This window comes from Aplidium turbinatum, chromosome 16 (assembly GCF_918807975.1).
Source record: "Aplidium turbinatum chromosome 16, kaAplTurb1.1, whole genome shotgun sequence".
In the NCBI taxonomy this organism is placed as follows: Eukaryota; Metazoa; Chordata; class Ascidiacea; order Aplousobranchia; family Polyclinidae; genus Aplidium; species Aplidium turbinatum.
The window spans coordinates 21,793,111-21,847,984 of record NC_137487.1 but is presented as its reverse complement, the minus strand read 5'-3'; the positions used below and the strand labels follow the sequence as shown (position 1 = coordinate 21,847,984).

Genomic DNA, 54,874 nt, shown 5'->3' with positions numbered 1-54,874 from the left:
TCTCAAAAGATGGATGATCCACCGATTCTAGAAAGTGAAATACGCAATGCTATAATTGCTATAAAGAAAGTCAAATTGAAAAAAAGCTCCAGGACCTGACGCTGTGCATACAGAAACCCTTAAGGCTTCAGACAATTTTGGAATAAAAAATTTGACTGAAATCGCAAACGAGATTTATGACAGCGGAAAAATTCCGGAGGACCTCTAATCGATCGTCATCACAATACCAAAGAAGCCCGGGGCGATTGTGCCGCTGAATGGAAAGCAGTCCTGAAATGCGTTGCTCAAGCGCACACCCTGAGAGTCGAATCAGCGCAGCATGATCTTGAACCGGGCGCGCATCCAGTGAGCTGACGGGGCGATCAATTCCACAAGCTGGGATAAAGCTGCAGTGGACAAAAGAAGTCGTATAAAGACTCACTGAAGAGAAATCTTAAAATGTGTAACATCAATTACACAAACCGGGAGGAAACCGCAGAGGATAGGCTGCTTTGGAGATCTGCCAGATTGCCAGTTATGAAAGTGTTGCCACGTTTGAGAAGAGCAGATCTCAAAGATTAAAGGAAAAAAGAATGCAAAGAAAAAAACGACAATTACACCCACAACCAATTCTCCCAAAGGATCTTCAATGTACCAAATGTAACCGAAGTTTTAATGCCAGGATTGGACTCGTTAGCCATTCAAAAACTCATCGTTTATTTTTGTTGCAAAGACCATCTTCCTCGAAGACGAGGGATAGCCACCATTGCAAGTTGAAAGCTGTGCCTGGTTTTGTGTATAAATGACCTTGATTTTGCTCAGTGTCAGTGCAGAAAAAGGTGATTTGCAATTGCAGTGTGTGTTGATACTGATAGCCATAGGCGCCTAACTATTTTTTTGAGCGTGGGAGCGAAAGCGTGTTTCATCAGCAGCAACGTAAATTCAGCAAAATGTCACGCAGATCGATGACGTAATTATGCCGTCACACTAGCATTGCTTTTATTGCCACACTCGAAGTTATCGCTACGTTCGACCTATCGTTAATTATTATAAACAAAACTCGATCATTTCGGTTAAGCAAACACATGCCATGCGTCTGCTAGCGGTTGATGGACTGCGACTCTTTAAGCTAAGCACAACATAAAGTTCAGCAACGAACTAGATTTATTAGCATGAAACACGAGACGAAAAGGTTTACTAAAAGGTATACTATAGAATGACAATGTTTTGAAAATGGAATGCAAATACTAACTTGATCATACGCTTGAAAATATACCTGTTGAAAGTAAAATCATTCATGTTTACATCAATTCAACAGCACGTCACCTTGAATAAATTTAGACGTTGCTGACATCCGTAAACAGCCCTTGAAAATAGTTACGGAGAGACGTTTGATTAAGTTTTCCACTTGACATTTCTCCCTTTTCACTACAATGTCGCAACTTATGACTGACCTGCTTTCAATTTGCTGTAAAAACGCCGGTTTTCGTGTTGTAGATGAAACAAAACATGCACATATTCCCGCCTTTGATCGGGTTTCTATGGCAACGGCCGTGTGTGCGCAATGCGGTTTGTACTAGCCCTTGTTGCGTTGGTTAATGTTAGTGGTTACCTCGGGCCGAGACTTCAAGTTCATTTTCACAGCGAGCGATTCACTGCAGAGGTTTCGACTTTCGAAAGCGACATCGAGTCTGTTTGCAAGTGCATAAAGCTAAACGCACGCACCGTGTCTACGTAGCAAATTGTGTTGTTTTTGGGTGCGTCTGCAGACGTTAAATCAATGTAAAATGACAGATTTTGTAGTCTGGTGTGGGATTGTAGCATCGCTGCTCGTTCTGGTGATTATTTATCGCGAAGCTGTTGCGGTTTGCATTTAAAAAATGTTTTCCTGCTGCCGATCGCTTGTTTATCTGTTGTTTTATGTATCAATACAGCATAAAAGTTGCCCCCACGGAGAAATATGCGTGGGGGCCGGGCCCCCACGGGTTAGGCGCCTATGCTGATAGCCTATATACGTTGCCCAACTGTAATGTACAACTCAAAAATTAAAATCGGAAAAAGGTTATCCTACTTTCGACCTAACATTAGAACAACATCAAAATCATTTGAACAACTGCAGCTGTACTCAGGGACATAACCCAACACAAACGAAATCATGTTGAGCCTAAAAACCTGAGGCAACACTGCAAAATGTGCCTCTTTATTTAAGACTTTCATCAGTGCATTGCAACATTTGAATACAGTGCATTGTGGTGTACCACACATAAAAGTCTATGAGCTGAACAGCAACAACACTCCAAGTTATCAAGTTGTAATACCATTCAAAGTTAGTTTCATAACTTTGAATATATAAAAAATTCAGACCTAAATACAGTTCACTAAACTAAAGAAAAATTCTGTTGCAAATTTGTGTGTTGGTTATGCAAGTATTCATTGTCAGTGCTGTCGTGTATAGGTGAAAACATGACTGCAAATCTTTCATGTTTGTTTCACACGCCAGACGCAACGCTACTTAGTTTTATTATTCTGAATCTACTAGAAACGAAACTCACTTCTTTTTCAATGCTTTGAGTGTGATTTGTTTTAAGGGACATGAATTTGCTGCGCCAGGAATGGTGTGCTGGGTTCTGAAAAAAAAAGTCTTTGTATAAGAAACAGTTATATATGTTTACTGATAAAAACTTAAATTGGTCTTTTACAAGCTAGCTTACTTAGGGAAGTCATTGACTCCATGGCGTGGACACACTTTCTTGGCTTGTTTGATAATGTCAAACACCACCTTGTCTTCATTTTCCAGTATTCAAAAATATTCCATGAATTTTTTTTTCTATTTCCTTGCAATAAGATGAAGCTGACATCAACTCGGTTGTCAAGCTCCTTGAGGTGAGTCCCAAAAAGAATCCTCTTTAAGGCTGACCGCTCTTCCCAACATCAGAATGGATGACTCGAATAGATCTTTGACTTGGAGTTGTAGTCTTCTAGAGTAGAATAAGCTTCTCGTATGAGCCATTTCTGAAATTGAGGTTACCACACAAGTTGACAATTGCATGAGTAAATATAAAGCTACTGTAATTTATTACTTTACAGATCTACTAGTGGTCAACAGTAGCAGTCATCCCCTCAGTGGTTGAGTGCTCGATCACGTGGCGCTGGTTCAACTCTCGGGGTGTGCGCTTGGCGTGTGCGCAACGCATTTCAGGACTGCTCTCCCTTCAGCAGCACCTAATGGATTGAATAATTTCCAGACAACAGTACTTCAACAAAGATACGAAACTCTGTCAATCTCGATGAACAGCCCTGCGTTAAAAGCCTCCACAAGTACCTACCGTATGCGAAACTATCAGGGATAACCTATCAAAGGCTTTGCCAGCTCGAGAATAAAATTCAAAATCAAACCAATCAAAGGCCAAATTGGTACAGCAGGCCATTCATGCACCCACTTAGATCTTAAAACTAAGACAGGTAGATTTAGACAACTGAAATAATTATTACCGTAGCTGGGCCCAACAGCACAGGCATGGTATACAATCCTCAGTTGGGCTGATGGATAAGGTTGAATATCCAACAAGTTCCCACTCATCACCATATAATATAAAAAAGCAATCCTAAGCTATGAAAAAAAAAAACGCTTAACGTTAAATTGACAATCAACATTGCACCATTCAATGAAATTATGACAAGTGCAATAGTGCATCTGTGAAATATGTTTTTAACTTGTTCGATTTCTTTCTCGGTAGTCAAGTGCAGCAATAGTTTTATAATAAAATAGACGTTTGATGTCTCTTAACTTTTATTTCAGTTTCTCAGATTTATTGAGAACCAAGTTACCGTGTACACCAGAATACTTTTGCTTAAAGTATTTCCACATGATTACTCACAAATTTCTTATTTCACAAACGAACTTCTAGCAGCAGCTCAAGTTCAGTTAATTTTTAATCATACAACAAAAATAATACATGCAGAAGACTAGAAAAAAGGTCAATCAACAGAACACAAAATAACATAATCAGTATAAATTTGGCAGTCGCAGCACTTATTATTATTAGAATTTAGAACAACTTTAAAACAATATGATACATGTAATAATGTAGTAAAAGTAGACAGTTACTATGTTGTTAGGTCTTGATCTTGATGCATCATTAAAAATGCTAATGGTCATCAGGGCAACACTCTTCTTTAGCTTGTCATGAAGAAGAGCAATTTAGGCAAAAAAATTCTTGTACAAAATCCTAGCATAGGCAAAGCCAATTTGAAACAAAGTGGCCATATCTATGGCAATGATTGATTTGTTTCAATTTGCGTTGAAGCGATGTTGTAGAGAATTACGGTATTCCACCTGCTGCAGGTAGTAGGTGGAATTACGGTATTCCACCTGCTGCAGGTACCTAGTTGGCTTTGATTGACGTTCAGTCATCCCCGCATGGCTTCATCAACTGGTTTTGCCATCTTTTCCGGTTCATTAACGTGCTGGACTGGTACGTCTATATCGATTTTTGTAGTTAGTATCTTTTTCGTCCCGGATGCGTTAATGACGAAAAATAAATGATTGATTGAACTGGCACACCTCCAGATGCTTTAGCCCAGTGGTTCTCAACGGGGGTGGTACCGCCCCCCGGGGGGCGTTTTGATTTTGTAGGGGGGCGGTATGATTAACTCGGCTTTAGGGGGGCGTTTTGATTATTAGGGGGCATTCTGGTTTAAACAATCTACTGCCCAGCGTAACGATGTCGTCAAAGAGCTCGTATCTTCGTGGTAGCATTTCCTACCTCATACCTGGTGGAAAAGGGATTCAGCTGTGTTGTTCTGCTACCTAGCAAACAGAAAAACCCACTTGACATATCCGTAAGAGGTGATCTTCGAATGTTCCTCACTGGCTTTACACCAGATGTGATGAAGCTGGCACTTTCTCACCAAGCCCAAGGTTCACACTGACTACCAGTAGGCCTGTATTGTTTTCATGCTCGCAAATATATATTTGCTTTTCATCAAATATAGTTACTTGTCTCTAAAATCGTTACAGCTTGTTTCGCCCTAAAAGGAGCATCATCAAAAGGTCCTTATTCTAATATAAATGTAATTCTATTTGAATAAGAACCTTCTGATGATCCCCCTTTTTAGGGTAAAACAGGCTGTAAGGGTTTTAGAGACTGATAACTAGCCTATATTTGATGTAATTCACTCTGCTTGGCTTTTTGCTTGGCATTTAAGCACTTTTGTAGTATTAATAGTAGGCTATTTTTTTTTCGTTTTTTGTATTTAGGCCTAATCGTTTTTGTTGGGGGGTGGTACAATTTTGCTAGTTAATGAAGGGGGCGTTGGGCCAAAAAAGGTTGAGAAACACTGCTTTAGCCTTTAGGTATGTAATTTTAGAGCCAACTTGTTCTTTAAATCAGTTCATCTGTGACTGCTACTGTAAGGTTTGTTGGCAATGCTTAAAAGTGTTGCCAGATGCTGAAAGCTGCTTGGCGCCAAAAGAACGAGTGAGAGAGAGAAACCTTTTATTTCGTCTGTTGCGAGATTAGTACAGTACTAAAATTTCACCAGATTGCATACAATTTCACCAGATTTTTAAAACACTCTAAAGTCTAAATAAAGCAAATTTCGCCTAAAAATACAAATAGTTTTTAAGACATAAAACACTGTCATCTTGCAAAGAGTCTAATTCTTGCAAAAATTAGTGGTGCGATACTGATGAGCCGATCCTCATGGGCAAAACACTTGTCTATTGCTGAATTCTTGCTACACTCAACTGCTGAGAAACACATGTTTTTGGAGAAAGTTTTGATGGCTAGTGTGGAGGCTACACCGGTATGGTTATAGAGAAACACAATGCTCGATATTCTATAGTGAGTAGTACTCACTATACAATATCGAGACTGAGTAGTCACGTAGTGCTGACGCCACAAAGATCGCTCCTTCTCAACATTCAACAGATAATGCCGTACTTGGCAAAAAATATTCAACATTGTCCTTTGCTAAAAAAGTTATGAACAAATAACGTTGAAGATCTTGGAATAAGTGCGGCACACTGGACGAACTACACATGGAACATGGAGTGGCAAAACAACACCTCCCGACTCCGTGATTTCCTACCCGACGTCGATCCCCACCCTCCGGGAATGTCCCTCGCAAGACTTGCGTGGGTCCGGCTTAACCGCCTACGAACCGGCGTCGGTCGCTTTCGTTCAGACATGTGCAGATGAGGTCTGGCTCCCTCACCGGGATGCGAGTGTGGCGCCACAGACCAGACAGTAGATCATGTCGTCCATGACTGCCCAATACCCATCAACCACCACATGGAACGCTTGGACTGAAGGCCCTGGATGACGAGACTGTCGAGTGGCTGATGACATCATGCCCAAACATATAGTCCGAAAGAACAGCTCATACGACGAAGAAGAAGAAGAACAAATGAAGACAATGTTTTGTTCTATTTCTAGTCATCAAAGCAAAAATTATAGCCCTCTTGCCATAACATTCCTAATAGTGTAAATTGTAAAACAATTTTGTTTCGACAGTATTTTTTTGCTAAAGCGATCGAAACTTTCACATTTCTTTTATGCAAAAATTAAAATTAGAAACACTGTTGAAATGGATGGAGTTTCTATGACGATTAGCGTTGCCAAATACAAAATTTGTTTCACATTTAATAAAATTTACTCCGGTTGGGATAGGAGTTTGAAATAGAGGAAAATTTCTTGCTCCGGAAAGCAAGAATAGGCTGCAAGACTTCTCACTGAATTAAGTAAAACATTTTTTCATTTTATGACAGCGTTTCAACCAACAAAAAATTGTTTCGTAAATGTATGAAAGCCCTTTTATTTTATTTTTATATCACGCTAAGCCTAGAAAACGAAAAGTTAATAAATATCAATGTGTCACGATTGTGATATTTCTGATTTTGTGCGGGTGCCATGGGAAATTTCTCGGATGAAGTCTGGCAACACTAATAACAATAGCGGTGTTTAATCATTCATGACAAAATAAAATCAGCCATGTTTGAAAAGTTCAATCAATCAATCAATCATTTTATTTTTCGTCATTAACGCGTCCGGGACGAAAAAGATACTAACTACAAAAATCGATATAAACCTACCAGCACGTTAAAGAACGGGAAAACTTGGCAAAACCTTGAAAGGTTTAAAACGTGCCTGAATGAAAAATTATGTAGTAGGCTATATATCAGTAGTTAGCAAGGCCACAAAACCCCCAAAAAAAAAACAAATAGGAAAAAATAAAACAAAAACAGAGAAGCACACATGTAGTAATGAATGACAGCCTGATGAAAAGTGTTGTGGATTGAATTTGCCAGTTCCAATATTGATGTGGATGAGCAGTCATAATAATAATAATAGGATGGAGAAAGAAAACCGGATATTATTTATTGTTATTATTGACAAAGTTTTCGTTACCGCAAAAAGCGTTTTTCTGCTATAACTTTTCATTCTCATCATCTAGTTTCTCAAATGCATCAAATTACTTACAAATTAATAATAATTAATTATTATAAAAAAATGATAGCTGGTGTACAAGTCTTCCGCCCTGGTTGAAAATGCCATGACATCATAGATTGGAATTGACCAAAAGTATAGGGTTGGTTGGTTTTGAAACTTTATTCTCGGACTGACAAAGCCTTGATAGGTTATTCCTGGTAGTCTCGCATACTTGTAGAGGCTTTTGACGCAGGGCCGGTTACCGAGATTAACAGAGTGAAGTTTCAGATTGTTGAAGTGTAGTTCCTGGAGAATTATTCCATCCATTAGGTGCTGCTGAGTGAACAGTAGTCCTTGAATGCGTTGCTCAAGCGCACATCCCGAGAGTCGAACCAGCGCCGCTTGATCTTGAAGCTTCTTCGATCACGAAGTCACGTGCTAACCAACTGAGCTATCGGGAAGGACAAGGGACAAAGTGACTGTTTTGTGGCTTGACTATTTTACTTTTGTTTTACTATTTTTTAACCTTAACCCTTACCTAACCTTGAAGGTTAGTGTTAAAAAATAGTGAAATAAAGAAAATGCAAATTCATGAACAGCATTTGCTTGGTTGAATGCTGTTCAATGTTCATGCACTTTACCTTGTATGTTTTGGTCAATTCTAATCTTTGATGTGCCACATTAAGGCATTTATGACCAGGGCGAAGGTTTGTACAGGAGCTTTGAAAAGTGCATTGCGTTAAAAATGGTGGCCTTCAGAACCAAAAAGAACCATTTGTTCAATTTTTTTTAGATATGACTGGAAAGGGATAAATATGTTTTTAGGCAATTGTAGTGACTTGGTAACTCCTTAGTAATTCTTTCCTGGGAATTCCTGAGCTATCATGCTGGCGTCAAGTTTCATATCTAGAGTTGTTTGTGGGCAGTCTGGGCACTATGTACTATGGAGGTTATCCACTAGCATTGTCTCACTGGCTGAAATGTCAATGTTACAAACATGGACCTTTCAGCCACATTTGCAAACTTGAAGTGATCTTTTTAATTTTCATGATCTTCAGTGGACGACAAAATATAACAAATTGTTCATGGCATAGCCCGATAATTTATTAATAATAATTAGGGCAACCAATTTTTTGACCTAAAAACTTGAAATTTTGACTTCATAATTTACAAATTTTGACCTAATTTTGACAATAACTTTCTGCGTTTGCAACCCAAATGCGAAATACAAAGCATATTAGAAATCAAACCGTTAGGTAAGGATATCTTCTTTTTCTAATGAAATAAAAGAAAAATGTGGAAGACTCAAGGACACAACAGCTAACGAACAGGTAATGAAAGTCACTCAAAAAACTGCAAAAGATAAATATGGAGTGTCTTTAAATATCCCGAAATTACTGAGAGGGTTCTGCAGTATAGGCCTACTTCAACATCAAGTAATGTTTCACATTATCGCCTTTGAAGTTCCTGTCTTCTGTCATTCACTATTTAGGGGTTGAGGTAAACTCAAAAGCGTAATCAAGCAGTGTACTACAAACTTTAGAAGAATTTGATTGTTTAACCTTAGGCATAATTATAGGCTAGATAAAGACAAATTTGAGAACATCAAGAAGCTAAAACTCAATACTATAATGGTTTGAGTAATGAGCATTCAACTAACCAAAACCACGTTACCTGCCTTCCACGCCTAGCCTAATTAATATTCAATTGTCAGTAGTGGGCGAAACAAGATTATTACCTCAGAAATTGCAACAAATGGATGATAACGTCAGAATAGCAACAGAAATTGCAACAAAAAATCAGTATCTGTGTAACTTTAATAAAATATCAATAGGGAGAAGAAAAACTACGTTAAAAGAAAATTTTGACCTAACCATGAAATTTGACTTTTTTTTGACTTAATATCTTTGAAACCTCTCTTCGTGTCAGCCTGGAATTTAGTTTATGGACGTTTTATAAACTTTGAACAAGGCATAAAAATGTTGACTTTATTGACTTTTGGTTGCCCTAATAATAATATATTAGATGTTGTAAGCATCAAGGTGCTTTTTCATCTTTCTGATGATACATAATTCAGTTGCTGTCGAACTAGATTAACTATAATGAATGAATGATGAAACTGAGCAAGCCATAACTTGGCATGTCACAAGTCAGCAAATTCAGTTTGAAAAGCTATGACCAAGCATGTTCGACTAAGCACCACGTAAATCTCATTTGCTGACTTAGCAGTAGGCCTACGGTAGCTGAAATGTAATTGCTGAGTTATTGCATGCTGAGTGGTCTAAACGACCGTTTGTTGGCACTTTTCAAAAAATGAAATTCATAAACTGACTACACAAAATTTGACCAATCTATTCTAGATTACTGTTATTATCGATGCAGAACCACTGAACTGCAACGCTCTATAAAGTTTAATGGGGCAAATATTTGGAATAATATACCAGTTGAACTTAGCAAATCGATTTTCACAACTTTTAAAACATTCTTTAAACAGAAAATTATGAACACCAGTAAAAATTTATTAAAGCAAATTCCAAATCACAAAACTGACTTTTAATATACGGTGCCAATTTCATCAATTTCTTATCTCTCTCATCTTCACTATTATTTTCTATTATGTCTGATGGTGGCTGATTGGCTTCAATGGTTACTTTGCAGCCTCCCATTGTTGTAATGCTGATATTGTGCATAACATTTAGTTGTTTTGTGATCTTTTTTGCGATTACATTGTGTTTGGATTTAATATTTACTTGCGGCAACCAATAAATTATATTAAAAGGTAAAGGTGAGTCCCAGACTTGGAATCCAACCATTGGGGGATGAAAAATGTTCTTGCACTAAATCATCGGTACTAAGGAGTAGGATGACCAGCTCGTTTCTCTCGTCTGCCTCTCCTTCAGCAACTGCGTCTACCCAATTTATTACGCCTTAGGTAAAAGACTAAAAGTGCGTGGTTTTTATCAACAACCAGCTTAAACCGGGAGTCGAACCAGGATTGCATTATCTGAACGCAAGTTCCTATAACAGGCTGTGGTCTATCACAATCATTGTAGCCACAGTCATAGCAATCCAACTCTGAGAGCTAGTCGGCTGCCCCCATTGTATATATAGTAACCATAAACTGGCAAGGATGATTGTGCGATAATTGCAGCTGGTTAATTGCTCGGGAAACTGATATTCGTTAGTATAACTTCTCAAACAGTGCAATGACAACTGTATCAAAATCTTTATGTAAGGTTGTCTTCAGGATCATGGGCTAACCATTCGTTGTGTTGCAGATTTCAAACATAATTTTGTGTATAAAGTATTGAAAATATGCCTCCTAAGAAGAAAGGAAAAGGGAAGAAAGGAAAGAAGGGGAAGAAGTCAGCCAAACCAAAGACGCCAACCGTAGTGGATGGGATGTCCACAGAGGAAATGTCGAAGGAGCAGCTGGAGGAGCACATCGGGAGGTTGAGAGAGGAGCTAGATCGGGAACGAGAGGAACGGAATTACTTCCAACTTGAACGCGACAAAGTGAACACATTCTGGGAAATCACAAAGCGACAACTCGAAGAGAATAAAGCAGAACTACGTAACAAAGATCGCGAGATGGAAGATGCAGAAGAGAGACATCAAATCGAGATCAAAGTTTACAAGCAGAAGGTGAAGCATCTTCTATACGAGCATCAAAACAACATCTCCGAGTTGAAAACCGAGAGTTCCATTGCCTTAAAGCGAGCTCAAGAGGATCATCGACTGCAAGAGAGCGAACTCCGGAAGGACAAACGCTCGCTGAAGGTCGCCAATAAGGAACAGGAGCTTTCTCATGAAGATGCAGACAAAGATTTGAGGATGAAACAAGATGAGCATATCACATCATTGAGGGAAGATTTTGAAAGACAAGCTCGCGAAATTGAAGCAAAGTACGATAAAAAAATGCGAGTTCTTCGAGATGAGTTGGAACTGAGAAGAAAGACAGAAATTCATGAAATCGAGGAAAGAAAAAATGGGCAAATCAACGCGTTGATGAAGAACCACGAGAAGGCGTTTTCCGACATCAAGAATTACTACAATGACATCACTCTCAACAACCTTGCTCTCATCAACTCTCTCAAGGAGCAAATAGAAGAGATGAAGAAGAAGGAGGAGAGAATGGAGAAAGAAATGGGAGAAATTCAACTCCAAAACAAGAGGTTGATCGAACCTCTTCAGAGAGCAAAGGAAGAAGTGGAAGAGCTAAGGAAGCAGTTGATGAACTATAAGAAAGATAAAGCATCACTTGCAAGCGCGAAAGCTCGTCTTCGAGTTATGGATCAAGAGATGAAAAGCTTGCAGTGGGAGCATGAAGTTCTGGAGCAACGGTTCGAGAAGACACAAGCGGAACGTGATGAACTGTACAGAAAGTTTGTCAAAGCGATCCATGAAGTCCAACAGAAGAGCAGTTTCAAGAATCTCCTCCTGGAGAAGAAGTTGACCACGCTAGCTGATTCCTTGGAAAAGAAAGAAGCACAGCTCAATGAAGTCCTCTCAGCATCCAACCTTGATCCCACGGCTCTTACTGTGGTGACTCGCAAACTGGAAGATGTTCTGGACTCGAAGAACAGCGCGATCAAGGACTTGCAATACGAACTTGCTCGGGTATGCAAAGCTCATAACGATCTACTTCGAACTTACGAATCAAAGTTGGTCTCGTTTGGTGTCCCCGTTGAAGAATTAGGATTTAAACCACTTGAAAGCACCATCGGAGGACAAGAATTGGGTAAAGGCCCAGCTGGGCTTGTTGCGGCCCCAAATTAATTAAATGTTTTACTTTTCCGCATATATCTACACTGTGTTGTTCGTTGAACACTCGTTTTACATTGATATCATTCAATTTGTACTTTGTAACAAAAGCAATAAAATAAGTTATTCTGATAATTTGAATCTTCAAAAGATGCTTGGAGGAAGACGTTACGCAGTCTAGTTCCTTATTGAATGTATTTGTTTGTGACCGACGAAACTTCGGGCTCGCCGTATTCTGCGATAGATCGATTCGTCATAGGAATGTACCAAGATATTGCTGTTGTTGTCCGTCTGGACTCGTAGTTCATTCAGTTAACCATCTGACTTTGTTCTCGAAGAAGCTTCAAGGTCACGTTAAACTCTCGCAGTGTGCGCTTGAGCAACGCACGTTAAGCGGCACCTAGTGAATGGAATATTCCCCGGCAACAACGCTTCAAGCATCAGAAAACTTCACTCTGCCAATCTCGGTAACCGGCCCAGCGTCAAAAGCAGGCCCGTAGCCAGACATTTTCAAGGGGGGGTTTCCAAATCCAAAATTATGGACCTTTTGATAACTTTCTTCTTGGCGTGTCCACAAGCAAGCAATCAAAACATAAGAAGTGGCCGTAAATGATATATAGACCAACAAACAGAACAAACTTCAAATTATCAACATTACAAAAACGAAATAAATAAATAGGCTACAAACAATTTTCACATTAACATCAGCACATTTACAGTGGAACTGACAGGGGCGTCGGAATCGGGGGGCAGAGGGGGAAAATGCCCTTTTAAGGTCATGTAAGCTACTGCACATTTTGCAATATAACAATTTCTGCTATTCGCGTTTAGCCTATATTGTCTACGATATGCGAGGTTCTAAACCAGGGATCCGCAAATAGTGGGCCACGACCCAAATTTGGGTCGCGAGAACATCCACAATAAGTCGCAAAAGGGTTTAAACTTACTAGAAACTGACATCCCGCAATGGGCTACTCAAGCGCCTTGCAGGCTCCAGCTGGGAGGCGAGAGATGACACTTTTGCGTATAGCAGCCTTAGTCCTTGTCTACTCTTCAGCAGAGTAGCCTACTGTGCAATAGTTTGGTGCTGCAGTGCTCACTGCCACAACATCGACACTGCTATAAACTGCGAACAGTGACCGGATGCCTGCGCCCCATACCATTGGACAATCTCCCCATTCCCGCTGGCATCCAACCTGCTGAGCTTCCCCGCGAAGAAGCCACTCTGTCTCTTGGCCGACGGGCACTGGAGCCTAACCATCTTCTCCACCACAAGATCTCTGCTCTCCCAAACGAGCACCTCGTCGACTGAAATCAAGACACCTATTCGTGCCAGCCGCTCAGCTTCTGATCAACGAAGCTGATGAACAAAACATCTCTGCGGCTACTTGGGCGGACCAGATGCAGTAGCGTAGCCAGGAATTTTGAAAGGGGGGGGCTTTGACAACCCAGCGGCGGGGGGTCTGGGGGGCCTCCCCCAGAAAATTTTGAAAAATTACTTTGAATTTGGTGCATTCTGAGAGCATTTTCAACAAATATGTGGGTATGAATATTCCTGTAAAATGGTGCTGTCCGGTGGCTTAGCAAAAGGATGAGATCATGTTTTTTTCGGCATTTTTCGGAAGTAAAGCTAAAGTCTCTATGTTTTCTTGTTGCTAATTCCTGGCTGAGATGTTTGAATGTTTGGTATTGGCAAAACTCGCTCTTTTAATGCAGTTTTGTTTAAAATTAGGCAATTTTTTTTTAGATTGAAAGCATCATTTCCAATATCGTGACGTCACACGCGTGGCAAAGGGGGGGGGGTTGTAACCCCCAAACCCCCCCCTTGGCTACGCCACTGCAGAAATGGAATTCTGAACGGAAGTCAAGCACCACCAGACTCCATTCGTTCATTTCCTACGCCGACACAATCATGCTCCATAGGTCTAACACTACAAAGACAGGCATGGATGCGCCTCAACAGTCTTCGTACGGGCGTCGGGCTTTTCTGCTCAACTATGCACCAACGGGGAATGGCCTCTTCCCCCTCCTGTGAATGTAGTGCCGAGGAAGAGACCGCCGACCACATCATCAATGACTGTACCATCTTCAAGCCAACTTACGGAGTGGAAGGTCTGTGCATCTTGGATGATGAAGCCAAAGACTGGCTGCTCTCTAGTATCCTTCCAGTGCAGTCCGGGAACATCGTAAATCTGGTGTGGTAAAAGGATAGACCCTCGGACCCAGAGGCTTACACGACGACAACGAAGCCCACGGATAATAGGTCCACTCGCTTATTAAGTCCAGTTTTGTCCATTCCTGATTTACTGAAGGTATAGGAGTGGTAGAAAATTCCCCCCCCGCTCAATAAGCCCAAAATTGTCCGGTCCCGATGTGGGCTTAAAGGGATACTAAAGGAAAAACCTGACTTGGCGATTTTCCACGTTCTTTGTGTTTAACTTGCTACCATAAAACGATTTTCAAAATTTTTTTGCCCCATTGCGGTCTGATCAGCATTCCGCGCGTACTTTTGTCAGAGCTTTCAAAACCAGAATGGGCCTGAGCAGCGAAGCGTGCGACTGTACAGTCTACGTAACAAAAGACGAGCAATCAGCTGATCACGCAACAGTTGTTACTGCCGGCGATTTAACTGTAGGCTATGTATGTATGTACATCAAAACATCAGATTTCAACGTCAAAACATCAGACAGTTTGCTCAAAACCTCAGATCTGATGTTAAGACATCAGATGTTGTAACGTGGCTTCTGTTATTGCTGTCTTTTGTGACGTATTCTCGAGCTGTGTTTGCACTTTTTGGTCAATTTGAAAAAAAAATGAAAATAAATGAAACATTGGACTTTGGGCCTTGCCAGCGCCATTGAAAACAAATTTTTTTCGGTAATTTGTTTTTAAATGTATTCTTGAATGTTCAGTTTACGCATTTTAATGCTTAATTCCCGTTTGAAAATTTCATTTAGTATGTCTTTAATAAGCGGGGACGACCGTATTGAAATTGATATTAAATTGCAAAGCACTTTGCGCAAAATTATATGCTTCTGAAATATTTGGGCAGCGAAGATTTCGAACGATTGTTTTTTGGGTCGTATATTTGTTAACCCCTGTTCTAAACAAGGAACAAAGATTACCTTTCGGAAATACACAAACGTTTGTGCACTTATCGAACAATCGCGCTCCTCTTGGTCAATACTGAATGCTGTTTTAGCGCCATAAGGCGAGTAAAAACGTGGCTTCGCACCACAATGACAGACAACAGTTTAATCGACCGAATATTGGCGAGTATTCACAAACAGGTGATGGACACCATTGACATTGCAACACAAGGCATTATGACGCAGCAAAGATCAATACTTTACTATTGTACAATCTTCCAGAAACCTCTTATTTAGAACTATCTGGAAGGTTTCAGCTAATCCTGTGATCGTATGTACACTACACCTTCTCCAAAATGTGGACCTTTTTGGCTCAAGGGGGGGTTCCCGGCAACCCTGAGAACCCCCCCTGGCTACGGGCCTGGTCAAAAGCCTATGCGAAACTACCAGGAATAACCTATCAAGGCTTTGTCAGTCCGAGTATAAAGATTCAAAACCAACTACAAACGATATCGTTGAAAACCCCTAAAAACTTAAACACGGTTCGTCTCAGCAGTGCCGGTCTTTGGGGTGTGCAAACCGTGCGATCGTACAGGGCCCACAAATTAGGGGGGCCGCAATTTCCCCAGAAAATGCAGCAATTTTGTTATTTCCAATGGAAAAACTCAACAAGTGAATTGAATAATCAACACGACACGTCGCAAAAGGGGATGAGAGCTTCATCGACATCATCAGGACATCATCATCTACCAGCTCATCCATTCCATCACCCACCAGGACAAGAAACAATAACTTAAACTGGATATCAAACCTCAATCGTCTTAGGCTACTGTGTGATGTGCAGTCTAACCATAGAAAGAGCTCAACACCTGCTCTCCTGGGCCACATTGAAACGGGCTTTTGCCTGAGGATGGGTTTCTTTTATGTCCGGTTTTCTTTCTCCATCCTATTGTTATTATTATTATGACTGCTCATCCACATCAATATTGGAACTGGCAAATTCAATCCACTACACTTTTCATTAGGCTGTCATTCATTACTACATGTGTGCTTCTCTCTGTTTTTGTTTTATTTTTTGCTATTTGTTTTTTTTTGGGTTTTGTGGCCGTGCTAACTACTGATATTTCGCCTACTACATAATTTTTCATTCAGGCACGTTTTAAACCTTTCAAGGTTTTGCCACCTTTTCCCGTTCGTTAACGTGCTGGTAGGTTTATATCGATTTTTGGAGTTAGTATCTTTTTCGTCCCGGACGCGTTAATGACGAAAAATAAAATGATTGATTGAATAAAGGAATTAGCAACAAGAAAAGATAGAGACTCAACGAGTGCAACCTATTTCGTCCCCTGAACATTTCCTACCCTGAAAAGATCGAGAAAAAAACAACATAGCCGAAGTCGCTGATCGGAGTTGCCGCAAACATTTCAAAATTTCTCTCGATCTTTTCAGGGAACGAAATTTGATTTTGTTACACGATTTCAGGGGACGAAATAAGTTGCATCCAGACTCAACATAGAGACATGGCTTTATTTACAAAAAATGCCGAAGAAAGCATGATCTTATCCTTTTGCTATGCCAACCGGACAGTATAGGCTACCATTTTACAGTAATATTCATACCCAAATTTTTGTTGAACGCTAGGTGTCGCCTTCGGCGATCACGCCGCCACCACCCCCCTCCTCTTTTAAAATACTTAGCTACGCTACTGAATTGGATCCTTGTCATTGCGGGGCCTGCAAAGCATATTTCGCACAGGGCCCGAAATACCCTAAGACCGGCACTGGTCTCAGCTTCCAACCGCCGTTCTTGAAAGTAAATGCCTCCCTCGTCCATTCAGTCGGTTTCTTCCTTTAAACTTCTGGGACAGAGGATTGACCATCCCGGCTAAATTATCAAGCCAGTCCTGTTTTAAATTCATTCGCCAGCTGAAAGATGAGTGACGTTTCCCAAGCTGACGTCATCCTTCACTTCTCACATGGCGACCATTTGTTTACAACAATCTGTTGCGGTCGTTGTTTGGAGCAGGTTCGGTTCCCACCGTGAATCACGACCAGCAAGAGACTGGTGAATGCTGGCACCTCCTCGATGTTCTCATCAAACAAGGCACAGAATCGCACCCACAAGTTGGGTCGGTTTCATCAGAGGTGTTGCCCCATACTCGAGTGGGGTCTGATCAGATGACATCACAACAACGTCATCAGACGTAGAACAACGTAAACAATGATGTATTTGTGCCGTAAGAAAGCATAAAGCAACGGAAGTGCTGTATTTCGTCATAAATTGCATCGATAAAACATTTTAAATTAAAACGCAATAAGTCGTTGACGCGATAAACCTCGTCGCGCCAATGTAGGAAACAAATCAAACGAACTGTTCTGGAAGGTTTTCTTTTGGACAAACAACTCTCTTGCAAAATTTCCAGCATAAAACCTCTTTCGTCACAGTAGGGCTCGTGACGTCATTGATGACGCAACGACTTGAATTGACATGCTACCAAATTTGCTGTAGCGCTGATTGGAAACTCTGTTCATCGACCTTGAACCGAAGTAACCTTGTTAGATTTCACCCTGTAGTGACCTCACATACGTCAGAATATGTCAGGACAATTCGACCAATCACGAGCGGAGTAGTTGTCGGTGTACTTCCACTCCTGGTTCTCAGTGAGCGGGTTTTTCGTCATCACAAACCACCTGGAAAATATATGTTTAGTTTCAATCCAGAGTCTGGGTTAATAATGAAGGGGGATATAGATTAGGCCACCAGGGGGATCGCAAACGAGAGGGTTATGGCGTCGTGGTCCAACCTTGCACCGAACCATCATAAGACACGAGGTGGCGCCACAGGAAGGTCCACTATTTCCGACCTCGTCGAAGCGACAATACGTCACACCCACCTCGGGCACCACTCCTCCTTCGCTTTATGACGTATCTTCCTGGAGGCTCTTTGTTTCTCTTCTAGAACGTGCTTTTGCTCGCTAGCGCCATCTGTAGGATACAATGACGTGATTTATTTATTTAAATTGTGGCTGGGTCTCTTCCTTGATCATACGCATCAGCAGATACAGACTTTGATGCAAAGGATTCATATATTCTGCCGGCGCATCAGGTGCCCCGCAGTGCCCCAATGTGTTTGAACCGGTGGACTGAGGCCCCAATGTGTTTGAACCGGTGGACTGAGGCCCCAATGTGTTTGAACCGGTGGACTGAGGCTTCAATCTTGTTGAGAAACTTTCGTTCTTTTCTGACAATTTGTCTCAGAATTAAAGTCTCACCACGAGGGTTCATGTTTAAACTTTATCAGTGATTAGGTAAAAACCAAGCGAACAAAAGATGGGAAGGATGGTGGATAGAAAGTGGATGAGACGAACATATGAACGTATGGAAGATCTCGATCCTAGAAGAAGCTGAAAGATTAACTTCCACTCACCGATGTCTCCATTTTCCAACTTCCTGATGTCCGGACGTAGCCTGCTGTCCGTGGGCGGGAGGTCATGACCTTCCACCTCCTCGTTCAGGGTCATCGCAAATTGCGTCATATTGTACATCTATTACATAACAATCATGAAGATAACAGTGTAGCAGTGCTTCTTGGTCTAACGCACAACAGAGGAGGATTCTATTCGAATAAGGAGAGGATGGTGACACAATCGAAACAGAGGTCACGTGGTCATTTTGGGGTTGATTGACCCCCACTGGAGGGTGAGTGTTCACCCCATTTGTAAAACATAACCAGCTACAAACCACAACAACTGACAAACCTAAATAGGCCTTAAACCCCACAAATTCACCCCCGGCTTATTGTTGACAAATCGTTATTCATAATACCTTGTCTGAGTTGGCGGGACGTGATTGGGCGACCCATAATCGCCTACAATCCTTTTCCTCGCTCAACGTCGTCAACGTGTCCATGACGTCATCGCTGGAGACGCTGCTCTGCGATTTGCTTCGAGACTTTCGTTTGCTTGACCTCTTAGAGGATGACATGTCACTGTTGACCGTCGTCATGGCAACAAAGTGCTGATGTACATCCGGGTGCATGGAGTAGACATATTTTGTCCAATCACCGACCAGCAAGCGAACTTCCTCCTTCCTGGAACGTCAGAGGTGATGACGTATTATCAACCAACATCTTGTTGAAGCAAAATACAAAATTTCTTTCAAGAATTCTTCAAAATCAATTTGAAGCGGAAACCTTCTCAGGAAATATATTGTTGTGGAGATGTTGCTCAGCCACAGCGAGACGCACACAAACCGCATTCATGACGTCCGAGCGGCTGACCACATGACGACGGGGAAGTCCCAACCAACCTGCTGTTGTAGATTGTGCCTTCAATCTTGTTGACGTCATTACGAAACCAGCTGTACGACTTGAACGTGACCTGGCAGCGCTCCTTTGTTCTGCAACAAGTAACAAGGACATCACAATGGGGACGGGAAACATCCGCTTTTCCGGTCACACTAACCATACAGCAAAATCTGTCACTTTTACGTTGATTGAACATTTGCCAACGTCACTGTTGGTCGTCGCCATGGCAACAAAGTGCTGATATACATCCGGGTGCGTGGAGCACACATATTTCGTCCTATCACCGACGGATTTTGCTGTATGGGTAGGAAGTCGATTGTTCAACCGGACAAACATGTTACGCCGCATTGCAAGCCTGGAACCCGCACGAACCCGAACATGGCTTCACTGCTTCTACGTAGCAATGCACAAAGTCAAGTGGCCGTCCTAGTATGGCGAAGAAACGGAAAGCGAAGATGGTCTAAAATCCTTGAACAAGTCAAATACGTCATCAACACAATACAAGGTTCACTCCAATGTACGATCAGAAGTGCATCTCGCGTCATCATCATCGAGTTTTGTTCGTCAACGTGCAGATTTCATGGGAAAGTTCCACACTCATAGGACCCACTCCAGCTAGCTGCACGCATGGCAGATTGCACATCGGGTCTCTACTTCTTACGGCCACAATGGCGCAGAGTAGTGAGAACGTCTGCGCGACGTTCGATAGGACGTCGGTTCGACACCGCTCCAGAGCACGCGGCTGTGAATCGGCAAAGACACTTAATGGCAAGCCAAAATAAAGGGAGCAGCTGACTCGAAGACTATATGTCACTTCGCTGCTTCCAACTATCCGCTGGTTTGCATCTGTGACCGCAGTGTATTAAATGCTGTTGTTAGCGTTTATTGTTATTGTTACTTCATCGTTAGCGTTTTTTTTTTTATTGCGAAGACGATCATCCCGAAGACGAGGGATAACCATCGCATGTGGTCGCAAATGGTGAGCGAGCCATGGTCACGATTGGTTGGCTACGTGACGTGATCCGAGTGACCAATGAGAGGCAGCCACACAACTCACTTGTGATTGATGATCTCAGTGACGCCATGTTGTTCCATCCATAGCTTCCCCACCACGATGTTGTGGATGGAGATCTTGGGATTGTTCCACGTGTACGTCTCATTGCGCCTGAAACAATGACTGATCGCATTATGACGTCACACCACACGATGCGTGACGACGTGCAACTTCTCTGTGAAAATATATGAAATGTCACTCAATGCCAAACCAGTCTCACTATTAATTTCACCGATTCACTGCTGTGGCCGCATGAACCTCCATCATTGATGAGCAGTGTGTCATCGCTTCCCAATGCGGATGACGAGATTTCGAGATTTTGCATTTGGTGACCTTAGGTGAGAGTTGAATCTTTCCAAAAGGAACAACAAGATCAGGCAACGTTGGTTCGATCCTTGGTGAGTGCGCTTGAGCAACTTCAAGGACTGCTCTCTCTATTCGGAGGACATCTAGTGGATGAAACAGTGCACCACATGACATTGCCAACACGCGTGATCGAACCAAGGTTAGTGGAACAAAGCCCATACAAGCATGCAAACCCGCCAGGATTTGTAACGAAACTTTATCAGTCCAGCAATAAAGATTACTTCAGAAAATGCTCTCCTTACAATCCAGTCATTGCATTATCAATGCAACCATCGTAGACAGCGAAATTGCATCGATTCAACGTCAGCAGACGCAGAGGCAGACTCCAGACGTAGAATCAATGCAAAAATGAAGGATTTTAATGCCTGGGATCATTCTGTCACTCACGATGTCAACTTGAGAGTCATCAGTCCACGAGGTTCCACCTCAACGCTCTTCCCCCAGAACTTGAGCTTCGGGTAGACAGTGCCATGGAATATGAAAGGAGCTTCCGTGGTGGTCCCCTGGGCATAGAATGCTGAAACGGGGGGGTGATGGGATACTTGCTCTGACACCCAATGGAAACCCAAGTCGTCCCTGCGAGGAGTGTTCGTAAGTGGCAAGTTGAGGCCAACTGAATGACAACGTATCGGAATCGTTGTTGTACAACGTCGATCAGACATATATACGACTTAGGTTGCCCGGCAGCCCCGCATGGTGGTCACATGATGATCCGACTTGGGTTGCCCCGCAACGTCACAATGCTATGCTTGCTCTCGCTTTGTTGGATCCCGAGCAGACAAACAGCTTCATTGTGACGCGACAATCGAAAGGTCTGCGTCGTTACTGCGCCTGATATCCACTGGAGCATGACGAGCCACGTTGGTCGTTACGCATGATTAATAATCACGTCGTCACTCATGTTGCTTCGTTACAATTGCAAAGAAAGGAAGCCATCTTTAAAGGTTAACATAACGCGACGCAACAACGGCCGATATCACGAATGTGCGAATCAGTTGGTCAGATGTGCCTCCCCCACTCACCTTTTCAGCTCATAGGTCTCCCCCAGTAGAGGATTGAACGGCTTCCCAAGTCTTCCCATCTGAGAGGCGAGGGCAGACACGGCGAAGGCAGCGACATACTGAGGAAATGTCAACGCGTTACAACTATTGACTTTACGACGCAATGCCATGCACCAGACTGTGTCGCGCTGCAGAACCGAACAACGATGGTTCGAATCCAGGGACAAGCAACCGAGCAACGACAACATTTAGTTAGAACATCTTACGTCATTAAAAACAACACTAGATACTTGGACGACAAAATATTTGCTGCAACAAGCGATGTGGCTCACCAACCTGTGCCTGTGGCGAACCTCTAACGGTACAGCACATAATTGTGTACTTTTCGAACTGAACTGATACAGTGCACTGGTTGAAGCAATTGGGAGTTGTTGTCTGAATTGCTACCTCATAAGCAAGAACAATGCGCATCAGACGACAACAACCTCGTTTCGGGTGGCACGATTAACATACAATGAGTCGACGATAGAAAGTCTTCACCTATCGGCCTCACCTCCATCCGCTGGACAGAATCCTCGGCGGCGCACGCTTGCTCCAGCAAGCGACTGTACTCCATGTACTCGCACAGCCTCTGGATGAAGCTCAGAGGTTCGTTGAAAATCACCGGCATCGTGATCTTGGACAGCTCCTGATAATCAAGATCATTATTTACCTCATCGACGGGTGAGAAGAGTTTCCCACATGTACAGACATATTTACTTAAAGGTTTTATTTGTCTAAGGCAATGCTCTTCAACCGTTTTGCTATTGCGGAAACCCCGATTTACTTTCGCGTTTGTCACTGAACTACCATTAGCAACAATTTAGATCACTCTCACGGGACTCCTGTTGAAGAGCACTGGTCTAAGGCACAAAGTAGGCCACCCACCTTCCCGATGCACTGACGCAGGATGTGCCAGATGCTGAACTCGTCCCGAGAGAACATTGGGACCGGAAGACTTGTTCGGTGACCGCTGGATGGTGCACTCTCTTCAGCGTTTCTTCCTTCCAACGGTAGCTCACTCAAGCGTGATAATTCTTCTGACGTTGATGACGGAGGCATTGCGCCGTTCGGTTCCGCTTGATTGACTGCGTCATAATCCGCTCCGGCTAACGAGATCTCGTCCGTGTCTTCCTCTGTGACGCAACAAGTTCATTGTTAGATGATCGTGGAGGTTGTCATGTGGTCGCAATAAATTGAAACAAGCGATCTGCGGCGCAGTAGAGTTAGCGAGGTGAGTAGTTGTGTAGGTGCCACGTGCCACCATCGGGCACAGGAAACAGACTGGCACCGCCACATTGCGCCGATCCGTCATTGAAACAACTTATTATTCATGTCGCCATCGTAAGACACTTTTCAACTTTTATAATTTTTGGGAGAAGTAATTGCAAAACTAAGATATTTGTCGCACAGCCACAAACTTCTGTGGTTGCTTCATATTGTAGGAACTAGAATCGCTATTTGTGGCTGTGCGATTAGTCAAAATGTGGTTTCAAAGATGCTGACGTTGCAGCAAATACGGGACGTCACAAAGTAAATTGTTGACACCGCACGTGCTAGCAGTCACGTGGGAGTGACGTCATATGACTTTGCCGAGGATGATTCGAAGTAAGCATTGAACGACGCTGACAACAAGTGACAGCGACGACCGCGATGTGTGCGGGTTGTGGGGTTGGACCGCTGGCAACTCTACTTTCTGTGGTGAAAAGGATGAAGCGTCAGAGCACATCGTATCCTGCATTGTTTGTGAAAGTCACCACCGGTTGGGATGAACTCGTCCGTCTCCACCAGGCGCGTGCGGTGATTCAACAACAGTGCCACTTATCGGACATACCTGAGTCTCCGGACACAGCGTCATAAAACTCATCCTCATCACTGAAGAATCCACCACTAGATGGAGTGATGGCGGCGCTTGAGTTCGAGGAATGTCGAATGGAACTGAAACGAAACATCAGCTGGTCAGCGACAGCGCAATATTGCAAAGAATGAAGTTTTCGCGTTTGTGCCACAATAAACTAAACCATCAAGCAAATCTCTAAAAGTTGCAACTGGCAACTGCAAATCCATTAAGAACTCATAACAAGAAGTGAAGATGGAGTCTTCACTCATAACAACTTAATGCAAAACGTCGTCTCACCTTTTGATGTCCATGTTTCCAGGGAGGGCGGGCATGGACTTAGAGGGGCTCACCCCCACTGAACCCCCCTGGGATGAAATAGTTTGTTCCAGATTGTGATGCTCAGCTGCTAGGACCTGCAGGGCTTGCTCAAGGACCCGGTTCTTCTCCTTCTCTTCTTGCAACTCGCTCTCCCGCGCCTACGAGCAGAAGGAAGTGAAATCCTCGAATGTTCTCACAAATCAAAACACTTATCGTGAGACCAAATTATTTTCCTATTAAACTTCATGTTAAAGATCGTGCTGGAAGTTACAAGAACAAGTCACCCAGTTACCACCAAACATGCAAACCCTCAAACAGGCTCAATAATCAACAGCAGGTTTAGGTGAAACACTGGAAGCCTTTGACTATCACTGACAGGAAGTGGCGCCATTGCGCATCACTACCAGGGACGCACGAAACGACAACAAATCAGCATCTGTATGCTGATGCATCTCATACTGTATATTACAACTTGATAACATTGTAGCTTATCTACCTCAATACGATGTGAGACAGCAATGTACTCATCTGTCCTGTGCGGCTTCACTGAAACGTTTTCGATGGCAAAGCACTGAAACACAGAGCTGTTGCCATGGTAACTGAGCTTCCACTACCATGGCAACAAAACCTCAGCCAAAGCAGCTGTTGCCGTCACTTTGACTGCGAAGTAATCTTCACTTTCCCATCTAACAGTGACCAACTGTGACTAGAGCTGACGTGCTTGTTTCTACAACTCAACCTTTAAAATCTTTAAACGCTTACAGACCATAATGGCCAGGCATCAATGAGACACAGCCAAGTCCTTCGTGTTGCCACCAAGTTAGCCGCTACCGCAAGCACGCAGTTGGAGTCTCCAAGCACTGCAGGGTTTCATTTTTGAAAGTAGACCAGCTACAGTTCTGCGGCTTCCAGTGTTTACGCAGCAAGCTAATGGACATAGGGACGGAACTGCAACGAGCGGAAGTGAATCACATGCCCCTGCTAACCCGCGCACCAGGGATGGTCGGTCCATGAGGGGCCCGAGTGGTCTCGGGGGGCATCAACAAATATTGTTATGAGCTCATCGAAAACTAGGTGATGTCAAGTTCACCGCGTCATAAGTGGATATGACGGGTCAATGACGACACGCTCCGGTGACCGAACAGACGTCACTGCGCATCTGTGGGTGACCACTTGTTCCTGGCTGTTTCATGGGCGGCCAGCGGCGTTATCGCTGTGTAGCTCTTGTCGTCGTCGTCTGAGCTTCTGGGGCCGAGGGTCTATCCTTTTAGCACCAGACTATAGCAAATTGTCAATCACCTACAAAACACACAGAGGGTCGGGGAGCGGCCACCCAAGAGCAATACGACCGCCTCTGTAAGACCCTTCAACTCAGGTGGTGATGCAAATCTCGTCATTCGGACTGCTACAAACAATGAGAGGTGCTCGTTGAGTTATTAAAACAAATTCAGGATACACAATTCTGGTTATAGGTAAATTATTCGTAAACAATTGTTCGTAAAACAATTTTTCGTAAGCAGTTGTTCGTAAAATTAAATCCCTAAAACAATTCTTCGTAAAGCATTTCTAATTGCATGCACGAAGAAAAGCTTTATGAAGAATTGTTTTACGAAGAATTAATTTTACGAACAATTGTTTTACGAACAACTGTTTACGAAAAAAACGTCGGACACCTGCTAGCGAAAATCTGTCTGGGGTGCTCCGCCTGTCAACTACACTGTCAAGTACCCTGACCAAACTTGCGCGCATCATATCCAGCCAATAGCCTCTACAGCAGTGGTTCTCAACCGGGGGTCCGCGGACCCCAAGGGGTCCGTGAAACGATTTCCGGGGGTCCGCGAAAGTTTCCGAGTTTTCAACATGACGGATAAATTAAGAAATTTAAAAATTGTTTGTGCTTTGTTTATGTATTAGCCTACAGTGATTCTTAAACTGTAAGTCGCAACGCACTGGTGTGCATCGTTTGAAATTGCAAAGGACATTGCACAAAGGTTTGGTTTCTTAACTAAAATATCATATAAATTACTTAAACCTTTTAATAAGGCTATGTTGGCTATGTTCAACTAAATTCTTTTAAGACAACAGATTGTTGATCAATGATTAATTTAGAAATACAAACGTTAGTCAGCAGTCTATCACTACTCACGGTTTTGCAATGACTGTGATTATAACGAATTAATATTGATTTCAAATAAAAAAAGGGAGAAATTCTTTGTAACAGTCGCAACTATTCTATTAACTTTTGATAAAAGTTATAGAAAAACATCAAATGAGCATATAGCTTACCGATGTTTGATCCTGTGTGCCAACATATAGCTCATAAGTCATAACATAATTTCGTCAATCTCATCAATCGTCAAGTGCGTTGCGAATTCAGCAAATTCTTTTAAGTGTGTTGCTTTGAAACTTATGTAACATATGATTCCATAAGGAAACGCGATATACCAAAATTTCAAATTGAAATTTTTAGGGGTCCGCGACCGCTTCGAAGACACCAAAAGGGGTCCACCAAGACAAAAAGGTTGAGAACCACTGCTCTACAGCCACAACGATCCTAGCATGATTACCGACTACCGTCACTACTACCTCTCCTCTACGCACCACTAACTTTATGAGGCCACCGCTGTTTCCACCAGCCACACACATAAAACAAGCTCACAGGAAACTGGCATCTCAGCGTTCGATACGTCATCGCACTGAGCTGCAATACCAGCAGTGAGCTGTGACACGCAGCCCGGTGACGATGTTGTTGATGACATGGCTGGCGATGTGACGCAGAATCTTACGCAAGTCACGTTGACAGTTTGATAAATGTCTTCAATGACGCTTCAAAACTTTCTTAACCTAATTACAATTCACGCCTCAGCTTGCGCGTGGCTCATCAATGCTTATGCCAGTTCCAATTATGACGATCACAATGCTTCACTGCGCGCCACTAAACTACGTCATACTGTCAACTGATCTTATTGAAGCTTCCACATTTCGTCAAAACGTCTTGTCACGTGATGCGTGGACAAACAAACCGGGCAGTTGTCAGGCTCGATGTGGGTGGCTCAGCTGAGTGAACGGACAACAACACAGAGGTAGAAGCCTATAGCATCTCGTCTCCTCTGCCGCGACTCCACGTTCCCGGATAGCAAAATCTGTCATTTTCACATCGATTCAACGTCTCGCAGACTGGTTTCGCTGCCTGGGTTGCTGCTGGCATCGAACCAACTGCCAATGCAGGGATCGCCTCAAGGTTGGGAACGCAACTCGTTCAAACCTTGCTCTCCTCAAATAACAATGAAGCTTCGTCGAGTGACGTCACACTCGGCCAGGCGTCTGACAATATTGATCACAGACTTTGTGAAGCGCTGCAAAGCTGCTCTCGCCTCCAGGCATTGCAAACCTCACAATGGCGGATTATTCAGATCAATGCATGTATCTATGTTTTCAGTCATTGCAGGTGATATGAACGCAACGTTGTGCGACAACCTTTAAACAACGTCTAGAAACGTCAGATTTGCGCAACGCTGATCGAGAATCTGTAACAAGGTAATCAGACACAAATTCAACGTCGTCGGACGTGGAATCGATTGAAAATCAGTCGACCCTTGGAGTTGTCGCAAGTGGAGGGGTCGTCATTCGCGTCACGAGACTTCTCATTCATCCGTGACAATGTTTACCAAGCGTGACCATGTGCACCAGGCGGCTAATCCAGCCCTTATCTCAATTACCAGCCTGACACAGCTAGAGCGAATACCAGTTGAATATGAAGACGATTCGTTGCTTGTTCTGTCTTGCTGACATCCTGTTCGCCACGTGACCAGCGCCAAGCTGCTGCAGGAAGCAAACATCGTTGTTACGTTAATTATGGTGGAAACGACGTTGCGGAGGTTCACTCAAAAGGAATCACTTGGTTTACGACGGAACATACCATCGGTGACGTCAACATACAAATCACCCCCTCACTCTGTGGCGGTCGTTCACCTCTTATATCATGTTAGCGCTTCAACATTGTGACGTCATAGGCCATGAATATTGATGACTTCCCAGCGCAACATTGACGTTGATCAATTGCGGTGGCGGCCACATCTGTGACGGTATCTTTCCAACGTCGATTAACATCGAACAAACGTCGACCTTTCCTTCAATGCCTTTTGTTTCTCTCCTACCATGAACGTGTTTTCTATATCAAACCCATCCCACTGACATGTGCCTAAAGTGGCGCTTGACCACATTTTTCATGAAGCGATGATTGGTCATTTGTCTGTTCTGCGGCTGTGAAGTAACAAGAGGATGACTGGACCTCACTTTACATCAAGTTCCAAACAAGGACTTTGTCAAAACACCTTTGCGACGATTTATCGATCACGAACTCCAAAGCTTCAAAACTGCAAACCTTCCTTTGTTGCCAACGAACGAAACTTTATTGCCATCACCTTGAATGAATCGCCCAGACAGCAAAATCCGACAGTAAACATTACGGATTTTGCTATCTGGGAAGTTTCAACAGCTGAGGCTATTGTTCTCTAGACCTAGTTCTCTAACCTGGCCTTCCACCATCTGGCAACAAGCAAGTCTGATCGCTTGCGGAAAACTTATAGTGGAACTTTCAGTTAAAGCTGACTGCAATCCACAATGTTGATGCACACACAACTTCGTCTATCACTTGTACGTTGATCTAACGTGAACAGACAATCAACCAACATCAGCAAAGTAGGAACCGTACACCTCGTAGTGAGGCTGCCACTGAGAAGCAACTTAAGATTGTTCGGAAACTTCCTTCACAAAGATCGTTTCGTTAAATAAACTGAAGACTTTTATTGGTGCGCACTTAAGCGGAACGATTGCGTGACATTAAAACTGACGTCGCAGAATAGGAAATGTCAATAAAGGCGCAGCATGTAATGTCGTCACTCCAGAGCCCTATTGTGTCGCAACAAATTGTGGCGACGGATACTGAGGGACCTGGGTTCGGTTCCTGGTCCAGCCAGGACTATGCAGTCGTTGGGATAACTTCAGCTATCTAGCGCAGTTGAAGAGACGTAATGTAGCAGTGGCCAAGTGGTTAGCGCGTTGGGCTCGCAGTCGAGAGCCTGCATGTTCGACTCCAGTCACCCGCACTTGCTGTTGTTTCTCTGGGCAAGAAACTTTACGATAATTGCCTCTACCCAGTGATCGATTTCGAGTAATGGGTAGTACCAAATTTAAGTCATAAGTAGAGTAGACAACCGGAAACAGACATTGCCGTCGGCTGCAGCGTGGGTCAGGTGTACGTCGGAAGGCGTACACCGATGCATAGCGCTCGAGTCCGCTTTCCCGCAATGCAGGGTAAATATATGAAAAACAAAACAAGAAAAACAAACAAATTTGAATGGAATTTAGGATTCTAAAGAAACGAGCACCGTCCCAATGGGGGTTTGTTTAATGTTCAACCACTCCCATAAATGAATTCAGATGTTGAAGCAGGTATCAACATCATCCACAGTCATGTTTGTGGGGCCGTTCTTCATAGAATCAATAACAGTCTTCGAAATTAGCCTCGGCAATTGCCGACGCAGATGCATGAATGGCGCATTAGCGTCGGCAATAAAAATGCCGAGGCCACACGAACGCTTGTAAGGTTAGGGTTAGACATTCCTCCCAGTCGTTATGCCACAGCCATAGATTTGTTCCTTAGTCAACACCCTGATGGAGCTCTACGAAAAAGAAAGAGGCGTGTGGATTGGTATCAAAGCACGAAAGCCGCAAAACGTGCACGCTTCATTGCGAACGGCGAAGACAGTGTAGATTTACAGCCAAGCGATGAGCCTCTTGATGTGTCCGATTCCAGTGATGACGCGATAACTTCATCTTCCGATACAGCATCTGATGATTCCGAATCTGACAGAGCTCTAGTTCTTTATCAAACAGACTTTGTGTTGCTCGCAGTATTCCAATTGTGCCGAAATTATGATAGTGTACTGTATACGAAAATCGAGGCAATCTTCTCGCAGGGAGCTATTGATTTGTTACCGGTACCTGGTTGAGCAATTAACGTTATTTCATGATAATTTAACGTCGATACGTGTCGAATTAATGTAAAGCAAACGTAAATTTATTTTTGGGCATTGTTGTTACGCAAAATCACCCGCCGGGAAAATTAAATCGATTTGTGCTGACTCGAACGTTGAATCAACCCAAAATTAACTTACTTCCCCCCCGTGAGTTATTCAACGTAAATTACTGTAACAGTGTGCGTATCGCGTTGCTCGCTTTATCACTAGCCTACTTTTGGTATTATTACATCACAACAAATCAAACAATGCGTTCGTGATAGACTACTCTAGTATATTTTTTGCTTCTCGTTTTACATGTTTTGGTACAATTTTTTCGTAATAAACGTTCACAGCAATTGCCGAGACAATTTCTCCTTTTGCCGTTTGGCCTCGGCAACGTTTCTGCCGAAGTAAAAATGTGCAATTTTCGAGACTGAATAACGTCGATTTCTCAATCAACAATAATCAAAAACAGGGAAATCGTTACCTAGCGACCAAATATAGTTGGCATTAAAACCACTGTGTGTCACTGCTGAGCTGCAAAAGAGGTCGCCCATTTCCATGAGCCGTTGGCTTATCAAGCAGAGTTGAGGCGTCGTATTCTCAACAGGGTCTGCTCTGAAAACGACTTCTTCCTCCACCACAGCAATGTCTACAGGCCACCTTCTGCTGTGGGAGCACAACTTCCGGAGCATGTCTGGATGATTTAATTGCTGCGGTTTCGCAGGTTCGTTCTTCAATATGCAAACGTCATTTCAAGAAAGAAACCGAGTAGGGTGAGGATTGAACCCAGGTTCGTGGCTGCAAGTTGTCACTAACCTGATCATGTTGATCCAGAAGGCTGATGCATCCACTGAAGGAGTCAGCCATCTCCGTAGAGGATGAGAGCACTTGATGGGACTTCCCCAGCACTAGGGTGGAGAGCCGTTGACCTGACAAATCAATTTGTAAGTTCCGATGACGTCATGTGACAAACTGTGTGAATGAAATTGTCAAAACAATGAAACTCACATTCCCCTTTGCCCGGGCTCTCGGTCGCCACCAAGTTTTTAACAATCCTGGTCAGTTCCTCAACGTGGCCTTTCAACACATGGTGGTGCGCCTGAGCAGTCTGAAAAACAATGGTCGTTACAAAGCAATGCTGATTTTTGTCGTATCCAGGCTCACGCCCCGGAATGGCCCGTTTCGGCGAGTCCGATTCGGCGAGTCCGATTCGACTAGTCCGATTCGGCGAGTTTTTGAAATTTTTAAAATGAAATTATCGGGTACCGTAGCCTAATTACAATTGCCGTTTTTACATCGTTTTAACGTCGCTAAACGTTGAAATCGTGCAGAAAGGAATAAAAATAAAATGTTTGAACTATTAAATTAAAATTCGTCATGTCAGTTCAGTTATTTTTATTTTTGACCATCATATCAAAAACAATACACGTCAACATAGCAAAGGTCGAGAAAAAGGTAGAAGCGACAAAACGCGAAGTTAAAACGTGCTTGTGACCAAAGTAAGTTATTGAGTTAAAAGAAATTTGGCACGGTCGCTACACCTTCAGAAAAAATTAAGATATGAAGGGAAAATAAAACAAAGACAATGTTACAAAAAAAATCATGTTTATGTTTATAAGTTAGTACTTTTAAATAGTTAAAATGATTAGTTTGGATCAACAAATGTGTGACCTACAGCTTAGATTGAAAGGGAATTATCGGGTACCGTAGCCTAGTTATCCCGACCAGCAAAAATTTGTTCCAAGAACCCAGTTAGCCTAACAGTTCATTTTTACATTGTAGTAACAGAATAAAAAGGCTAACCAAATGTGTGGCCTATCGTTTTAACGTCGCTAAACGTTGAAATCGTGTAGAAGAAAGAACTTTGCTGACTAGGATACGTTGAAACTGAAAAACATTCACAGAAGCCCTTCGATACGTTGCATTTTTAAGATAATGTATTCAGACGTTGAATCAATGTACAAATGAAATGTTATGCTAAATGGGTTCTTGGAACAAATCGAAAGGCTTCTGTGAATGTTTCTCAGCTTCAACGTATCCTAGTCAGCAAAGTTCTCTTTTCTACACGATTTCAACATTTAGCGACGTTAAAACGATGTAAAAACGGCAATTTTTGCTGGTCGGAATAACTGGGCTACGGCACCCAATAACTTCCTTTCAATCCAAGCTGTAGGCGGCCTACAGTAGGCCACACATTTGGTTAGCCTTTTTATTCTGTTACTACAATGTAAAAATGAACTGTTAGGCTAACTGGGTTCTTGGAACAAATCGAAAGGCTTCTGTGAATGTTTTTCAGTTTCAAAGTATCCTAGTCAGCAAAAGCTCCCTTTTCTACACGATTTCAACGTTTAACGACGTTAAAACGATAGGCCACACATTTGGTTAGCCTTTTCATTCTGTTACTACAATGTAAAAATGAACTGTGTTCTTGGAACAAGTTTTTGCTGGTCGGGATAACTAGGCTACGGTACCCGATAATTTCCTTTCAATCCAAGCTGTAGGCCACACATTTGTTGATCCAAACTAATCATTTTAACTATTCAAAAGTACTAACTTATAGACATAAACAAAATTTATTTATTTTTTTTTTGTAACATTTTCTTTACTTTATTTTCCCTTCATATCTTAAATTTTTCTGAAGGTGTTGCGACCGTGCCAAATTTCTTTCCATAGGCGCCGACTTTTCAAAAAACCTTGGGGGGCGAAAAAGGTGATGACGTCATAACCATAACGCTATTTTACTCAATTAAAATAGTCTTTGATTAAGCTTAGTGTCTTGTTTATATTAACAAATAGGTCGCAAACCGAATTTATTAGAAGCGCTGCTTGAAAGGATTAGTTTTACGCATGCAGTACGCCTAGTCGTAAAAATTTTGATATTATTAGCTCATAATTGGAACTGTTGGAAAACAAGCCGATTCATTTCCTTTTCGTGCGAGTGAATAACAACGATCAAGACAGTGAAGTTATCGAAATAAAACGCAAAAAATCATGATCTCAAGCAGAGTGAAAACCCGCTATCAGTTTTATTAACCTCGTTTTGCTAATTACTTACCTTCAAAGCGTTAACAACGGTGAAGTGTTTTCTCTTCTGTTTATTATCGAAAGTCTTTATAGTCTTTTATTGAATACAGTAGGCTATACTCAAGTAAAGGTCGAGATGTTCGCAAGTGATTTTCACCTCAAAAAGACAAGTTCAACTAACACGGGACAAGCTGTTGTCTCCAGCTCGGCAATTTTCAAAATGAACGCACTAAAAATCATTGTCGACGTAGATTACGGAGTGTGAAATCGCGTCGGCCTAAGTAAAACTTTTGAATACGTTTATTTGCAGTGATTCAAACTTAATTTTCAAATTCAATGATTTCTTGTCAATTCTAAACTTTATGCACTTGTTGAGCAATATGCAAAGCTCACGAGACAAAACAGAAAGAGGAGATCATTTTTTTATTTTTGCGTGTAGGATATAATCGTTCTTATTATAACGTAACATTCCATGATCGTTGAAGTCGATGTCAAACCTTAGCGGCCGCATAAAACAATGATGTCAGGTTAGCTAGGTGATAATAGCGGTAAGAGACGTCGTTAATGCAGGCAATATCTGCGACCAAGACCATTAAACACCTTTTCTTTTATCGGTTTTCGATTTAATTCTCACACATTGCGAAGAAAACAATGCGTTCTGTTGAATCATAACTGATCTTACAGCGGGAAGACCTCGTTGAAAATAGCGCGTCTAATTTAGCTGGTTTACTTAATATTGCAGTGAATAGTTTCGTGACTATTCCAGCAGTGCAAGTTACTCTACCATCTACTTTGAAACTTCCATACCATATGAGATAGCCATGCGATCAGCTGCTGTTTAGCGGGCAAGAGCAACGTAGGCTTTTCTTGCTTTCGGCATTCTTTAAGTCCGTTTAAATTATCTAAATCTCTTTCACGAAGTGTTTTATCTTTGAAACACCACTTGCCATCACCATTTTTGTTGCCCTTCAACCATAAATTTACGGGGGGCGCCGCCCCCCGGAAGTCGGCGCGTATGTTTCTTTCAACTCAATAACTTACTTCGGTCACAAGCACGTTTCAACGTTCGTGTTTTGTCGCTTCTACCTTTTTCTACACCTTTGCTATGTTGACGTGTATTATTTTTCATATGATGGTCAGAAATAAAAACAACCGAACTGACATGACGAATTGTAATTTAATAGTTTAAACATTTTATTTTTATTCCTTTCTGCACGATTTCAACGTTTAGCGACGTTAAAACGATGTAAAAACGGCAATTGTAATTAGGCTACGGTATCTGATAATTTCCTTTCACAAATTTCAAAAACTCGCCGAATAGGGCACTCGCCGAAAAAGGCTCTCGCCGAATCGGACTAGTCGAATCGGACTCGCCGAATCGGACTCGCCGAATAGTAGCAGACCCCTCACGCCAGGTAGTTGAAGATTTAGACCAAGTGGACGGGAAGGCAAGGAAGCCAATCTTCGTGACCACCTTCAGGCATGGCATTAGGATGTATAATTACTGTGGAAGCACAACACAAACAAAACCAACATAGACCTAATACACGCAGCAAAAAACCGGTAATCTTGGAAACTTTTTATGCAAGAGGCAGTCAATGCTTGGAATCAAGCACGACAATGAAAGAAGAATAGTTGCCACGTCGGGGGCATTATGAAACCACAAGAAACAAGCATTATGACGTCACACTTGTAAATACCTGCACCACGTTCTTCACGTCAACAATGGACACAGCGACCTCGTCCTCATCATCGCTGTCCACCGCCGAGTGGTCCGCGACTACAAAGTGGTTGCTGTACTCTGTGTGTTCCTTTATAGCGTCCAACCATTTCTAAACAACAATGGAAGTTTCACAAAACGATGCAGAGGTCAGACCACGTGGGCTACCACTAGGCCTTCGCATGAGGCTTCTTCATTCGCGTTCCCATCCAGTCTAGACATGCCCCGAAAATGAAACTTTTAAGTTTTAGTTTTGCTTGACATTTCAACGTTTAAACAGTTATTTCATGGTTTAAGTGTAGAACTGTATACTGTATTTGGACGACACTTTCTTCATACTTTTCTGAAAACCTATTTCTCTTCATCAACTTTATAACATTCCTAGCGCAATCACTGACTTCAACAGCAGCCACGGCAGTGAATATATTGAAAGGTTTATCAAGCGAACCTGGTAGATCGGCACCTTTCTTGCGTCACAGCCCGACACGTGTTCATGATTGGCCATATTCGGTGGGAGGAGCAACACAGATCAACCAATAACGTAGCTTTGTTTCATTGTCAACAATTGACAAAATTGATGAAACAAAAATCTCTTCCTAGTCTTCAAAGAAATCAAGTTTTCAATTTTGTTTCAACGATAGTTACTCTTAAACAAAATGAACCTAATTGTACTCTTGTGCAGTAATCTCGAATGTTTGCCAATGTTTTCCCTGGTCTATGTCAATATAAAACTGTGAACATCAACTACAAACCGGCTATTTGCCTTTCAATGCGTGTTTCTGGACCCTTGCAACCGACCTCACTCTCATACACGCTGCGTGTGACTGCATTGTAGCCACGATACATCATATTGGCTGCTTGTGGCATAATAGTAGGAAATATAAACGAGACTGTGACGTATGCAAACACGTGACCTCCAGTGAAGCACTGGGCGACCGATGGAGCCACACGCTGCATCAGCATCGCGACCTGACCGCCATCGAACGTGACAGGAGGTTGGTATAAATAACCGCGCCACAAGATGAGTGGAACGTTTCTAGAAAGTAATCAAACAAAACCAACCGCGCGTGGTCAGAACAATTAAAGCAGCAGGAAAAATTTGTTTAGGGGGGCAACTGTGGGGGGGGGGGAGTAAATATTTTAATGTTTAAAATAAAGATTTTGTTTGAAAATATAGCTACTGAATGCAGCCAAAGCCAAACATATATAAAACGTCATTCAACATGTAATACAACGTACAATGCCATAAAAACGTTGCAATAGCATTGAAAGTACGTATATTTTTTATTGGGGAGGAACAAGATAAAAGTTTAGGAGGGGAGCATTGCTCTCCTAACCACCTCGTTGTTACGTCCCTGACGAGAACAACTTGCCACGTGATCAGCTCCACAAGGTCGGCGAGCGGGAAATCCCCTAAACCGGCTTGACTTTGGTTTCAACATCACAAGCGCTGTGCGTGTAACATGTCGCCAAGCGGGAAGTCATGGCGAGGCACTGTGGCCAATGCAACAAGACAAAAGATTTGATGATGAAGGGATTGGTTGTGGAATGAAGAGGTAAGCAGAAGGTAGAGACATGTGCAAGAAACAAACCGGCTTGATGAGATGTATTGTTGTTATTATGCTTACCTGTCTATTGACGAGGGGGTTGTTGCTATGGTTACCTGTCTAACGACGAGGGGGTTGTTGCTATGGTTGAGGGAGTTGTTGTTATGGTTACCTGTCTATTGACGAGGGGGTTGTTGTTGTGGTTGACGGCGAGGTTGTGGTGAGTCCCATCGAAGTATCGAACAGTGAACGCGCACTGACTGTCATCACGTGTCTGTCAAATGCAAAAACCCAGTTTGAAGTCACGTTATTCGGATCAACGTCTGACGTCATAGTCGCAGATACCAAAGTAATGAAACATAAGCTCATACAATTCAATAAAAGATGACGCAGCTACATTGTGAAGATCGGACAATTCAACAAGAGAACTTCACTCTGTCAAGCTCGGTGACGGAGCCAACGTTTGGGGTTCAAAACTTCTGCAAGCATATAAAACTTCTAAACCAGTGGTTCACAATCTACGTGATTCGGCACACTAGTGTGCCACACGATTCCAGCAAGTGTGCCGTTTACATTTTTTAATATGATAAATTCGTCCCTGGATTTCCACTCATTACAAAATTATTATAAACATCAACATTAAAAAGAACACTCGCACAAAAGACAGGAACATCTAAAGAAGGGGATACGAACGCTCACAGCGATTGCCTTATTCTCACGACACTAGAAGGGCAGTAGTTTGTAGCGCGTTAAAGATGTGGTTCTTTTTTAAATTGTAGAAAGTTTTGTCGTGCTGCTAGTACAATCAGCTACAAAAGACAGTTAGCAAATGTTACTTAGACACAGTGGTTCTCAACCTTTTAACAGTGGGGGACCGGCAAATTTTAAAAAATGTTTGCGGACCGGCAACCAAAGATCGTAATGAATAGAATGAATATTTGTAACGTTTAGTTATCCAAAGTTGTCGTTGCGCACCATAATGCAAGGTTTTAGCATATGATTTGTATTCAGGGCGAAAATTGGAATAAAACGGCAATCACATCAACTCAAACAGAAAAATGTCAATCCATTTGCATACAAAATCAATGTCAGTGCGAAATTTGCTACTGTTACGCTGCAAGTAGCCTATGTGAGGAAAACGAGATATCAAAGAAGTTTCTAAAACACTTAGCCCTGTTTCGGCATCCAGGCGATTTCTTTGCTTTGTTATTAAAGCTAGAGATGAAAAAGAATTGTCGTAGTTGAAACAATTACCATCAATTCGATGGCACGAATTCGTTTGCAAGAGATATCCAAAAGTGTTACAATAATGTTTTTCAAATCTGGACTGCAAAGTAGAAGCACAACATATTGCAATTCAATCAGACTTTCTTTTTCATGAAGATTAAGGTCGCATGTGTTGACATCATTCATCGATGCATGGATTGTTTATCTAAAAGTTTCCATGTCGAGGATCTTCATGTTACGCAAAATGATCGTCAAAATTGTTAGCCAACTCTTTCAAGTGTTGACTCACAATGCTCAGCACCTCTTTTTACTTTTTTCACCACTTCATTTCACCAGCATTTTCCACAGCAAATCGGCTTGTCTTCATTCTATTCCGAAGCGCAATTTTCCGCATAGTCTTTGAAAAACAAGATCTTTGCTTTCTCAAACTCCGGTTTTGTCAAATTTCCATTTTAGGCCTGACTATCCCGGAACTTCAAATTTATCTAATTCCAAATTTTCGTCTCCAACGACTTTAAAAATTTTCAAAATCAAGGACAAAATTCCCCATTTGGTTGTGTATATATGTCTGTGTTTCAAAACTTTTTGAAAACTACGCGCCACTTGTCACAAAAACATTATCAACGGCACAGAATTAGATCATCAAAAAGTTCACCTTAATTAATTATCTAACAATTTTACGTGGAGATATGTCAGTTTTACAGCTGTGTATATTTCACAGTGCAATCACAATTTTACAATATGCTAATGACTTCACATTAAAATAAGCTTTGCAGAAAGTAAGATCTTCTGCGGACAGGCAAAATAATTACACGGACCGGCACCGGTCCGCGGACTGGCGGTTGAGAACCACTGATAGAGCATATTTAAAGAATACTTGTTTGGAAAGACAGTTGAAAAGTTACAAGTAAGCTGTTTTTCTTCACAAAGCCTTTGCAGTAGGGTAGATGTAAAGCAAGGATAGAGGTTTACAATTGAATTAACAAGTAACCATGAGCATGAAAACTTAAACCAAGAAGAGAAACTCACCGTCACGGAGGCCTCTGTGAGATACTTGAACATCTTTCTCCTGCAACCAGTGGCCGCATCCGCTCTTCGGAGGAAGAAAGACATCACTCCTCTGTCTAGGACCACCCAGTGCCATCGAGGACCCAAAAAGCGCTTTTTCTGTGAGAAAATAAGCAACGATGTCGACTTTTCTTGGTAAACCTTCGTCATCAACTTTCTATAGATTTCCATGTAATAGTTTCGCATTATGACGAAACTAACTAGGTGATGCTTGCCGAACTAAGTCTTATTGTTCTGTTGGTCATTCTGTTGCAACCCAGAATGGCAAAACGCGGTCCATGCCCAATCATCATGAAAATGTTGAATGCCTTGGCGTAGTAACATCTCCATACGTTAAATCGATGTTAACAGAATTAACTTCCAATTAAAGTTAACTCGCAGCTGGTATTGTGACGTGAGCACTATTCATTGGTATAATTCAAATGAAACTCAAAGACCGGAGCTCACCTTCAACAAAGGACCCTCGAAGCGTTTGGCGCAATGCATTGGGGGGCGAATCGGTTTGACCTCCAGTAACCTTTTCATTTGCTGGCTCTCACTGAGGTCGGCAGCTGATTGGTCTGAGGAAAATAGTTCAATGGAATACATAATATAAGAGGGGCTTGCATTGAATGCTGCCAAAATGCACACTTCAAATCTGAGCTAAAATTGGTCATTTTTACATTAATTTAACGTCTGCACAGGTTGAATCTAAAGAATCAGTTTTGCTTGCTGAGATTGTGAAAGCAGCTCATTACAAATTGACATTTTGCCAACCACTAAATAAACGTTTTTCAGTAACTATTTTTCCTGCGGTGTTATTCCCGACAAAATGTTGCCAGACTCATAAGGAGGAAGCGTACCTTCTTTATTCACCCGTGACGGGTCAGCCCCACATTGCAACAACGTCACCGTCATGGTCCGCTGGTCACGCATGGCGGCATGATGAAGAGCAGTGTTGCCCATCGCATCGCAAACGTTTACAGTCACCATGTTGCGTAACAACTGAAAAAATAAACTTTATTGTAAATATGACGAAACACCCAGTGCATTATAAGAACCATGCGTGGAAATTGACATTTTGTTAACACTGGCACTGCATCATGCTGAAAAGAAGAATGCTGAAAAAGTATGTACAGAACTGTAAAATAAAACATGTGCACTTTTATAGCATACGGCAGAGGATTCAATTAGCTGATTTAAATATTTAAATTGTAATTTTCCGTTGTTTTCCTGAGTTATTATTCATCACTGATTGGCAAACGCAATGTCGCCATCAATAACCATCCCTCCCGCAACCTCGTACCATGTCCTTGACCGAATCCACTCTTCCTTCCTTCACGGACTTCAGGAATGATTCCTCCAACCTCAATCTTTCCACTTTTTCAGCAGCTGAACAAAGTTATGGTTGAGATAAAGTTATTTAACCGCCCCCTACCCAACCGGAATGCATTTGCTAAGGAAGGCCTGGGTGCGGCTCAACCGCCTGCGTACTGGCGTCGGACTATTCCGCTACAACCTACATAAATGGGGGTGGCTCCAGTCGCAATCTGTGAGTGCGGCACAAAGGAACAAACCGCAGATCACACCATCTGTAATTGCTCCATTTACCATGCGCTAACTGGTGTGCTTGGTCTGCGTGAACTGGATGACAAATCAATTAAATGGCTGCTCGACACCTACCCAAACATCTAGACCGAGTCGCTGCCACTTCCCAAGGATGGTAAAAGGCAAAGCCCTTGGAGTGGTGAAGAAGGTTCAAACGAAGAATTTATTGAAGTGACTGGTGTTGGATCAAGTACGATTGAATGCAATTAATTATATACAAATTTTCATTGTAATTAAGACTTCTGTTGTTGTGTAATTGTAATTTCAAAACAATTTGTTCTAAATTGCAATTACATTTAGTAAGTTCAACGCACGATATCAGTGCCTTTGTTGAGCCGCTAGTTGGGGGAGCAAGTCTTTTAGGCGCTGACAGTTAGGCGCTGGTCTAATAGGCGCACACACTGTGGCGTCTGGATATTTAGGTGCGGAGCACTGTGGCGCCCGGTCATTTAGGTGCTATTCCTAGTAAAGTCTGTAGATTGTATCAGCTTGGCAGCTTGCCAGAAAATTGTATCATGGCTTCAGTGAGTGAAGCTGCTAAAACCGGCAATGCTTTTCACACAAAATGTTACATTGAACAGAAAAATATAATGTTGTTTTATTGATTTATTATTGTTTTATTTGTTGTTAGTCCAGGTTTGCGTTGGTGAAAGTTTTATCAATAAATTATTGAAGCTTCCGAACATTATTGAGTTCATTTTTAGTTAACTCTTTCGCGACCACGGACGTATACACACGTCTTGGGATTTTTGCCATGATGACCAAGGAAGTATCCCTACGTCCAAGGTTAAAAGGTAGCCTATTTCAAGCAAAAAAATAATGTAAATGATGGCAGATCCATAGTCTTTGCCTGTCTTTTTTTGGCTAATTAAAAAAAAATATTTTGGCGGTGCAGTTATCAGATGAGGACTTCTTAAAGATGGGGACACAGTGGATTTTTTTTCTTTCACTCATTGGAATTGGCAGTCAAAAACTGGCTAGGCAACCCCTTACTTTGAAATTTCTCGATCAAAAAGACTGTATAGGCTAAATTACGTAAACTTTTTGCGTAAAATTTTCCAAATTTTTTCATAATCATTCTGCTGTACCTCCTAAAGCATTGCGCGCAGAAACGAAGTAAATTTTTTCTTATGTGCAGAATTGTTTTGGCATTCGATTAAACTACATATTAAGGCGATGTGAAAATCAAAAAATTTAAAAAAATCAAAAATCGAATTATCACACAGGGTGACTATTGCTATGTAAAGTATTTCTGTAAAATTTCACGCAAAAATATTCAGTAACCTTAAACATGTAGTCGATTTTGTCTTTGGCATTTGTTGCCAGCACAGAGTTGCCAGGTACAAATTTTTTGAAGAAAAAACTTTGTTTATCTTTTTTAAATTTTAAAAATTTCCAACTTTAACAACCACAACAATAATTACATATAATGCGACTGCTAGTTTCCCTCTTAGGTAAAGGCTGGCGGTGTACGGTAAGATATTAAACAATCACCTGGCAACCCTATTTTTGCTTGGTCAGCAAAAACTGATGATATTAAAGCCTTTTTCACTTCTATGGCAAGAGTAGGAATGCACTGTGCATAAGATGACACTTTGGTTTTGTTGTAGTAATATGTATTACATAATCACACAACGCACAGCATTAATATTCGATTGTTTTCGCCGATTTACAGTTGTTTTTTGACAGATATAGTAACTGCAACTCTCCAATGGTAGCTTACACATCAACCAACCAACTTTATATGTGCTTGTAAAACGTGCACAGACGAATGAAGAATAAAGACAATGAACAAGAAACAATGGTGAATATCAAAACATTGTACTGCAGCCAATGAAAGAAAGTCAGATTTCGTGTCTGCTTTCGGCAAGACCCTACGTGAAGCAATTCTCGCCCGAATGAAACCATACCGTCGTTGATGGCCAGCAACACTTCCACAGGCGTTAGTGACTTCCCGAATGAGGCGCTCCACAGCCTGAGTATGGGCAGGAAAATGAGGGCATTCAAACTTTGTGTTTATCAAACCCTTTAGTTCATCTATGGTCAAGTATGAAGTAAGGATAGACTCAGTAAGCGTGGTATGGTCCCAATCAAAGAGAACAGTGAGTTGGCATCCAAATTTAATTTTGGTTGGGTAAAAGTGCGGACAGAATCATCACAAGAGTTACTGCCTTTGCGAATATTTTCTAACATGTTCACAGAAAAAGATCGCAGAGCAGGATCATCACTGGATACCGGGGCATTGTCACATTCAGATCTAGCCTACCAGGTGCAGCTGGTTCGAAAGGAGAGTCAATTTCTTCATCAATTGCTGCAGAAAACTGCTGTTTTTTTCCAGTTCTCTTCCTCTATCACTTGTGACTTCTTTGCTGCAGCGAAATCATCTCCTCGCTGTTGTTTGAGGCTCTTGAAAAACAAGTTTTTTGTGTGAATGATAAATGTAAAGAACACAAAATAATCTATGTTAATCAGTTCAGTTTGTTTTTATTTCTGACTATCACAACGAAAAATAATATATGCCAAACACAACAAATAATACTCTTTCGGACAAATGGCAGTAAAAATCAGTGATAGTCAAGAAAAATCTTCTCGCCATAGCACGACTAGCTTTAGTGAAAGCACAAGTTGCCTGCCTTTACAGACATAAAAATCAGAACATCTGAATCACTTTCCCACGAGGAAATGCTTTAGGAAAGCGAAAAATCCTTAAACCACCTACTATCTAGAGTTGGTTGCACTACATCTGCAATGGTGAAGTGGGGTTGTACAATTAGCAGTAACCCATTCTCCTTCTCATATGGCTCCATTCAACAAATGTTGTTAGAAGAGCCATGTCAATGACAACAACTGACCAACCCCAGTACACAACATGGGACATGTCTATGCATGACCCATTGACCCTGTTATCAAAGAATATACCTATAAAAGCCTTGCATTTCATAGAAAATTACTAGACAAAAAAGTTTGAAAAGATATCGTATGTGAGAACTTACCTTTTGTTAACTCTCTTTTGAAGCGTTTTCGTTGTCCTTTTGTCAAGAGGCCCAATTTGGTATAACGGTGCTTCTACTCCACGATAACGTTGGGAGAGGAGAAACCTCAATTGTTTTAGGAATGCGATCTTCATTTGAAAAGAGAATAGTTAGCTTTTTTTCCAGCTTCCTGAAAAATTAATTCCTTATGAGTGCTCTGTCTCTGCAAACGTGCAATTAATTATTTCAACACATTAAGGTTTTGAAAAGTGTCTGCTAGTTGGTTATTGTAGCCTACGTGTACTGTTCATTCATGCAAGCTATTTATTATGTTAACTAGTATTTTTAACAACTACCCTTCATCCATACGAGGATATACGAGTTGGTCTATGTTTTATGTCACTACCAAGCTTAATTAAAACCGGTCAGAGAAAAAGTTGCAGTAATAGAGTACTTGAGTATCACCTTTAACAAAGTACAGAATGCAAGAATATATCGTAGTGTTGGTAAATCAGCAGTGGGAAGCTCCTTGGAGGGTCCAATGACAGAAGAGCTTTCCATGCTTCTTACTCTCTTTTAGGCATGATTTAACAGTTAACAATGCTACCCACAACAAGGTCAGCTTTATGAACTAAAGATAATATGTGAAGAGATTAATGTATTTTTTGAAAAATAAACATAGCCCACTTACAGTACACAGAACTAAGAATTTAAGTGCTGAAAACTTAGTTGTCTGAGCCTTCCCTAATACTATGAACTTTATTAGTGTCATTCTCAAAGCTACATATAAAAAATGCAGAACCACAAACAGCAACTTCACCTGAATAAGCAGTTCTTATTCCAGAAGACCTGATAATTACAGACACTGCCTCTTAGGCCTACTTTACACAATTTGAAAAACCTAGCCTAAACTAACTTTGAACCGAAGCCTGAATGATTATTTAACAACCAAGCATAAAATCATAGCAAACATTTCGGCTGAACACAACTTCTTATCTAAATTTTGCAGCCTTATCTTCAATAATAATCAGCATCTCAAACTCAAGCTATAAATCTCTCAGCAGCAGACAGCAATCGCTCGCGCGCGCGTGTGTGTGCGGCACACAACGCGTTTCCCTAACTAGCCATTCAGAGCGCGCTATCTGGATCACGTGGATTGATGCGTTGTGATAGTATGTTTTGTGGAATCACCTTGCAAGAATTAGAAAATACTAACCTTAAAACGCTTACATGTTTACGGATACAGGATTTTATTGCATAAAACTTCACAAAAATACTCTACACAACAGTAGTCACCCTGTGTGATAATTCGATTTTGTCCATTCAAATTTCACATCGCCTTACTACATATGTTTTCATATTATTGTATCATGCTTGGGTAGTAAAAATTATAATGAAGTACACTTTTCTGCCAATTTTTAATTTTTTTAGAAATTAGAAAAAATACCGTTTGGAGTTGCTAGTTGTACATAGAATGTTTTAAATTTTATTGCAAAGCTTTGCATCTTCGGATAGCTGAAGATGTATGCTTTCATTTGATGTCAAGATTGTGCGTCTACGTCGATCACATGACATGTTTTTACCGCGTAAATACAACAGTTTTGTGTGAAAAATGTCTGGTAATTTAGATTAAATATAAATTACTTCTGTTCGCGGAATGGCCCGTTTCGGCGAGTCCGATTCGGCGAGTCCGATTCGACTAGTCCGATTCGGCGAGTTCCCTATTCGGCGAGAGCCCTTTTCGGCGAGTGCCCTATTCGGCGAGTTTTTGAAATTTTTAAAAGGAAATTATCGGGTACCGTAGCCTAATTGCAATTGCCGTTTTTACATCGTTTTAACGTCGCTAAACGTTGAAATCGTGCAGAAAGGAATGAAAAGAAAATGTTTGAACTATTAATTAAATTAAAATTCGTCATGTCAGTTTAGTTGTTTTTATTTCTGACCATCATATGAAAAACAATACACGTCAACATAGCAAAGGTAGAAGCGACAATTCACGTCAAAATAGCAAAGGTGTAGAAAAAGGTAGAAGCGACAAAACGCGAACGTTAAAACGTGCTTGTGACCGAAGTAAGTTATTGAGTTGAAAGAAATTTGGCAAGGTTGCATCACCTTCAAAAAAATTTAAGATATGAAGGAAAAATAAAACAAAGAAAATGTTACAAAAAAAATAATGTTTATGTCTATAAGTTAGTACTTTTGAATAGTTAAAATCATAGGCGCCTAACTATTTTTTTGGCCGTGGGGGCGAAAGCGTGTTTCATCAGCAGCAACGTAAATTCAGCGAAATGTCACGCAGATGGATGACGTAATTATGTCGTCACACTAGGATTGCTTTTATTGCCACACTCGGAGTTATCGCTACGTTCGACCTACCGTTAATTATTATAAACAAAGCTCGACCAAAACACATGCTATGCGTCTGCGTTGGCTAGCGGTTGATGGACTGCGACTCTTTAAGCTAAGCGCAACATAAAGTTTAGCAACAGATTTATTAGCATGAAACAAGAGACGAAAAGGTTTACTAAAAGGTATACTGTAAATGGAATGAAAATACTAACTTGATCATATGCTTGAAAATATACCTGTTGAAAGCAAAATCATTCATGTTTACATCAATTCAACAGCACGTCACCTTTAATAAATTTAAAAGTTGCTGACATCCGTAAACAGCCCTTGAAAAATAGCTACAGAGAGACGTTTGATTAAGTTTTCGACTTGATATTGCTCCCTTTTCACTACAATATCGCAACTTATGGCTGACCAGCTTTCAAGTTTCAATTCGCTGTAATACGCCCGTTTTCGTGTTGCAGATGAAACAAAAGATGCGCATATTCCCCGCCTTTGATCGGGTTTCTATGGCAACGGACGTGTGTGCGCCATGCAGTTTGCGCGAGTCCGTTGTTGTGTTGATTATGCTGCTTGTGCGACTGTGCGCAATGCGGTTTGTACCAGCCCTTGTTACGTTGGTTAGTGGTTACCTCGGGCCGAGACTTCAAGTTCATTTTCACAGCAACCGATTCACAGCCGCGACAACTCTCTGCAGAGGTTTCGACTTTCGAAAGCGACAGGAGGCTGTTTGCAAGTGCATTTAGTTAAACGCACGCTGCGTCAACGTAGCAAATTATGTTGTTTTTGGGTGCATTCAACATCTGATGACATTGAATCGACGCAAAATGGTAGATTTTTGCTATGTCACAGGCAGCAAAATCGGTCATTTTTACATTGATTCAACGTCCGCAGACGTTAAATCAACGTAAAAATGACAGATTTTTTTGTCTGGGGTGGGATTGTAGCATCGCTACTCGTTCTAGTGATTATTTACTGCGAAGCTGTTGCGGTTTGTATTTAAAAATGTTTTCCTGCTGCCGATCGCTAGTTCATCTAATGTTTTATGTATCAATGCCGCATAAAAAGTTGCTCCCACGCGGAAATATGCGTGGGGGCCTGGCCCCCACGGCTTAGGCGCCTATGGTTAAAATGATTAGTTTGGATCAACAAATGTGTGACCTACACTCCTACAGCTTAGATTGAAAGGAAATTATCGGGTTGGCTACCGTAGCCTAGTTATACCGACCAGCAAAAATATGTTCCAAGAACCCAGTTAGCCTAACAGTTCATTTTTACATTGTAGTAATAGAATGAAAAGGCTAACCAAATGTGTGGCCTATCGTTTTAACGTCGCTAAACGTTGAAATCGTGTAGAAAAGGGTGCTTTTGCTGACTAGGATACGTTGAAACTGAGAAACATTTACAGAAGCCCTACGATACGTTGCATTTTTAAGATAATGTATTCAGACGTTGAATCAATGTACAAATGAAATGTTATGCTAAATGGGTTCTTGGAACAAATCGTAGGGCTTCTGTGAATGTTTCTCAGTTTCAAAGTATCCTAGTCAGCAAAAGCTCCCTTTTCTACACGATTTCAACGTTTAGCGACGTTAACACGATAGGCCACACATTTGTTTAGCCTTTTCATTCTGTTACTACAATGTAAAAATGAACTGTGTTCTTGGAACAATTTTTTGCTGGTCTGGATAACTAGGCTACGGTACCCGATAATTTCCTTTCAATCCAAGCTGTAGGCCACACATTTGTTGGTCCAAACTAATCATTTTAACTATTCAAAAGTACTAACTTATAGACATAAACATGATCTATTTTATTTATTTTTTGTAACATTTTCTTTGTTTTATTTTTCCTTCATATCTTAAATTTTTCTGAAAGTGTTGCGACCGTGCCAAATTTCTTTCAACTCAATAACTTACTTCGGTCACAAGCACGTTTTAACGTTCGCGTTTTGTCGCTTCTACCTTTTTCTACACCTTTGCTATGTTGACGTATTGTTTTTGATATCATGATCAGAAAGAAAAACAACTGAACTGACATGACGAATTCAAACACGTTTTAACGTTCGCGTTTTGTCGCTTCTACCTTTGATATGTTGACGTGTATTGTTTTTTATATGATGGTCAGAAATAAAAACAACCGAACTGACATGACGAATTTTAATTTAATAGTTCATACATTTTCTTTTTATTCCTTTCTTCACGATTTCAACGTTTAGCGACGTTAAAACGATGTAAAAACGGCAATTATAATTAGGCTACGGTACCCGATAATTTCCTTTCAAAAATTTCAAAACCTCGCCGAATAGGGCACTCGCCGAAAAGGGCTCTCGCCGAATAGGGAACTCGCCGAATCGGACTAGTCGAATCGGACTCGCCGAATCGGACTCGCCGAATAGTAGCAGACCCTCTGTTCGGGATGGATTGGCCATGTGATGAGAAGGCGTAAGACGCTCTACTACTGTTCACATGAATACATTTCTACAGGGCATATAGGCTACACCTTGGCTACAAGTTGCAAGCATAATGGTGAGACTTCGCTCGTTATTAAACCTAGTCCGGGTTTTGACGGAAAACTAAGTTACTCTTCACTCAAGCCTACCGCCCGCTTGAGTACAGCCTACGGTACATTTTTTACTGATGTTTAGTTATTATTTGACCTAACTAAAAGTGAACTCATACATGTTCGGAAACTTGAATAATTTATTGATAAAGCTTTCGCCGGCGCAAACCTGGACTAACAACAAATAAATGCTGAACACGCGCATTAAAAAAACAACATATTTTTCTGTTCAATATAACATCTTATGTGAAAATCATTGCAGGTTTAAGCAGCTTCACTCACGGAAGCCATAACATATTTTTCTGTTCAATATAACATTTTGTGTGAAAAGCATTTCCGGTTCAAGCAGCTTCACCCATATATTTTTCTGTGTAATATAACATTTTGTGTGAAAAAGCATTGCCAGTCAACTTCACTCACTGAAGCCATGACCAACAACGCACACGCATTAACAAAACAATATATTTTCCTGTTCAATATAATATTTTGTGTGAAAAGCATTGCCCTACGCCCCTACCTGCCAAGCTGATACAATCTACAGACTTTACTAGGAATAGCACCTAAATGAACGGGCGCCACAGTGCTCCGCACCTATATATCCAGACGCCACAGTGTGCGCGCCTATTAGACCAGCGCCTAACTGTCAGCGCCTAAAAGACGTGGATCCCTAGTTGGAGTTCAAAAGGGATTTCTATGCAGCCTCATCTTTATCACATGCAATTCTAATTGTTTTTGATAAAGTGAAACGGTACAAAATCATTGATGAAATGGGATTTGTGATTGAAACATGTAACTTAGCACATTTTCATGGTGTGACAATTGTAAAGTAAATGAACTGAAAACTAAGTATTTGATTCAACTCTGCACAACACCATGATGGATTGAGAGTGGGTGGCGTGAACATGGAAGCAACCAAGATGGCGTCATCAACATAAAACTGATTGAAAATATTTCAAGAATTAAAAAAGTTAATTTAAAAACATTTTGTTCAACGATACAAGATCGATCACACATCCAACCAACCTTCAAGGATGTTTGTTATCCTCTCATTGTTGGCAACCTGGCTTGGTCTCTTCCCATCATCGTTCCTCATTAATGTTGTCGCATTATGACCAAGCAAGCACAAAACGACGTCCTGTGTGGATGGTCATTTGGTTACAAAGTAGTTTATGAGTTTTGGCAACAAAACAAAGAAGCTCCTTGTCTGTTAGAAGGTTTAGTAGACCTGTATTCTTAAAGGTACATGACTCCTGTTAGTAGCAGATGCATTGTATAATTGTCAAATGAACAACATAGAAATGTTCTAGCTAGGCAGCCGCGTTTGACTTTTTGTGCATGACAACTGCTAAAAATATACATTATTCTTCTTGTAATGACTTACCAAAGATTTTCATTTGGTACAAGAACTGCGTTCATTGCTTGTTGGTAATTTCAATTATAAATAACCATGTTTTGCAGATATCCCTCAACTCGTTATCACTCAGTGCAAACAAAACAGAGATGCTCCAAATCAATGGCAACAATGTCAATAACTTAAGTAATTTCAATCTCTTTGTTACAAAAATATGGCTACCTCTCTGCTGGTAAGAGAAGCTTTGTGGAGGGCGGTATCTCCGGTCTGATTCACAATGTTTGGGTCAGCTCCACTGCTTAGCAGTAACTCTACTGCCTCTTTGTGGCCAAAATATGCTGCTAGATGTAGGGGGGTCCATGTTTTATTGCTTTTACTTTTACCTGAAATAAAACAATTTGTTTCATTTCAAGACATGACCTATCTGCTTAAATTTGTAAGCATTATCTAGTTTAAACTGTTTTCTCAGAAATAATCCAAATAAAACTTGCAGAACTTTGCATAGCTTGAAACTGTAAAAGAAGACAAAATAAGTGAAAAAATATGAAAAGTTGCCACAAATTCATTAACACTTTGAAAGTGCACAGAAATTATCAATTTACACAAAAATTTTTGTCCGGATGGAGTTTCCCAGTGTCAAGATCGCAGTTTCCGCAAACATTTTAAAATTTTCCGCAAACAAACAAAAACTCTTAGGATCATTACCAGAAATTTTAAAATATTTGTGGAAACTCCGATCAACCCTAACCCTTTTAAAATGTTGGCGGAAACTGCGATCTACCCTAACCCTTTTAAAATGTTTGCGGAAACTGCAATCAGCGACTTCGGCAAACTCTTAGGATCATTACCAGAAATTTTAAAATGTTTGCGGAAACTGCGGAAAAAAGGACACTGCGATAAGCGACTTCGGCTTTATTCTATTTTTTTTTCGATCTTATCAGTTTGTTTCTTTGCGGAAACACCCTAATCAGGCTTTAAAATGTTTGCGGAAACTCCGATCAACCCTACCCCTTTTAAAATGTTTGCTAAAACTGCGATCAGCGATGTTCTATTTTTTTCTCTGGATCTTTTCAGTTTGTTTGTTTGCGGATACCGATACCCTAACCCTTTTAAAATGTTTGCAGAAACTGCGATCAGCGACTTCGGCTTTTTTTAATTTTTTCTCTTGACCTTTTCAAGGTACGAACTGACGGTACAAATTGTTCATGGTACGAATTAGGTTGCATCCATACGCTTCATGTCACCAAAGAAGCGATCTGTGATGATGTCACTATTTTGTAATGCCGGATCTGACAAAGCTGAACATTTTCAATACTAGGCCAATCATGAAGCAAGTTGATTTGAGTAGTGTGACAGATTTTACAATATGTCGGCTGCATAACTGAATGATAAGTGCACTGGTTCAACACTTGAAGGGGTGCTGGTTTGTGGCTGTGTCTTTGGCAGGACACTTGCCTGAAGGTAGACACGAAGATTGGCTTCCTTGCTTTCCCATCTACTTGGTCTAAATCTTCAACTACCTAATGTAAGCTTAGATATGACCTCAACAATCTGGGTTTGTAGTAATTGCATGATAAAGAAATTCAATGCTTAACACGACAAAATATTTCACTTAACTTACCTTGACAATTTAAATTAACTTTTTCACTCTCTTTTATAATTTTGCCAAGTTCTTCACACAAACCGTTTCTGGCTAAATGAAGAATTCTATCTTCTAATTCTTCAGACATAATAAAAAGTTAAAACAGCTTATTAACAGTCAATCCTTTGACATTTATAAAAAGAACGTAGACCTACGAAAAGAAAAATAAAGTTTTTTAAAGCTGTGATTAATTCAGCACAACAAAAATCAGAGTGAGCAAATCAATCAATCACTGGTTTATTTTTTTCTCAAATTATCACAACAAATACATTGGTACAATACATAGAAGTGAGAGAGGAAGGAAGCGAAAGACCTTATGAGGTCACCAAGTCAGCTTCCACCCAGGCGGCAGTACCGTATTTTACAAAAAAATACTACCAATGAAAATTATACTGAAAACACTTAAAGAAAATAATGAAACGTTGAATAAGGTTACAATCGCAATGTGGGGGTTAGTAAATGCAAGCCAAAACATGAGAAGATTGTATATGAACATAACATAAAAAAACAAAAACAGAGAAATCAAACAAAACACAAATTAGATCCCAAAAGTTGTCAGACATGTCAGATCAATTCCACTGAAAAATACACAACAGAGTTGCATTTAGCAAGAGTAAGAACCGACCAAGTGCGTTTGATATTGCTTTTTGAATGAAAAGGGAGACAAACATTTAATTTCTGAAAGAACCTTACCCCATGCTTGGGGTCCCAAGTACTGTAGCATTTTTTGCCCGGAGTTATTATTAGTTCTGGGTAAGAAATATTGGGATTTTATCTTGTGGCGAGTATTATGTTGATGGATATTATTTAAATCATTAAAATAAGCACTAAAACAATCAGGTAGAAGTCCATTTTTATATTTGTGCATGAAATTGGCATACTCAATTTCAATTAAGTCATTAAGCTTGGGAACATCAAATTTAACATATAATAAATTTACAGAGGCATGTCTGGGGTAAAATAAACATGCTCTAAGAGCTTTATTTTGAATAATTCCTATGGGATGTAAAATAGATTTATCAGCCCTACCCCAATTTATTAGTGAATATTGTAAATGAGATTGAAAAAGAGCAAAATAAACAACACGCAATGTACTAAGTGGTACAAAATGTCTGAGCTTATATGAAATTCCACAAGTTTTATTTAGCTTTGTGCAAAGACAAGTTAAATGTGATTTCCATGATAGCTTGTTGTCAAGGGTAACACCAAGATATTTAATTGAATCTACTTGTTGAATAGGATTTCCATTAATACTTAATTGAAAGGATTTGGCTTTGAAAGGATTTTTACATATTATCATGTATGCAGTTTTTGAATAGTTAATTGACAGCTTATTTTGTCTCATCCAAATATCGACAAATTTCATTTCTTTATTTACTCTTTTTTGAAGGCAAGTCAAGTCTTTATCTGTCATATGTAAATTGGTGTCATCAGCAAATAATGTTGTTTTAAAAGTTGTTGCATTTGGTAAGTCATTCACATATAATAGAAAGAGTAATGGCCCTAAAACAGAGCCTTGAGGGACACCACATTTTACCTGTTCAAAGTCAGATGTATTTCCAAGTATTTTAGTACATTGTTGTCTATTAGATAAGTAGGAATTTAAAAGATTCAGAACTTTACCTCGAAGACCATAATTGTAAAGTTTGCTTAGTAAGATTTTATTATCTACAGTATCAAAGGCTTTGCTTAAATCCAGAAAAATTGAGCATGTAAATTCCTTTTGATTCATGGCAGATAACAGTTCATCATATATTCTTGTTGTGGCTAGTGAAGTGAAGTCATTACTTTTAAAGCCATGCTGGCATGTAGATAAAATGTTATGTTTGTTGAGAAATTTATTAATTCTTTGATATAGAATTTTTTCAAAGATTTTAGAGAATGTCGACAGTAAAGAAATTGGTCGAAAATCAGCTAAGGCTTTGGGATGAGGGTGTTTTGGTACTGGAGTGATTTGTGATAGTTTTAGACAATCTGGATAAACTTCTTGAGCAATGCATTTGTTGAATAGTTTGACCAGGACAGGAGTAATGACGCATTTAGCTAATTTAACAATTTTAGTGGAGACACCATCCAAACCAGGAGCTGTTTTTGTTTTCATGCCATTGATACAATCAGAGATTTCGCTTTCATTAATATCTTCAAAGGCAAATGATTTTAATTGACTTTTTATATCACTACGTGGATGTACTGATGGTATTTTAGCTGCCATTTTTGTTCCTATTTCAGTGAAATGTTTGTTGATTAGATTTGTAAAATTCATAGAATCAGTTTCATACTTTGTGTCATCAATGATTATATGTTGAGGTAAATTATTTTTTGAGGAAGTAAGTTGCAAACTTGTCAGACTAAGAATCAAAATTATTTTTATAAATCGAACAGGTGAGTCGGACTATTGCAAAAATAATTATTTGCTAAACATCTTCTCGCCATAGCTGCACATTTGTTTGTTAGCGATATTTCTGTCATTCTTCACAATAATAGTTGTGTCCGTTTGGTGACGTCATATTGACCAGGGAGGCGGATTCTATAGGAGCACCCAAACATCTGGGCCATTGGAATGAGTCTTTCTGCTTGTGTAGTCTATGAAATGTAGTAAGAAAAATCCTGGTAGAATTTTCTCTACAAAGAAATGAAATATCATATTTCAATCTAGGGTAACAAAGACGATAAAGTGATAATGGCGATAATTGTTAACAAAATATAACGCCATCAAGTAACTTACCGGTACAATGCAAAATTGAAATGATTGTGAAAAACTTTATCCTCAGACTGAGAAAGCACCTTAGAATCATATCAATGAAAAATTATTCTTGCTCATACCAGTACTCCTTGATTTTGTCATTGCATCCTTTACCAAGTCGACAAATGATTAACCAACTGAGCTATCAGGGGAAACACTAGTTCAGTTCAGTTGTTTTTATTTCTGACCATCATATCAAAACAATACACGTCAACATAGCAAAGGTCGAGAAAAGAGTAGAAGCGACAAAACGCGAACGTTAAAACGTGCTTGAGACCGAAGTAAGTTATTGAGTTGAAAGAAATTTGGCACGGTCGCAACACCGTTAGAAAAATTTAAGATATAAAGGGAAAATAAAAAATAGGAAGTGGCTGCGTTTACGGCGCCGTAAATACAGCCGTTCCATGCCTTTTTTCTAGTCTTTACGTCGCTTTTAGTGCGCATGCGCGCTGTTGCTGAAAAAAGCTGGATATATAACTAAATTCAACTGTTTTCACCAAGTGATTCAGTGGCGCATGCGGTCTGCGTCTGATTCATACTCACAAGGATATGAGTTCGATACTTCCTAGAGGTGTGCTTTTTTTTTAAGCTAAATTCTCACCTGAAGTGACTCAATCGTTAGGCTGCGCATTTTTGTGGCCGTTTAGTTTGTTTTTAATTCTGAACATCACAACGAAAAAACAGTATATGACAAACATAGCAGAGATCTACAAAAAGGTAGAAGAGACAAAACGCGGACGTTATACCGTGCATGATATGATACCAGATAGCCGAGAACGTCTGCGCGGCGTTCGAAAGGACGCGGCTGTGTCTCGGTAACGACACTTAATGGCAAGCCAAAATAAGGGGAACAGCTGACTCGAAGACT

General features: G+C 40.9%; 2 protein-coding genes across 2 annotated transcripts; one reads left to right on the top strand and one right to left on the bottom strand.

Annotated features, from left to right (window-relative positions):
* Positions 1–10,694: 10,694 nt before the first annotated feature.
* On the top strand, positions 10,695–12,299 carry LOC145785825 (dynein regulatory complex subunit 4-like). Its single transcript, XM_082597533.1, has one exon. It carries the CDS (start codon positions 10,728–10,730, stop codon positions 12,189–12,191), a length of 1,464 nt encoding a protein of 487 aa, XP_082453659.1. The 5' UTR covers positions 10,695–10,727; the 3' UTR covers positions 12,192–12,299.
* A 5,175-nt stretch (positions 12,300–17,474) lies between these two features.
* LOC145785824 (oxysterol-binding protein-related protein 1-like) lies at positions 17,475–51,407 on the bottom strand. The gene is made up of 23 exons (XM_082597532.1): positions 51,243–51,407; positions 49,844–50,004; positions 49,294–49,405; positions 40,086–40,171; positions 39,643–39,784; positions 39,248–39,360; positions 38,762–38,899; positions 36,678–36,779; positions 34,939–35,070; positions 31,223–31,322; positions 31,031–31,143; positions 24,168–24,346; positions 23,865–23,968; positions 22,919–23,166; positions 22,545–22,679; positions 22,013–22,110; positions 21,378–21,566; positions 20,628–20,735; positions 19,573–19,662; positions 19,090–19,354; positions 18,692–18,809; positions 18,159–18,249; positions 17,475–17,955 (listed from the first exon to the last, which is right to left on the bottom strand). Exons 1-23 carry the CDS (start codon positions 51,349–51,351, stop codon positions 17,853–17,855), a joined length of 3,036 nt encoding a protein of 1,011 aa, XP_082453658.1. The 5' UTR covers positions 51,352–51,407; the 3' UTR covers positions 17,475–17,852.
* Between the last annotated feature and the right edge of the window lie 3,467 nt (positions 51,408–54,874).

What these genes read in the sequence shown, in the direction of transcription:
- LOC145785825 (XM_082597533.1), top strand. Translation starts at nt 10,728, where the DNA reads ATGCCTCCTAAGAAGAAAGGAAAAGGGAAGAAAGGAAAGAAGGGGAAG.
- LOC145785824 (XM_082597532.1), bottom strand. Translation starts at nt 51,351, where the DNA reads ATGTCTGAAGAATTAGAAGATAGAATTCTTCATTTAGCCAGAAACGGT. An exon ending in ACCCCCTCGTCAATAGACAG is followed by an intron (nt 35,071 to 36,677) that starts GTAACCATAACA and finishes ATTGTTGTTTAG; the next exon opens with AAATGGTTGGACGCTATAAA. An exon ending in GAGCCCGGGCAAAGGGGAAT is followed by an intron (nt 31,144 to 31,222) that starts GTGAGTTTCATT and finishes TTGATTTGTCAG; the next exon opens with GTCAACGGCTCTCCACCCTA.